The 72,089-nt window shown below is 43.1% G+C and overlaps 1 protein-coding gene across 6 annotated transcripts; it reads left to right on the forward strand.

Annotated features, from left to right (window-relative positions):
- Window positions 1–14,830: 14,830 nt before the first annotated feature.
- ADNP (activity dependent neuroprotector homeobox) lies at window positions 14,831–45,207 on the forward strand. Of its 6 annotated transcripts, none has more exons than XM_088472122.1 (5): window positions 14,831–14,979; window positions 16,864–17,014; window positions 37,747–37,863; window positions 38,171–38,263; window positions 40,746–45,207. In XM_088472122.1, exons 3-5 carry the CDS (start codon window positions 37,756–37,758, stop codon window positions 43,836–43,838), a joined length of 3,294 nt encoding a protein of 1,097 aa, XP_088328248.1. In that variant the 5' UTR covers window positions 14,831–14,979; window positions 16,864–17,014; window positions 37,747–37,755; the 3' UTR covers window positions 43,839–45,207. The 6 variants fall into 6 exon arrangements, with proteins under 6 accessions (XP_088328248.1, XP_088328251.1, XP_088328249.1 ...); XM_088472123.1 differs by lacking the exon at window positions 14,831–14,979 and adding an exon at window positions 15,009–15,312 and having other exon boundaries at window positions 16,864–16,961; XM_088472121.1 differs by lacking the exon at window positions 14,831–14,979 and adding an exon at window positions 15,010–15,312.
- Window positions 45,208–72,089: the final 26,882 nt, after the last annotated feature.

Here is a 72,089-nt window from a genome sequence, read left to right on the forward strand (position 1 = left end):
GGATGACATCTTGCCTCCGTAGAGCCAGTTTGTGCAGGGACACATTAATTGCCAGCTTGTTTTGTGGGGGCCCAAACGAACCAATCATTTCAGCCACAGTTGTGTGGCAGACCCTGGCGCTGAAATGATTGATTTGTTAAAGTGTGCATGTCCTGTTTATACAACATAAGGGTGGTTGGGAGGGCCCAAGGACAATTCCATCTTGCACTTCTTTTTTTTCTTTGCATTATGTACAGTTTGGGGCCTAGTTTTCTAACTGCCATCCTGTCTGCCACTGCAGTGTCACTCCTAGATGGGTCACGTGTTTGTGCCGCCCACTCGTGTCGCTTAGCATAGTCATCCAGCTACCTCGGTGCAACCTTTTGGACATGAAAACACTATTGTGAGGTGTGAGGTGTTCAGAATAGACTGGAAATGAGTGGAAATTAAGGTTATTGAGGTTAATAATAGCATAGGAGCAGAGAAACCAACAAATTCTGTGATTTTAGCTGTTTTTATGCTTTTTAAAAAAAAAATACAGATCCAAAACACAAAACCCAGAACCCAAAACACGGAAGGGTGGTTTTGGCAAAACCAATCCAGATCCAAAACACGAAGAAAGATCCAGATCCAAAACCAAAACACAAAACACGAAAAGTGGCCGGTGCACACCCCTAATTTCAACATGTAATAGTAATCTTATAAAGTAAAAACAACATTTGTTTGCACTACAAACTATTAAGCTTTGTTAAAACAAAACAATTTCTAGTATCTAGTTAATATTTAACAAAGCAATGTGTATGTATGTATGTATGTATGTGTATATATATATATATATATAACTTGAAATTCATAATTAGCAGCCCTAAAGGGATGATATAGAGAAATATGAGCACATAAGTCAGTCCATTTGTGGTGAAACTTGGTCGCTGGAATAATGCTCCTTAAGGATCAGCAATTATCAAGTGCCATAGCTGTTTATATTTGTCTATACAAACAAGATCTCTGTAGATACCAGATATGCCAGGGGTGCCCATTATCTCTTGTTTAACCTTTCCATCGATCCACAGTTCTATGTACTTCATCCATGGTCTGACTTTACCGTGGTCATGATTGGAGAGGCGGAGTGAAACTGTCCGCCATTGTGGATGACCTATTACAATACATTGCCAACTACAAGGATACGTTGGAGCTGATATTGAGTAAGATAGATCTCTATCTAAATCCACATGCCCATACACCACATTGGAGTTCTCATCTTCCTGTGAAATGCGCTGCATCTTCTATTAATTATTTAGATATTCAGCTTCCTAAATGGACCTCAGAGTTGTCTCATCTCAACATAACAAAAGCAATATCACAAATATCCAAGGAGCTGGAGGGTTGGCACCATCTCCTTTTGTCTTACATGGGATGGGCACGCCTGATTAAAATGGTGACCTTTCCTAGATTATTATATTTAATGCAATCGCTCCCACTACTGATGTGTCAGAGATTGTTTTGTTTGGTAAGTTCATTTTTGGGGGCTAAACGTCATCGCATTGGTTCAATAAAACTAGAACAGACTAAATATTTTGGTGGTATTAATTTTCCACACATTATAATCATGCTGCCATTTTAAGATATTAAGAGACTGGCTTAATGGACAAGATATATATGCTAATATGTCTATTGAACAACATTTCTTAGCTGAGTACGGTCTCCTTGGTTTTCTGCATCTACATGATGCTGAGATTTCCGAGCAAATATGTGATAACCCGCTTTTATGGCCCATATGTAAGTTATGGCATATTTTAAGGCGCAAACATAAATCCATATTACTACCCTTTTTGGGCAACCAAGACTTTCAACATCGCATGGTGTCGTTCCCATTTACTAAATTACAGCAGGAGGGGTTGAAAATGGTCAGGGCTTTACTGGATAGACGTGCTAAGAGGTCCCATTTATACACTCAACGATAGAGGATAGAGAGGTTCCCCACTTTTCGCTTGTACCCTTTGGCATTTATGCAAGTCAAACATTACACAAATGCGTCCAACAGATTGTTCTCCGATATTGATTGCAACAATTCTATGGATGGGATGCCCCTGTCTCTGCCGGCTCCTCAAAGAGCAATTTCTATACAGTATTCTTTTTTTGAGGACACAAATAGATCATGCACAAGTGTACACTGGCATGAATTGATGGACACAGGTTATCCCTTCTTTGTGATACCTTACTTTATATGCCCACCACCTCTAGAAAAATGCGTCCCGCAGCTCTATATCAGGAGATATTTTTAAATATATTCCATAAGGTGTATTTTTCTACCTACAGACTATTTGAGGCGGGAATGTCAACATCACACTCATGTCAATCTCCGTTATCTGACCTGTATCACAATTTTTGGAAATGCTCCTGTAGAGTATTCTGGCTACAGGTTAGACAGTTGGCCCTAGTTTATCTGGTGATTTACCGATGAATGGGCATTATTTGATATATTACCTGGAGAACCGAGGGTGACGAAAGGTTGTAAAAAAACTTATTGATAATAAGCGCAGTGGCCCATAAAGAAGTATTGCAGACATGGATAAGTATTACACCTACTTTGAAATTGTTTTAATATGGATTGGATAGAAACCACTTTGGAGAAGGAAACCCGAGGATCCAAATTTTTTGAGACCTGGAAGAGTTATATTTCGGCTTTATGTCCTGATTTTCAAAAACAGATTCATGCATCCCTTAGACACACTTAATGGTATAGTCTCTGCGTACTATCCAATGACTCCCCGATTTTCATAGACTACTAGAGAGGTCTGTCGCAACCTCAACCTTTGAAATTGTATTATACAACAGTGTTTCAATAAAAAAAACTATTAAGAAAAAGGACTGTCAATGCGTTTCATTCAGCCTACCTGAACTTTTTCAAGACAATATCAGAGAAGCGTCTTTAGAAGTTAGCGACGGATAACACTGAAGGTTGTAATAGGGTTGTTCTTTAGCAGATTAAAGGCTTGCATGCAATCCGGGGATCAGGTCATTTGTCCAGATGAAGGCATATTATTGCTTTTGCTTGTAGTTACAATAGACTTTGACTGGCTTGGGTCATATCTTGCTGCCCCCAACCAAGTGCCCTAGACATAGAACATGCGCAATTGCCATCTGAAGTTTTCTGGGACAAATGGTCTTTCCTACCTCACTGACGTGCTTCAGTACCTGTGCAACATGAGATGCTCTTCTGATGTTTCCTTAAAGATTGCTACTCTCATGCAGATATGCCTGCCCAAAATCTTGCCACTCTTCCAGGAAGTGATCTAGTGTCCTTTCAGGGGACATGACAGTGAATTAAAACAGTCCAAATGGGTGATGAATGCAGATCGCTCTTGTACCTCCTTGCTAAGGGATATCTGCTAATACCCATTGCAAAGATCCATGATGTACACATATAGTACTACATAGTTTCCTATCAAATAGCTCATCCAAGCAGAAATTTATAATCACCCCCAAGGTCAGAATTTCATTGATCTCCTGATATGCAGGTAGCCTAATGATCAGAGTCCTGCTGGTGTCAATATGGTGGAATATTACCAAGTACACCAAGGTTTGCTGGTGAATTTGGGCATATTCCTTGTCTGGGTGTCCATCAGCTAAATCCTATTTCCACCCAGCTTTGTCTAGTAAATCAGCGATGGGGTGTGTATGGGGTCATCCATGGGTGGGCAGCAGACTACCATTTTGCGCACATTCAATCTAAATAAATATTTGAAACAGAAAAGTGTCATAAATGATTCATCAGTTTGTTAAACCTCAAACATCTTCAGCAGTTTACATGTACTGCCCTAGAGGGGGGTACAGGAGCCAGGAACGCCATCTGATTTTCGGGAGCCTCCTGGCATACTAGGCAAGTATGATAATAAGGGGCCATTCATCAATAATTACATGATCAATGCGATCTGGGTGCGATATTTGAAGTACGCAATTATACTGCTGGAATGTATCAAATAGCACATACAGGGAGAGGAGCCCGCCCCTGCGATGTGATCTGAGCAAAGTGACCGCATCAGTTACTGTTCTATAGGTGCTCCTGTGCATGCCTGGTCTACACACCACACACGTGCGGAGGCCATTGCCAGGGAGGGTAAATGTTGCTTTACATTCTGGAACTTGGTAAATCTGACAGCATCACAACCCCCATAGAAACCTATGGAGGCTGCAGCAGCTGTCGGAAATGGAGGGGCAGCAGCAGATATCGGATATATGATGACTCCGTGATAGCGAGATTACACATTTTATTGAATCTAACATTTTTGAATAGTTTCTCCGCTACAAAATGCGGATGGCTCACTAGATATGGTCAAGAAATGCAATATCTAATCATTTTAAATATAAATCCACCCCTGTCCATGTTTAAAGTACAAGGGGGCCAGAAGAGTTAGATAGCTCGTTGCATAGTCCATCAAAATTCCCCTATGTTAATTAGCTTGTGGTATATTTGCATAGTCCATCAAAATTCCCCTCTGTTAATTAGCTTGTAGTATATTTGCATAGTCCCTCCACCACCTACATCATTTGTTTTATCAACCTCTATAAAGCACTATTCCCTTTCCCCAGTCTTTCCACTCTTACTTGCCCTGTATCCTTTCCCACTTCAACCTACCCTCCAGCAATAATGGCTGCTTAGTTTTCTCTGCTACCTGCCACTTGCTCCTATTGTCCCTCTAGAATGTAAGCTCTCACCGTCCTCTACCCTATGTCTCGCCTGTGAACTCGGTCATCCTTGTTTGTCCCTGTCATGTGATTTTGTTTCTGTGTGTAATACGATTTATCTGTTAAATACATCAATGGATTTATTAATCTGCACAATTGTACTCACATTCAGTTCTGCACGATTCATTTATAATTTGAGTTACTCAGTATGTGGTATAGTAATGATATATACAGTATTTATGCTGTTTACCTGTTGTGTATTTACTTATACTTATTTTGCAAAGTTTTTATATTTACTCCCCTGTACGGCACTGCAGACACTTTGTGGCAAAAAGGATGGAAATCTCTTCCGTGTGCTTTTAACCTGCTGCCTCCCCACTACTCAAAACACAATAGGGGTTCCACTATCCCCTATGATAAAATAACTAAGCAATGGAAAACTGTTCTGAATAGGAGATGGCGCTGGTAAGAGAAGGTAAAATAAATTTTAAAAATACTTAAATTCTCATGGTGTTTAGTCTGACTTGGGGTTTCAACCACTGTGTGTGACCCTCATGAAGATATATTATATAAAATAAAAAATACATAGGAAAAACACATTACAAGAATGTTACAATAATAAATCAAGTTTCAATGGTGCCTTAAGGCGCTGGTTCTTTTTTAACTGACTGTGTTAACTGACTGTTCTTTGACTCCACCCAATGTGTTTGTGAGTTAACAAACACATAAAGGTATCTTTTCAAATTAGATTTTCTTCATTTATTCCTTTTCTAAAAACAAATAAATAAGAACAAGGGTGTACCCTACCCACAGTGAGATGGAAATTTGCCCCACACTTAAATGGTATCTTTAGGGTGGGGGATGAGAACACGTCAATCCCTATTTTCCTGGTTCTCCTAAAACCAGACTGGTGGTTTGCCGTAATATCCTCGTTTAGTTTGTTAAATATGATGCAGAGGAAAAAACGGTAATATTTGTATAAACATTATTTATTACCATAAACAAAAAGAAAAAAAAATATAGCTCTAATATATTACGTGGATTTCAGTTCAAGGAAAATGTGGATGATATATATCGCTTTTACACCTAAATTCCGGGTATGACCTGGAGATTACAACAGGGTTCCAAACCGGATCAGACATGGAATTTAGCCGGTGCCGACCCAGGATATTCCCGAGTCAGCGCCGTTCACACCAGAGCCGGGCCTGCAGAGACTCAGCTTTTCCAGCATTGAAGTGGACGCTTGGAGATGACGTCATCTCCAAGCTCCACTGAAGCCGACCAATCAGCAGGCATGCATCACGATCCAGGTCATCGGGACCTGGATCACGCCGTTTACACTGCAGGGTTTCACAGGTTATTCCCATGTAAAACCCTGCAAGTTACCTGAGATGGATTGCTGGGTCATTCAACCCAGGAATCCAACCCTGTCCTCTTTTACAACAAGGAGCTACCCGGGTTAACCCTGTAATAACCTGGGTTTTAGCTCTGGTGTAAAAGGGGTAATAGATGGTAAACAGATGTTTTAACCTGAACAGATGGATTGCAGAGTCCGGTTCCCCGCAGCCAAAAATAGGTAAATAGTCCACAATGTCCAATACAAAATCCAGTAATCTACCCCCTCACCAACGCGTTTCGATTTAATGCCACAAATCTTTGTCAAGGTATGGTGTGTGATCTTCTAAAAGCATCCTTTATACCCCTCATAATGAGACTAATTAATCTAACAGGAGATTAAAGGTTCCACCTGTGCAAATAAAACCCTTCCTGATGTATAATCTAAGTGTATCCAGAAAGGAAGTCACCTTTAATAATTATTCATGTCCCTTCCACTCCGTCAGTTCAATGCCGCTGCGTGTTTCCGGTCCCCTGGACCGGAAGCATCAGCTCCCACGTGTTCTGGTATGCGTGTGCAGCGTCCCACGGTCTTCAGGTTCCGGCCCCCTAGGTAATTGTCATCATTGCAAGCAGTGATAATGTTATTGGTTTGGATCCGTCCCGGTTTCCATAGCAACTTGAACTTGTGGCGCATTTTAAATAATAATAATAATAATAATAATAATAACAACAACAACATGTGCAGCACAATATGCTGGCAGATATGTGTGTATGCAATGGTGCCGGGTAATATATATGCCAGTGTACTAATAATTTTGTATCTTAAGTGTGAGATTGCAAGATGTCACATTTGCTCTGCATATGAAGTGATACAATGCTGTATTGGCTTTAGGTACAGATCAAGAAGCCAATTTGTCTTATATTTTTTATTATTATTATTCTCCTTTATATGGTGCCACAAGGGTTCCGCAGCACCTTACAAAGTACATAAGCAAATGAGCACACAAGAAAACCGTCATTAACAGTACAAAACAATGCAGGACAAGGACATTTATTATAAACATTGCAGCATTAGCGATCATAACACTTAAATAAGCAGCAGGGAGTCAGCAACCAAGTGTTAGGTGCCATTGTGGGGAGTTAGGTGTAAATGATTGTATGAGTAAGGGAAGGAGAAGTACGTGAGGGTTAGAGGGCCCTGCTCATAAGAGCTTATATTCTAAAGGGAAGGAGCAGACAGACAGGGGTGACACAGGGGGTAATAGTGTATGTTCATCCATGTAAAATAGCTAAAGTTGCAGTAATATACTTAAAAGAAAGGGCCTGATTTAGAGACGTACGCTAATGCCACCGCTGCTGCAAATTTGTACGTAGCGGCTGTGCGAAAATATGCAAATGTCACAGCCACCGGGATTTGTATGGAGACACCCACCGGCGGCTTCACAAATCCAAGTGATTGCGTACAATGAAGCAGCATCGATTATAGAAGTTGTGCATTGGGGATCTCAGTCACAGTCTGCGTCACGCCCCCAAAACACTCACGACATACCTGCTTTTTCATCACCACTTCCCTGTTACCTGCCACAAAGGCTCCCTGACTATCAATCACATTGTGGCCAAAGCCTTGCTGCAATCACTGTCGAGAAAGAAACTTGACACACGCGCAGTGCGACTCAGACGCCTGCGCTGTTCACGATAATCAGTCAACTGCGGAAACATCGGCTATGCGTCCATCACTGAATCAGGCCCAGTGTCTCTAGGGCAAGACCTATGCATTCTGAATATGTGTTGTTCTTTCCATCAGAATATAACTCTCATACCTGGTTGTAGTAAGAATGTGAGGGGAATAATGAGAGACAACCTTGTGTTTGTAAAGGCATTAGTGTAGTCTGTATGCATATCTTGGGGGTACTTTATTTAGAAGCGATCTTCTGCATTTGCAGGTGGTTACGGGGCAAATGCGGGAAACTCTATTGATTCCAATGTGAACGCAAGCAAACAGAACAAGCAGCATTCACAAATCGCTTTCGTTCCATTACATTTCCTTAATCACAGCTGTTGACGATTACCATATAAAAGTACAGTACTAATTCCACATAGCATGTGTAATAAATATGCTTGCTCTCATTACACATGTAGATGACGGTAAACTGAAATCTAGCATGTAGTACCATCCAGTTTAATAAAAACAAAGTGTTTAACAAATATGGGAGTATAATACATTTGGCACAGGTAGCTGGATAAACCTTTTGGCACGTTTAATAATTGTGGCTGTTTGCCAGCAGTTTTATTTTGACTTCAGAGCCACAATAACTCTGAGGATTTGCTATATAGAATATTTATTTTAAGGGAGTGTGATTAATTCCTTGTTAGTCTAGAAAGAGACAAGACTGAGAGACACAACCACTGCTTCTTCCAAGATAGAAACATACAATTTGACGGCAGATAAGAACCACTTGGCCCATCTCATCTGCCCATTTTTTACCCATAAGGTGACCTCAACCCTATCTGCTCCTGAGTTCTTTTTTCCTCAGATTTCCCCTGAACCTACCTCCCTCCAGTTTCAGTGCATGCCCTTGTGTTCTAATACTTCTATTCCTTTGAAGAGAAGAATTTCTCCTTCTGTTTCTTTTTAAATTCCTTGATATATTTGAAACATTCTATCATGTCTCCCCTTCCCTTCTCCAAACTATACATATTAAGATCTTTTAGTCTCTCCGGGTAAGTTTTGTGATGTAAGCCATGCGCCATTTTAGTTGCCCTTCTTTGTACAGTCTCTAATGTATGTCTTTTTCTTTCATTCCTCTCCCTATGCAACCAAGCATCTGACTTGACTTTAGCATTGCTTTTTTACATTACTAACCTGCCTTTAAGTAATCTGAAATAATGACTCATAGATCCCTTTCTTCCTCAGTAGTTTCCATTGTAGTGCTGTTAATACTATATATATTTAACCCTTGGGTTTTTGAGACCCAAGTGCATAATTCTGCATTAAACTGAAGTTGTCACATTCTTGGCCATTCCTCCAGTCTACCAATATCCTCGATCATTGGTTTTACCCCTCCTGAATTGTCTACCCTGATAAATCCCTTTGTGTCCTCTGCAAAAAGGCATACCATACCTTCAATACCATTTACAATGTCTAAGATATTACAATGCACTGGTCCAAGTACAGATCCCTGGGGTACACCACATTTACCTCCTAAGACTGCACTCCATTTACTACAACTCTCTGTTTCCTAACCTCCATCCAAGTTCCTATCCATTCAACCATTTTAGAATCCAATCCCAAGCTTTCAAGTTTATTTTTTAGCGTTCTGCGATGTGGGACAGTGTCAAAAGCCTTAATATGGTATAGATAAGCTACACCTACACCCCCCTGATCTATTACTTTAGACACCCTGTCAAACAAGTCAATAAGATTTGTTTGGCATTATCTCCAGCCAGTAAATCCATGCTGATTGGGATCCTGTAAATTGCTGGACTTGAGATATTCCGTATCTCTTTTTTTTAATAGTGTTTCCATCAATTTTCCTACTACTGATGTAAGGCTCACTGGTTGGTAGTTACATTGCCTCTTCCTTGCTTCCTCTTCTGTGTAGTGGGACTACAGTACATCCACTCTTTTCCAGTCCTCTGGAATTACTCCTGTAGCTGGCGACTGGTTGAATAATTCTGTTAATGGTGTTACCAGCACCCCTTTAAGCTCTTTTAGTATCTTTGGATTTACCCAATCTGGTCTTATTGATTTCTCAAAATCCAGCTTTGACAGTTCGGTCAGGACCTTCTCCTATGCAAATGTACTTCTTTCTACCAATTTTTTTAAAAATATTCTTGCAACTTAACTGTGGCCCCTCCCCCTCACTTTATGTAGTGAATACTGAGCAAATATAGTCATTTAGATGATCTGCTATTTCCTCGTCTCCCTCGACAGACTCATTCTGTCTTAAGTCTTATTATTCGTCCGTTTGCTTTTCTCCTTTCTCTTATATACTGTACCTACAACAAAGCTTTGTCCCCTTTACCCCTTTTGATATAGAGCTTGTTTTAAATCTGGTTGTTTTATTATTATTATTATTATGATTATTAGTACAGATATATATATATTTAAACTAAGTTCCACACACAAGGTGTTACTTAAATTCAGGCTGCCCATCCATAAGGATTATGGGCCCTGACTAATTTGAACCTGAACCCATCTCTCCCTAATGGATGAGTTTGAAAAATTTTTATATCTCTGCAATCAATGTCAAATTATTAAAATTACATTTAGAACTATAGTTTTATTATCCTATGGACGGATAATGCAAACAAATGCCATAAAACAATACACATGATATGCAGAGTAGATTATTATTCAGTTTTTAGTCATTCCAATCACAAACTCACATTAGACTTAAGTGCAAAATGTGCACTAAAACCATAGTAAGTAGTTGATCATTTTTTTTGCACTATACAGATGAAAGATATTGGCAGATTGTTTGCTGTGGTTTAGTGCAAATTTTGCTAGTAAATAATCACATGAGTCCTCGGATTAATAACAAATCTAATGTCCATTGTAATAATAATAATAAAATATTGCCCTGAGATCGGATTTCTATTAAATACCTTAGCGCAAGTAAATGCCAGAAACTTTAACAGATATATTTGTTAATGTTACTAATAACTCTTTATCAGAGCATTCTGTGCTTTGAGCCTGGGTTAAATTAGTAACTTTTGTTGCAAAGTATTTTTGTTACAGACCCATAGAAATATACAGCTTGTTTACAGAAAAGGAGCACGCAGACCTTCTAGGCTTCAATTTTATTCCTACAACCATCTTACCCTATTTGATAATTAGCTTCATATTGTATCCCCACTCTCTTTTCTCTTCTCCATGATAAACACAGAGTTCCTTTAGCCTTTCCTGGTATGTTTTATGATGCTGACAGTGCACAATTTTAGTAACCCTACTTAGTACACTCTCTAAGTGATGACCTTTGGAATATATGGCCTCCAGAACAGAACACCGTATTACCAATGGTTCAATTGACTCTATTACCCTAGAATCTAATCCCTAGCACTCCAATTTATTTATCTGTCCTTAATGTGGGATATACCATGAAAGGCCTAACTAAAAGCTACCACTACTGATGTCAAGCTAACTGGTCTGGAGTACAAAGAATCTTCTTTACTGACACTTTTATGAAGCAATTGCTATTTTCTGTCCTCAGTTAATAGTGACGGGTTGAATAATTCATTCAGTTAATGGTGATAACAGCACCCCTTTAATACTATTAAGTGTTCTAGGACATATTTAATCTGGCCCCATATACATTAAGTTTTCAGAGTTCAGTTAGGTTCCAATTTTACCTAGGTGCCTTGTCTTCTACTGTAATTGCTGAACTGAAAGTTATTTTGATGATCTGCTATAACTGACAACAAGATTTTCTCCCTCTGATTTAAATCCTACTAGTCCTGCTTTTGTTTTTTTCCTTTCACTTATAAATCTAAAAAGGTTTTGCCACCTTTACATACTGACTGTGCCATTTTCTATTTAGCCTATGCATTTGCATGTCTAATTTATTTCTTAGCCTGCTTCTGTTTTCCCAGTTATGACTTTATCGTCAGAGTCTACTAGTATTTCCTTAACCAATGTTTCCAACTGTCTGAATCAGATTAGCTTTCTTTGTCGTGTGTGATGCACATTATTGTGTCATCGCATACACCTTACGACAAGTGCATTTTATTATATGTATATATCATTTCCAAACACTGCAACACTTGTCACAACGACATGCTGTCCCACTGAAAAGTACTATAGGCACAAACTTGCCAAAGTGAATGTTACTCCGCTCCTCTGACTGAAAAGGCTGTAGACCATGATTGTCACAATTTTGGTTAATTTAAGTAAAGATGTGCCCAGTTGTATGCTCCACAGCTCCCCAGGCACAAAATCGGGGGGAACTTATGACTGCTCCCCCTAAGAAGACTCCAACTCAGCCCAGAGCCCCCCACACCACACTTATTTCAAACAAGACTATGGCGCCTGTGCCAACAGTTCATGCTTTATTTTGACCATCAGTATTGTAAACTTTGGGGTCTATGTACTAAGCCTTGGAGAGAAATAAAATGGACAGAGATAAAATGTTAACCAATCAGCTCCTAACTGACATTTTTCAACACTGCCTGTAAAGTGACAGATAGGAGCTGATTGGTTAACATTTTATCTCTCTCCCACTGCATTTTGGTAATTCAGTCAAAGTTGCCCACGCAAACTGGCTATAAAAGCTCTTGGGAACAAATGGTGACTGGAATACCAAATACAATGTTGACTAACTTTGAATAAAGATAGGCATAACTTTATAAGCAATGATTTTATAGTCAATTAATGAAAGAAAACTCAAACAGAATAAAACAATTTAAAAACAATTCCCCATATATTCTATTTTGGGTCACCTTTAGAACAATTTCCATCAAGCTATTTGGCACTATGTTGCAACTGTTAAGATACAAACCCTAGTAAGCTAATGCTGCTACAAAGCTCTTCCCTGGTGAACATCCATGCATCTGAATGTGCAAGGACTGAGACACCCACTGTCAGCGTCCTTAGATTCTGAAATACTGAGTGGTGCGTCTCTAGACAGGTGCAGCTTCTCTGTCTGAGTATGGCCACCTGTGTGAGCTGTTCAGCATCTTAGTACTCAAACTCTTTCAGCAACAGGCCCGCGGCATATTCATGCAAGAACATCAGCCTTTTGGTAGTATATCGGCATAACGTGCGACTCTTGTATGCTGAAACGATAGTCGGCATATTACTTAAATGTCTCATGCGTCACTGATTTCATCAGCTCCTTGTGTATTGGTTGGCTGCATGGCCATAAATATTGCTTCAGCCCACAAAATGGCTGCTTCCACTGTGTACAGGCCTACAGCCTTCTCATCTCCTTGTATGGTTCTTCAATAAACAAATTAGTTATTTTATGTTATAACTTTGCGTTTACTAATACAGTAACCATTTATTGGGCTGATTAGCTGATTTTCAGCTGCTCGGTCAGATAACCTCAGAGTGTGTACACAACACCCAGGGCCGAATAGTGTTTAAAAGATTGTGCACATTTTGTAGTGTGTACATAACCTGACCAATATTTCTGCCCGATAGTTAATTAAAAATGTCACCTTTAACAATCTTTAGGGCAGATAATCATTCAGATCGGAATGATAATTCAGTAGTCTGTACACTTGAAATCGGATGTTATCAAGACTGTTTCAACTCCCAGAAAATCATAAAGACTGTCGGATTGTGAGCAAACTCTTTTAGGTATGTACCTAGCTTTAACCAGTATGAGTTATGCATTGAAACATAAAACATACATATAAAAGGCGATGTCAATGGCTAATTTTATACATTCCAAACCTTAAATAAATAATGATAAATACTACATCCTCTACTCTACCCTCTATTTCTGCTTTCAATTCAGTATAGTGATTTGTCCTTTCCACAATGCTTCTCTGATAAAGTGGTAATAGGGAAGGAATTGGCTTGGTAATACTGTATGCAGTAAGATGAAATGCAGTGACACCAAATAATGCAGCCTATGTTTGGCTCACTACTACCACTACTCATATTCAGAATATTGTGAAATAGCCAAAGTAACAAAGGGCTGGAAGGAGCTCTAGTTCTAGGCCCAAGTCACAATATAGGCTCTCAGAGCCCAATGAAGGTTGCTTTATTTCTTTGTAAAGAAAGCAGTAAAACAGACTGATTTGCCTTAGTAATTATTAATTTTACATAGAAGAGACTGGGGAATTGAAAGGAATTAAACCACTTCAATTGTCACAGTCGGTCGATTAGAATTTTTTGCTCCAGATTGATACTAGATACTTCTAGTAGTTCTAGAATGTTTTTGATTTTCAATTCCTAATACTATATTTATATAAACATTGCAAATATTCTCATACGTCCCCCAACCAATATACTGAATTTGTCATGTTTTTTTTCTAAAAATTGGGGTCACAACATGTACAAGTAAACTAGTGTGAATGGACAACTACTCATTTCAGGAGGTTGGTAACAAAACCAAATGGTCTTGGTTTGAAAATTTTAAATGAAAGAAGTAATCCAGATTTCCTTTGTAGAGAACCCTGCATAGTCACATATTCTTTTATATCTTCTCAATGATATTTGATTTAAGTCAGCTGAAGTGCAACAAATAATTTAAGTAAATACACTTGCAGACCCAAATATAATGGGTAAAAGTTAACCTATGAAATTCTTTAAGTGATTTGATGGGTGAGCTTGTTCTGTACCAGCAAATTCCCAGTTGCCCACCATCCTCTCCTCTAGAAAGTGCTTCAGCATTGTAACCAGGCGCCCCTACAGGCAAAATATCGATTTTGTGACTTAAGAAGTCAAGAAGTGCTGCAGCAGCTGTAGGAGCAGCCAAGACTAACATGTGTCATAGGCCTGCCAACGCACACCATATTGGCAATGAGTTGTAGACCAATAACCATAGATTTTCCACTTGACCAATGTCTTCCTGCTTAACCCTAAGCACCAACTGGCCCTCTCCTCACTGCATGGATCCCAGGGGCTGGTTGGTGGAGGACAGCCATGTCTTAAGCAGAGCCTCACCCTGGCCACTGTGTGTATGATGTACACATGTAGCAAGGAGGAAGAGGTGACTCTGGGCCACCCACCACAACCTGACCACATGGCCGCAGCACTGAGACCCACTGTATCATGTGACCAGACTCCATAATGTAGGCCCGGCTGCGTATGGATATGTTGGAGAGGGTAAAAAAAAAAAAACACCACACATCCCCACCGTGATTCTATTCCATGTCTGTGTGTATCCCTCCGTCAGAGAAAGGCGCCCCCTGGCGGTGACAGTCTGCTGCTGCCGGTAAGAGACGCTCTTCTACCGCCGGGCCTGGGACAAAGAGACTACCTGAGAGCCGCTTTCCGAGTCCTCCCGGGACCCTCGCTCCTGCCAGGTTTGTGTTTTCCCGGGTTCCCGCCGACCCCCGCCCGGACAATGAGTCCCCCCCACATGCTAATGAGCCGCTGACGCCACATCCGATCTTTCTCGGACGCCATTTTGGCCAGGGCAGGATCGGAGCCGCTGTGTATTGTCTGGAGGAGGAACTCAGCCACCGGCTCCTTCACCATCATCATCACCCCCATCATCCTCAGCCGGGCCGGGGTCTCCGCGCCCCACCTCCAGTACCACCGCCCCCCATCCTCCTCCCCTCCTCCCTGCCGGCCGGTGAGGGAAATTCCGGCCTCTGTCACCCCCATCTCTGGGGCCCCCGAGTGGAGCGCTGCAGGTACGTCCGGGCCCCCGGGTGCTGCTGACCCCCAGCGCTGTGCACACGGGACCGGGGGGGACACGGGAGGCTGATGTGTGTGAGGAAGGGATGGGGAGCCACAGGAGAGGGGTAAGGCTGCAGGGCACAGTACAGGCAGGGGCATATAATAGGGAACACACTGCTACCCATATAGAGTACAGCGTGTCTGGGGCAGTACCCAGTACGGGGATACCTATACATCTACCGGATCTCTGGGTACAGAACATATATATAGTGTGTGTATGTTCTCTGGGGAACAGGGCAAGGATGCCGCGTTATATACACTACTACAGGTTACTGAGCACTAGATATAGGATCAGCACCCAGATACAGGCTCCTATATATTCCTATAGGTCTCATTGGGCGCAGTATATGGCCATTCATCCTGTATATGGGTCATCTGACAGTATGAGGATACAGGCTCAGGTCGCAGTATATTGCTGTAGGGCAGATGAACATAGTACAGGAAACATATGCAGATAGTGTGTTAGTAAATATATGATGTATTGGGGGGGTACTCAGGTTGGGGATATGGCTAGTTGATGGCTATAAGGCCCTCAGCAGCCTTCTGTATACGATGTCATATACATGGCTGATGGCTGTCATGTGTATGGGGGCACACATCTGGGTGTTATTGAACCCTGGCACAGAACGGATTACCACATCTGAGGTGTGAGGGGTGCTGCTGTGCGGCTGCGGGCAGAGAAGGGGTTAATGATTGGGGATGGGTACAGGGCTGCTGCCTCCCCCTCCCCTCCAGTCTGTCTGCTGAAAAAGGCGCGACTTGTAGCATGCTGCCTCCAGCCTGCTGCACAGCACACACGACACGGGGAATACAGACTGAGAGAAATATACATCTATATATATATATATATATATATATATATATATGATGTGCATACAGGGCAGAGTGCTGCAGAACAAAGACTGGTGCTCTTGGCTGGCTATGATGATCACTTATGCACATGGCTGCTGCTGTCACATCTAGTGCTGCTTCTGTGATTGTCTTTACTGATCACATCGTAGTAGTCATAGGTCTGCGTTATAGGAAGAAAGGGGGATAAAAAAATAAAGCCTGCCTACACCCAAAATGCACCGCAGCCGTGTCACCGGGAGAGATCACTATTCACTCCCACATTCCTGTAGGGGGCGCATTCTGTGCGCTGGGTAAGGCTCTGGAATGGGGGATGGGGTGAAGAAACTGCTGCACAGCGCCCCCTACAGGCCTGGGATAGGAATGGTCAGAGCTGCAACATCTCACTGCATACCCATAGTGCAGAGCGGTGAGTCACAGCTCTGCTTCCCCTGGTCTTGTCTTGTGCCTTCCTACATTGCTCATGTTCTGTAGCTTCGGCACCATTAGTTCTTTTGTAGACTTTGCAACAAAGTGCACCATTGTTTACACTTTAGCAAATAGTAATTATAGTCCCCAGGTAAATATACAGTAATGCTAGTTTTTGTAAAAATGGACTAACAAATAAGCATGTGTGGTAGGCAGAGCTTGAAACACATTTTATTTTGCTTTCCCAGCTGGACTCATTTCGTTAGAAACTACAACTTGGATGTATGGACCCCAGTTCCAGCCGCGATCACCTTGCTTTGTGTGAGGTTTACCATCATCATTTGTGGTACTGGCATCCTTGCTTTTCCTTCCTGATCTTCACATTTTATTGACAAAAAGGTTTGTCATATTGCAATTTTCCTGCATTCAGTCAACATTAACCTAATATATAACTTGTATGCAGGATCTCTGGTACTTCAAGAGTTTAGATATTTTCACATCTAATATATAATCAAATGTTTTTATTGAAATTGATTTCGAAGAGAGAAAACTGACATTAGAAAACTTTTACACAATTCTATCTATAGTTTCTTTGCAGCGAGTTAATGTAGCTCCATAAACTTACCCAGACTATGAATTAACTAGTTGTCCTGAGCATGGGAATACCTAATGTCATGACTGATCTAGGAGTACTTGCCCATACGTACACTAAGTAAGCCTGGATGCTACAAAAACAAAACGTAGGCTTCCACATTCAGCAGTACACAGTGCACACTTTGGAAGTTATTCCAGTAATCAGCCAGGAACTGGAACTAATGCTTTCTGGCGATGAACCTGAGGCTCCTATTGGGACATATCTACCTGCACCCCAATGTAAATGTATGGACACTAGTTGGAAAGGGGTAAAAGAAAAAGTACATAGAGAGAACTTTGTTTATGCAATATTGATAAATTGTAGAGTTGGTGAGGCCCACCTTAATATTAAGAATGACCTCTATGTATCAAGCATAGAAACTGGACAGTGTTCCCTTTTTGACGTTATGTAAATTGTTATTAATGAACATTCAGGGCGGAATTCAATTGATTCTAGCCCCTATCGCGCCCGACGGAGCTATTCAATTCTTGCTGCTGTCGGGCGTGATCAGCTGCCAGCGCTACATTTCAGCTCGCAGCCCCAGGGGATGAGAGCTGAAATGTGCGAAAAGTGACCTGTTTGGGCACCCAAACATCACTTTTCACGGTCGGGTTTAGCTGCTTTACGTGGTTAAACCTGACCTCTATGGGCGCGATCAGCGCGAAAAACGGCGTCAATTGAATAGCGGCCCGCGATCTCCTGTCACTTTAGATGATGGGAGATCTGGACCGCGTGGGAGATCCGGACCGCGTAATCAGTTGAATTCCGCCCTCAGAATGATGGTTCAGATATTGCAGGGTACTGATGTCTATGCTGGTAGTAATCGGTCCTGTTTGTGTGACCAAGATGGGGAAGGCTTTTCTTTGTTGAAATCTGACAGTATACTTAGGGATCAAATGTAGTTCCTCATTGGGCATTGCAGCTGCATGATCTTTTTGAGGGTTTATAATATTTAGATTTTCATGGAGCTTTTTAGTGTATGGTAAGCAATTCATCAGTTAGCTAGCATAGTTAATAGGTAATACAGCCTCAAAACTTCACTAGCTTTTGATTTAAGAGCCTTTTGTGTGGACACTTATGGGGGAATTCAATTAGCTGCAGGATATGCCCTGCAGCTAATTGATCGCACCATGCGGGGAATAGATATTCAATTAATTAGCTTTCTGCATGTGCAGTAAACAATGGGTTAACACAGGCTAACCCATTGATTCTGCGTAAAATGAGGAATTAGAGGGTTTACTCGTGTGTTAAACCCCATAAAGGTTCCTTTTATCGCAGTCTTTTCCTCAGCTCCTGAATCTGCAAGGAAAAGGCCACCTCTGGGTCTTAACGTGTGGGGTATACTCCGTTGATTGAATCTGGTGGTGCTAATTGAATCTCCCCCTAGAGGTATATTTACTAAAGAGGCAAGAAACCGCATGGTTGGTAAAAACGAGTGTTTTCGCTAGCACTTAAGGTGCATACACACGTAAAGATTTTCTGTCCAACCATCCAACTAGTTGATTGGTTGGAATGAAAATCTGGTAAGTTATGGGAGTAAATGATTAGCAATGTGCTCCTAAATGCCAGAAAACAGATGAAAATGGAATTTCAGATAAGTTTATTAAATGTTTGATCTAAATAATTTGTTACCAGATTTTCATTCCAACCAATCAACTAGTTGGATGGTTGGACAGAAAATCTTTACGTGTTTATGCACCTTTAAGCTGGCCACACATCTAAAGATTATCTGACCAACCAGCCAACTTGTTGATTGGTTGGAATGAAAATGTGGTAAGGATGAAAGCAAATGACAATCAGCAATTTGCCAATTTCCCAAACACCAGAAAATGGACAAAAACTGGTGTTTGAACAAATTGTTTAGATCAAACATTTAACAAACTTTTCTGACGAACATTTTCATCTGTTTTATGGCATTTAGGAGCAAATTGCTGATCAACAGTTACTCCCATCCGTTACCAGATTTTCATTCCAACCAATTAACAAGTTGGCTGGTTGGATGTAAGTTGGTCTAGTGTGTGGCCAGCTTTAGGCTTCACTCTATACATCAATGGGTCACTGCCACTGATGTCAATGTAAGAATCGCTGGTCTCTCCACAATAGTTTCCCTATGAAAATACTAAGGAAGCTAATTTAATAAGGATCCCAATGGTTTAAATACCATACCGTTGCAATCCTTGCTGAGATTTTAAAGACCGTTTATGGCAATAGTTGATCTCTTGGTGATATCACCAGATGTAGCTGTTATGGATTCGTGAGTACTTTTTGGTTATTACGCAGCCTTTAAAACTTTTATTATGCGTTTCAGCTGGTGTGGGACAAATTTTTTTATTTATTGTTTTGCTTTTCTGACTTGTTTTATGTAAGAAGCACATCACACTTTTGAAAATGGTACTATTCCCCTTGGTCACCACCACCCAGATCTTATAACAGGCCAACTTCACTGCTGAGTAATTGAATAATCATTATGACTTTAATATTTCAGAGGAAATTAACATCCTCAATTGTAAAATGTGAAATTGGATTTGTGAACTGTTTACTTCAAATAATAATTATTGTAAATATCCATATATGCAACTGTGTTCATGTTTTTAGCTTTTTTTTTTTTTTTTTAAATAATTCTTGGTGCATCTGGATTATAATGGACTTATTACAATAGTAATATTGAATCCATGTGAAACTAATATCACTTCTTCTTTTTTTTTTGTTTCTACCACGTCTGCCTGTGTAAATGGCATAATGTTTTCACATGGAAATCGGAGACTACTGCACTTGCACTACCTGCATTGTCTTGTTCATATTCACGTGCCACAACTGGCCTGTGGACATTACACCCATGTTAATGAGTGTGACTAAAGAACGTACGTGGCACACTTACAGGGTTATTCAATATGGAGCGAAAACGCAGTTTCTGCAAGGTTTTCGCTCGGATGACGTCATTTTCGCCGCTTTTACTTTTACACCGTATTCAATTTGAACACTTTTCGCCGGTGCGAAAAGTATATTGCATTCGACCCTGTGAAAAAGTATCACCAAGGAATGGGTGGAGAAAAAAAAGTGCAGAATTGGGGTTTTGGGGTGCTGCATTTTGGAAACCACCCTGCAACCTTCAGACAGTCCCCCAAAGGTAAACTGTGTCAAAAATAAAAATAAAAAAACCCCCGGAGACCCCAAAAAAAGCACTTTAATTTTGGGGGTGAAAACAAAATTGGGGGGTACAAAGTTAAAAACAATCTAGGGGGGTCCCCAAGTATGCCCCAGGTGTTTATTTATTTTTTTTTCATTGCAGGTGTTTGCGGCAGGTGGATTTTTCATGTTTTTTTTTTTTTAAACTTCACTTTAGCAACTTTTAAATATGCTCACCCCCATTTTCAAGTGCCCAAAATTTGCTGGGCCTACTTATTTTCTGCAAAAAAAACTTCAAAATACTATTCTTCACCACCTTCCCAAATCCCCAAAATAGCAGCTGTTGAGCCCGTTTAAAGACCCCAAAAACCTTCAGCAGGGCTAATCGGGGGTATCCAGAGTGATCCCCCATGTTAGAGCATCTTTTTGGGGGTGTTGGGGTGATTTCACATTCGCTGGGTGCCTTTTTCGACGATTTCATATTGAATACGGGTATAATTGGGGGCGCGTGCGATACTTTTTCGCCGGCAAATGCTTCGATGTGAGGCGAAAACTTCGACACGCATAGACTGCAAAGTTTTCGTTTCATATTGAATACCCCTATTAGTAGTGAATATCCTTTTGGAATGGCTACTGGATCAGTGCTGCGTAAAGTGTTAATGTGAATATTGCTGTGACTGGGAAGTACATATTGGACTGAATAGTTATTTTATATTAATCTTGCATGGCTTTGTGAGCCTTTGGACGACAATGCTGTAGGCCAGTACTCTGGGACGTAAAACTAGGCTACACCTGGAATTATTTCTTTAACCTCTACAGTTCCTTTAGAATTTGAGACATGTTTATGTTTCTATGGAGAAAAAAATTATCTTCTCTTCTCGGAACAATACAATTGCCCGCCCGGTAAACTCATGACTAGCGGATTTATGCTCACACCTCAGGAGTTTACTGCAACTAAGCCCCGGACATTAGTAGCGGTAAGGTGCATCTCCCAGCTCAAGTGCTGGGCGTGATGCAATCAATTGAATAGCTCTGGGTGCTTGATCCAGGAGCTACGTCACTGTGAAGAGAATTTAAGCCCCCCCCCCCCCCCCATATGGAGTGTGTATACACTCTGTAGACACTTTATAAGATACCTATCAGGTGCTGGGTAGGACCCACAATTGCCCCCAGAAGATTCTGAATTGTTAGTGGTCATGGATTCAACAAAATGCTGGAAACATTATTTAGAGCAGGGTTTCTCAAACCAGGCCCTCAGGGAACCCTAACTGGAGCACAAGTGTGTTAGTTGATTAACACAATAGATTTACAGGTGGTACTAATTATTCCTGAGGATACCTTCAATATACACGCTGTTAAGGTTTTATGTGGCCAGAATTTTAGAAAAACTGGCTTAAGCTAGGTACACTGTCCAATTTTTTTATTTGTTTTTTGATCTGGACTATAGACTGCAATTTTTTTTTTTTTGGCATATTGAAAGCCCCAATATCTGTGCTATACATTATGCAATTTTTTATTAGAAGCTACTGATATTGCATATGTCCATCCACAAGGGGGATGGCAAAGTAACAGGAAATATGAGCAGATTATTGAGAATGCACACACACTGATTGATATCATGAAATTGAGACTGAGATTTTCGGTCTTGACCGACAAATCGGATGATTTGGAGGAATGTGTTATTGGGTGTTTTCTAACCATTTTATCAGTGAAATGCTGAAACGATCATTAATACACACTATACAGTAAATGAGGCCTGTCACTCGATTATTGGCAAATCAGATCAATAATTGTATAGTGTGTACCTAGCTTTAGACTAGGGGTGGGGAACCTATTTTCTGCCGAGGGCCATTTTGATATATATATAACATTATTCGCGGGCCCGGTGCAGGCCAAGCCCCTCTGTGTAAAGTCACACGGGGGCTAGGCTACAATCGCCAGTGATTACAGCAATGCCCAGATCATCCTGGGGATGCTCCGGGAGCTGTAAGGGCAGCGGTGTGCCCGTCTGAAGCATCCTAATAGTGCTCCAGGCGGCACTTCTGCATAGATTCTGGCTGCAGGGTGCCATTCTAGGCACCCTGCTAGCCAGATGAGGCTATCAGAAAAAAGCTCAGAGGGCCAGACCAAATGGTTTCGTGGGCCTTATACGGCCTCCAGACCTGAGGCTTCCCATTCCTGCTTTAGACCTTCTGGTGCATTATAATTGATGGTATCATTGTGCAGTTGCTGCAGATTTGTCAGCTGCACATTCATGTTGCAACTCTCCCGATCCACAAAACCCCAAAGGTGATCTCTTGGCTTGAGGTGCCGTGACTGTGGAGGCCATTGGAGTACACTGAACTCATTGTCACGTTAATGAAACCACCTTGAAAAGATGTGTTTTGTGACACACTGCTTTATCTTGCTCTTAGTAGTCATTAAAAATGTGTAGACTGTGATCATAAAAGGATGGACATTGGCAGCTATTCAATTCACCGCTCTGTTTGGTTCGACCTAAGGATTTCTTCTCGCACCCCCTGGGGATGCGAGGAGAAATCAGACTAAAGTGCCAGCCACGCGGCAGTTTTACTGCTATAGTCTGAGAATGCCGGTTCTCGCGACTAAACACCCAGGTTAAGTCGCAAGAACCAGCATTCTCCGACTTAACCACTTGCAGACTAAGCAAACAGCGCTGAGAATTTAGTAACTCCGGGAGTTCCCTCCCGTAGCTATTCAGCATCGCGCTGAATTGAATCATTGTCGGCAACGATACTCATGAGTGTTCTCCCCAAGGCCAGGCGGCAGCATCCTGCAAGTGAAGAACGAGCCCATGTTCGGACTCTTGGGGGCAGCCGACATGGGAAGAACACTGCTAATGTTATCTGTTTTTATTTAAATTATGTACAATTTGTATTAAGGAGTTTAATGTTTTTCCAGAAAATAATTCCCATGCCACCAATCTGAACCATTGACGCAAGACAGGATGGATTCATGGGGCGGAATTCAATTGATTCCAGCCCCTATCGCGCCCCACGGAGCTATTCAATTCTTGCTCCTGTCGGGCGCGATCAGCTGCCAGCGCTCCATTTCAGCTCGCAGCCCCAGGAGGATGAGAGCTGAAATGTGCGAAGAGACCTGTTTGGGCGCCCAAACATCACTTTTCGCGGTCGCGCCCAGTACTTTGGTAGGGTTTAGCTGCTTTATGTGGCTAAACCTGACTTCTATGGGCGCGATCAGCGTGAAAAACAGCATCAATTGAATAGCGGCCCGCAATCTCCTGTCACTTTAGATGGCAGATCCGGACCGCGTAATCAGTTGAATTCCGCCCATGTTGTCTGCCAAATTCTGACCCTAGCATTTGCATGTTGCAGCAGAAATTGAGGTTTGTTAGACCATATCAAGTTTTTCCAATCTTTAACAATCCAGTTTTGGTGAGCGTGTGCCTACTACAGCCCCAGCTTCCTGTTCTAGACTGACAGGAGTGGTACTCTGTGGTCTTCCATACGCTTCACGGTTTGACATGCCGTGTATGTCATTTTTTTATTTTGTGCGGTACAAATGTGTCTTCATAGTGTTTGGCAAACACTATTACCGAAGTCTGCACCAAACAGCCCTTCTTGACACACCAGGTCCTTTGTGACTGTGCAATCGTCTCTTTCGCATGAATGTGCGTCTTAGTCACAATGTGATGCGACATAAGCTTAACAAAGCTGCACTGATGTATTTGTTATGCGACACTTGTACATCTGAGTGTAAATTAGTCTGAATCTGTATACGAATTGCTACAATGCAGCAGCCATTTGCGATTTTGTACATGTTCTAAACTAATTCTTGTGTGGTTTAAGTTGCAGCTCTGTCTGTGGTACAGATTGAGTGGTAGTTTGCTGTATCTGTGGTGTAAATAAGACGGAAATGTAAAGAAAAGTCGCTATGCTATACTGCTTACTCTGACTTCTCTCATTAACAAATAATTTTTTTTCCCACAGACCTGCTACCGGTATTACTGGATGTTTTTGTTTTAGGCACCATACTCTTTAAATTCTATATACACTGTTGTGCGTTCAAATCCCAGCAACAGTTTCTGAGATGCTCAGAACCCCTCTTTCCCCACCTTCTACCTGTTTGGCACCATTGATTATTTGATAATCAACCCAACCTAGGGGCAGCACAGACGGTGTAATGGTTAGCATTACTGCCTCATAGCACTGAGGTCGTGGGTTTGATTCCCACCACGGCCCTAAGTTTGTATATTCTCCCTGTGTTTGCGTGGTTTTCATCCGGTTACTCCAGTTTGCTCCCACACTCCAAAAATATACTGGTAGGCTAATTGGCTGCCAACAAGACTTAACCCTAGTGTGTATGTGAGAGCATGTGGAAGGGAGTTATAGATTGTAAGCTCTACTGGGGCAAGGACTGATGTGAATGGCCAAATATTCTCTGTAAAGTGCTGCAGAATGTGTGCGCTATATAAATAACTGGTGGTAATAATAATAAAAACCTCTTCTAGTGATCCTTGATTGTGGGCACGTGCGCTTTAATGCCCTTCTATGAATCCGTCCCTGTCCACTCTAGAATGAACACCACCAACCTTTTGTATAGTGCTCACTTTTTGCGATGTGAGACTTTTGTTCAACCAGTGATCACTGTGTACTAGATGTGTGTTAAGTGACCTGCCTATCAGGCATGTGTTATCATTGTAAGGATGGGCAAGACAACATTTTTGTGTGGTGTCGTCCAATTTGGTATTATAGTGATTGCAGTAGGTTTGAGTGATGACAAAACTTCCACTACGAAAACTTCATGAAGAAATGAACCGTGTTGGTCCTGCCATGTCGTTTATATAATTGACCTGTTCAAAAAAAAAAAAATAAACTTCTTCAGCCGTTTAAGCTGTTTGGAATGACAGAATTTTTTTTGTGCACGATTTGTCTGTGATATGAGCCATTGATCACAACAAGATTATTAGGGGGGAATTCAGTTCAGACATTGGTGTGCTGTGCCTTCGCAGAACGGCACATTGCACCAGCATGCATCACAAGCGTTTACGAGGGAAATCTTTCAATGTTGGCACTATAGCAAGTGTCCGATATGTGCCCCGATGGGCATCGCCAAAAATTGAATTCCTCCCCTTAGTCTCTGAAAAGCATCCCCATACCATTCGGCTACTACTGCCATAGGGGGGAATTCAATTGAACGCACTATTGAATAGCGACAGGAGGGACTCCCAAAGCTATTCAATACACTGTGTTGTGTGGTCGGAGAAATGCCGGTTAACGCGCCTATTGCGCCTTGACAAGTGTGTTAAGGCGCGTTAACTGGCATTCTCTGACCAAAGTGCCGGGTGCGCGGCTGTTAGCGCAGCGCTATGCAGAAAACCTGCTGCGCGCCCGGCACTTTGGTTGGATTTTTCTTTGCATCCCCAGGGGGGTATGAGAAGAAATTCTTAGCGCAATCAAACAGCGCAGTGTATTGAATAGCTTTGGGAGTCCCTCTCATCGCTATTGAGTAGCGCGTTCAATTGAATTCCCCCCCATACTTCAGAGGAGGTGGTGTTACCACTGTGGTATGCTGCGTTTATTTTTGTGTATTACATACTGCTTAATACTCAGGCTAAACGGTTCAGGTTAGTCTTGTCAGGCTCCTGGCTCCTTTGTTTACATATTTGCAGTATTTTGTAGTTGAATATATAAGATATGGCCAAACACAGGAGCTGTCACAGTAATTCCTGTTGGCACACTGAATGACTGGAGGTAGCATTTGAGGGGAACACTACTAGGCAGAGGGGCATGTACAGCAAGTGACAGGTTAGTGGGCAGGGATGGTATGTGAGTGACTGGTTGGTGGGCAGGGATGACGTGAGTAATAGGCTGGTATGCAGTGGTGCTGTGACTGAATAGTAGGTGTGGAGTATCTGGGGGTGTTAAGTACATTATCCAGCTACATAACACCCTTTTAATTATGTTAAAATGTATATGTTTTGTAAGTTTACATTTCATTGACTCAGGGCCCTAAAAAGCATATCTCACAGTCTTCCCAATTTTTCTGGGACAATCCCCACACCCCTTACTTTGAGACCACACCCCTTTTTGGATTTGCCATGTCCCCTTTTTTAATCTTTGTAGAACCAAAAAGGTTTTCAGCCTCTAGAGTTGATGAGGGAGTCTAAAAGTCTGGCCACCCCTGGGGTAATGTATTCTACCTGTGCTAATTAGAGCCAGTAATTGTAGGGGGTATAAATACTTTTATTTATTTTTTATTTTTGTAATTTGTGGAACAGGTTTTGTATAGTGATTGAATTGACATGTTCCTCAGTGCTTTGGTTGAGCACCCAAAAATGTAAAATTTACAATCATGTTGAGGGTTGAATACTTTTTCAAAGCAATGAGTACAAATACACATACTGACTGTAACTGTGAGGCTATTGTCCTAATATGACACTGTGCAGATGATGCAATGAAACATGTTTGTTTTTGTTTTTTTACTTAGAAAGCGATATTTGTTTTATACAGTATGGCTGTATTGTGTTTTTTTTATTTGATCAAAAAGCGTTCAATGATCAGATGCAATGATGGCTCATATTTAAAATGCTGATGTCTGGTTAGCAAAATGCAATTTCTAGCTATGCTACAGATGTGTCCACATACATCTATCCTCTGCACTACATTTCGTGTGAGTGCAGTTGACTCTGTAGTGGCGAGCGTCTATTCGTGCAACTTTATAACCTTAAAATGCATCTTATTGGCAACACGATGTGAATAGCTAGCACAAGCAGCTTCTGATTAAAATGATATGCAGCATGCCTATATCCTGTGTGTGTCTGCGGCTGTATCTGCATGTAAAATGCTACGTTGCAGTGTCAGCGGCTGTAACGCTGTAATGTAGCATTTTGCATGCAGATACTCACTGACGCACACAGAACATAGGCATGCTGCATATCATTTTAATCAGCAGAAGCTACTTGTGCATACCATTCACATTGTTTTCCGAATAAGACACATTTTAAGGGAAAAAGTTGCATGAAAAGATGCTTGGCGCTACCGAATCATGCCGCTGCATGGCGCAAATAGAAAGGACTGTTTAACATGCAAGGAGGGTAGATGAATGTGGACACATCTCTATGTTCTAATCTAAGATGCACAATCCTTTCTTTGGTGTTTTCATGGAATACATTTCATGCCCTGTATGTAAAGGTGGCCATACACAGTGTGCTAGCCACCGCGTGACGCAACGGGGGATACAACGTCTGACATATAAGGCAGTCCCCACACATGGTGCAATCGGGTGGCCAAACGCCCGATATGCCTCCCCCCCCCCCCCCCCCCTCCTCCTCCTGCATACCGTTGCATGGGATCGCACATCGCATCCCCTGATCAACTGAACCTGCAGTAAGACCAGGGGGTGCGATATACGACCCCACGGGTTCCCGCTCAGTCCGACATCCAGCCCATACACGGTGCGATCTAGCAGCCAAATCATACCAGTCAATCGGAAAGGCTGCTTTATCTCACTGTGCGTGGGGGCCTTAAGTCTCACTGTATGCAAACGGTAGTGTTTTGCTGCTTAGTATGTGGTAACTTACTGTATTACAGGTTGAGTCTCCCATATCCAAAATGCTTGGGACCAGGGGTATTTTGGAATAATTGCATACCATAATTAAATATCTAGGGACTAGGACCCAAATATACACATAGAATGCATTTGTGTTGTATACAATTTTATACAATATTTTTTATTATTTTGTGGCTCAAACAAAGTTTGTGTACAGAAAAGAAATTCATTTGTTTCATATTCATATACACCTTATACATACAGCCTGTAGGTAATTTTATACAATATTTTTAATAATTTGTGCCTTAGACAAAGTTTGTGTACATTGAACCATCAATAATCAAAGGTTTCATTATCTCAGTCATGCCCAAAAAAATCCGTATTTTGGAATATTTGGATATGGGAGACTCAACCTGTACTTTGTTATACAGTTATCTATTTTCCAGTGTACAGACTGAAAGAGCAGTGTGCTGCAGTTGGGGTTTTCTGTGCATTGCAGTACTGTTAGCTACTTTTTAAAATGTCAGTTTATTGTCCTATGTCCAGGTATGTTATACAGGGAAAATACGTTTATATTACTGTAGTTTCATAATCCTAAAAAACTCCTGAAGCAGCAAAGATTTTGTGAGCCAGTCTTATCCAGGCTGCTTGGGACTGGAAATTGTATGGATAATTATTTGTTAAGCTTTCTCATATCTTTTATCTGATGAAGTTGATTAGTTAATATATAAAAAAAAAAATTACAAATAAAGCCTCCTATATATTATATGAAGTAGCCTGCAATAAACCAGGTTGTTCTTTCAGGTAATACCATCACCTATATGTATGCTACACTCCCTTTGAATTCTTGTGTGCAATTCAATTGTTGTAGCTGCGGCTATTTCTTCCGGGCACGCAATTCAATGGTTGCTCTGTTTGGACGCACATAGCCGTGGCTGCACACATTTCTGCTTGCACCCTCCCAGGTTGGTGAGCATAAATGTTCGAATAGTCGGCTGTTTAAGCATCCAAATCCTGTGCTCTTGGGTTTGGAAGTGCTAAACCCCGTGTGTTTGCGTGTGCACATGTGGCACTGGCTCACGAATGGAGCAACAATTGAATGGCTCCATCGGGCACCCAAAACACTTTTCAATCGCCCCCCAATTGACAGTTACTCCAGTCATAACTTTTCCATCTTCTGCTGATTGATATAAAGACATGGCAGAAAAAGCACAAAAAAGCAACCAATCACATTCTAGCTATAATTTATCTAATGCATCCTAGAAAATAATAAAATTGAATTGGTTGCTAGGGGCAACACCACAATATTTTTTTATTTTTTTTAATTCTAGAAGCTTTTTTTAAATCTACCCCCTCAGACTGATCTGGAGAATGATGAATCAAAGACGCCTGCACATGGATTAATTCGATCACTGAATATTTATATAATAAGTTTGTATTTTGAGGTTGCAGTTGGTACATTTCTTCTGACTCTATGCAAAGTTCTCTGACTCTACCTCTTCGATATCAGGAGCAGAGTTATGGATTCAGTGTCCAAAAAATGGTCTTTGTGGGGGAAGCAGAAAAGCTCTTTCAAGATGCACAAACTGGGTTCGGGGAACATAGCCATTCTTTTCTCTCTTAGGCTGTCAAGTTTGGCAACACATTTCATTTAATTTTTTTTTTAACCAAATTACAGAGATTCAGGTGTTTACATGAGGTACAATTAGTGTCCGTGGATACTGACACAATGGGTTGATGGTCTTCATCTACCTACAGTGTTCTCCCCAGAAATGTTTTCCAGCCGGGTGGCATCAAGAAGTAGCCGGGTGGGGGCCTTCACAATAATAAAATATTTTAAGCCCTGACCTTATGATGTTTTAAACTTGAAACAACATTTTATATATTAATTCTTCTCTTATTATTAGAGGCCCAGTCGTCTGATTATGTAAAAGCTGCAAAGTCTGTAGGATGTGGTCCTTTTTTATACAGCTCCCAGATACTGTCCCCACTTTCAGGCTCCCAAAGTGCCAGGTGGTAGGCTGTTTTCTTACCGGGTGGTGCACCCGCAAAAACACAGCTTGGAGAGAACACTGACCTATTCCAAATCTGTGTGTTCCAAATCTGATGTTTTTATGCTCACATGCTATGAATGGCTGTTAACTGTGGTTGGGGCAGTATAGTAAACCCTAGAGTGTGTGTGATGTAGAGTAGGGAGCTTAGACTAAGTTTCAATAGAGCAGGGAATGATGTGAATAATTACTTAGAATAGCAGTTCATGGCGGCCTCAAGCTCCACAATGTAAAATGCTTTGCATCCTAGTGGGTGATAGACGTATGAAATTTTTATGTCTAATGCTGCTTACATGGCCATTATATTTGCAGAGTATTGTATTTGGGTACCATTTGCCTAGATGCACACAGAGGAGGAATTCAGTTGTGTTTTTTGTGCGCCCATAAGTAATGGGTACAAGATGGAGCAATTCAATTGTTGCTCCGATCAGGTGTGAGTGCCGAGTTCGCCCATTACTTGTCGCCCTTGTTGCATCCAAATATACCCTTCTAAAATCCTGGTTAGAGCACCCAAACAGCCTTTTTGGTGCCCAAAAGACAGACTTTTTGTAGATTTCTGCTCGACACCTCAGGAGGGTGCAAGCAGAAATCTGGGTGCCTGATCAGAGCAACAATTGAACACCCCCCCCCCCCCCCTCATCATGCTGCTATTTCTTTCTAGCCATCTCTTCCCCTATTGTGAATATTCTTTAAAATGATTGTGATATAATAATACTGCCTTATACAAGGTTATTGCAGCATTTTTTTTCCTCCACTTCAATATTATGTTACTTCGTAAAGTGGGCTTGGATTTATAAACATCACAATGGTTTGTCACTGTTATAGAATACACATAACTGTAGTGTTCTGGCCCTGGCATGCACACTACAATTGTGTATTCTATAAAAGTGAGGGCAGGGCGCCTTGCATGAAAACGGGCAATATTGTGTGCACTGGAAACAGATGTGGTTACTCGAAAGGGGCATGTCCTTAAGACATGCCCCCTTTTCGTCACTGTAGGTAGTGTACCCGGCAATTATGGAGATGCCGGACAGCCGAAAATCTCTCGTTGCAGAGTGAAAAGATGCCGTGCATGTGCGCAAGGCATCTATTCACCAGACTGACGTTTTCATCTTAACTTTTCCCACCAAAGAACACTGCAGCCCGCGAGTGAAGACTGCACCCGGCAAACTGTTTCAGTAGGCGCCCTGCTAAAACAGCCTAGTAGGAACACTATAATTGTATATAGCTTTAATTTTATTGTGGCCAAATTTACATCATAGTAGTAAAAAAGAGAAGCACACAATAAAATATATAATTTAAGCAATAGAAAGGACATTTTTGCATTCTAAATTAAGTGATTGAAAAAGTTTTTAATCATGTTCCCTCAAATACAGGTTTGTTTGTTTTTTTTAAATCATGTTCCCTCAAAAAAAAAATTAGTTTGTTTGGGGCTCTTTCTTATGTGAAAATTTATTAGAGGTCTTAGGGGGGAATGCAATTGTTGGCGCCTGACGGAGCAATTCAAATGTTGCTCCGTTTGGCAGGAATGCAGTGGGGCACCCTCCTGAGGTGGCGAGTAGAAATCTGTGAAAAGCGCTGGTTTTGGGTACCTAAACTGCTGCTTGGGTGCACTAACCAGGCCTTTGGGCTTTGCTATGTAAAGTAGCTAAACGCTCCTAGTCTGTTTGGGCAGGACATGCACAAAAAGGTATGGGCGTCCAAAACAATTGAATATCGCACCCCAATCTCCCGTCACTTTAGATAGATTTAAAAAAAAAAATTTCCCGTCTATAATCTATTGAATAGCCCCCTTTGACAGAGTAAATCACACAGCGGCCAGTCTTTACACTAATGTTTCAAGTTGGTTTATTTATGGTACTAGTGTTTGAAGCTACTGGGAAATGTAAAGCAAGAAAAAGGATAACAGAACTTTCTTTTTTTTTTTTAAAGGTGTGGTTATATAGAAGCTACTACTTGTGGTGTTATAAACATGCACTTAAGATAGATTTTTCTTATAGTAAGAACAACTTACAGAATTATGCTTCTGTCCTTGCAAACATAACTATAAAAATGACCACCCAATTACACTACGGCTCATAGAACACTACTTACCTGCACAGCTGCTCATAATCTTGGTAAAGCTCCTTCTATAACATTCCCTTGTTCCAGTTCCTCCAGGGAGCATGGCAGCATCTTGTATCCGACTACATCCTCAAAATAGTTTCCTTGTTCCATTAATATTCTCTTATTTACAAAATTTCTTGATTCTCCTTTTAGCTGATTAGCACCTACCACTAAAGAGTGATTGCGTTTTATCTGCAATGCGGTTACTTACTGGGGAACACACATTAATTAGGAGTGAAAAATGCATAGGGCTCATTGATTGCTTTGTGCCTTTATCCCAAAGTAATTGCAGGAGCGTTCGCAGTGCATTGGTTAGTTTTGCCCCCAAATGTGGGAAATGTGGCTCCATCTGTCAGTGACAAACATTTTTCATTAACCTGTGCTGGAACTTATGTATGTATGAAAGTTAGTCAGTGGTGTGTACAAGCTTGAACGGATTTGTGACATCATTTTAAGAAGTTTTCAGTGGTGATTGTGTTGACTCAACTATAATGTCTTAAAAACCAAAACAGTATTTCTTTATTTCAGCACCACCTGGCATAAAACTTGCTTCATGCCATGCATTCATACTTTCTAGGCAATTGGTCTCAGGAATACTTAAATAAAATGCCTGTCAGACGGCCTGCAGATATCGCAGGTGTAAATACATTATATTACGGTGTATTGGCCCTGATATCTGCACTCCGCCCCCCGGGGAAGGAGACATTTCCCTGTTTCTTCCCTGTGAAGGAACAGGAAATGTTTGTCAGTCGGCCAAGGCTAGGCATGTACTGCCCGATACAATATTTCGTAGTTAAATGTCGGCTGCATCGGACGAGCATGTTGGGCGATCCTGCATTCCCTACCTATCGATATTTTACTCTGTTGCCCGCGCACACAGTACAATTATCAGGGCGATACGCTGATATCGGTCGGATCACCCCGATAATTGTATAGAGTATGCCCAGCATTAGCTGACGTTTTTAGGATTGTTGCAGGCATTTGCAATTTTGTGTAACATCATTTATAGATACATTTGCCGAATATAGTTTAAGTACGTATAGTGTTCCCGCTAGGCTTTTATTGGGGCGCCACACTCCGCCCGATTTTAAAGGGGCAACATTTTCCCTGGATGGCCACTCTCCCTTTTTCAGGAGCACGAACAGACACTCCCTGCCCGCACCCTTAGCGCCCTGCCCACGGTCTAGCAGGAACCCTATACAGATGATCATAATGTGGCATAGTATGGCCACCTTAGCTTTTCCCATTGTTAGTTTAGCCATGGTTTTGTCATCTATAGTGGGTTGGTGTCTCCTGACAGCACTTGATATGTATAATTTTTCACTTGGGCATTCTGGTTTTGCACCTCACTGTTTTACTATGGACTCTTATCTGACGTTTCAATACCTGAACTGCTGTGGTTAACCAAGTATCATAATAGATCTAAATGCATTTTGGGTCTGATTCTGTATTGGGTCTTTAGCAAAAAAAGAGCAAGTAACTGTGAACCTGGGTAAAACCATGTTGCATTGCAGGTGGGGCAGATTTTAGATGTGTAAGATGTGCGTCTAAACTGAAATCTAAATTTCAGTGTAAAAATAAAGCTGTACAGTATTTGTGGGCTACATGCAAAAGCAGCCAAGATTTACTCTGCATGCAAAAATAATAAATGTATTTGCACCCCTTGCATTGCAACATGGTTTATACCAGATACAAAGTTACTTGCTTTTTTTGCTTTGCTCCCACCTCACTATCAGTCCCTTTGTGTATGCCTAATGCAAGTACTTAAAATAAAAATATTGTGGTATTCTTATTAAAATGAAAGTACCACAACATAAATAAATTGTATTTGGCATAATTTTTAAAAGGTACTTGTTGAATTTTTCTATTCCATTATCTGACTAGAGCACCTCGTCATGGTTCCAATTTTTCCATTTTTTCCCCCTCATTTTCAAGGGGCCATCCAAATGTGTGGCTACAGATGTTTAGCAGTCACAGAGAACTGCAGTTATTCCCTTTATTACTACTAGAAGAATGGAGAGAACTACCCGCCATCAAACTTCAGTTACTTACATTACTCCAAAAACTTTCATTTGTATAGTGCTTAGTGCACTTGTTACAGAAACTAATTTTAATACTGCTAACATTTATTCCAAATCTTATTATTTCATCTCTTTATAAATGGTAGTACGCAGTTAAAAAGCTTTTTCGAAGAAAAGGCAAAATGTTACATAAACAATAAAAGAAAACGGTAAGAGTCAAAAGTGCATTGCTTTTGACAAACACATGATCAAAGGTGACGTAGGATCACATAAATAATGACAAAACAAAAAGTACTGTTAGAATAATCTAGGCCTGGCACGGGGTGGGGCGGCTGGACCGTAGAAAGGGCATCCATCTGCTGGTGGGGTCGGCATCCAGCAGGTTTTAGCTGGGTGCCGACAGGGCAGGGCGCATTCTGCCCTTTTGAAATCAGGCAGGGTGTGGTGCCCCACTAAAACAGCTTAGCTGGAACGCTAGATATTAATGGACAATCCCGCCATACGAGAGTGCCTTTGTGCCCACTCTGACTCCAACAAAGGTCCGATGTCAACTGATATATATAGAGTGCAGTATCTCGGGAACCATATACTAACGGTGTAAATTTTATAAATGTTTTCTTTAAGGTTTGTATTATTAGATGTCTTAGCTACCCACTGACTGATAACTGACCATTCCCCATCATATAAACTCCTCTCTAAGTATTTTTCCCATGTAATTTAAAAATGTTCCTTGTCCTCAGTAGATTGCTCTGCTAGCATGGCATACATGATAGAGATGGCTCCTCTGCGGTGCGGTTCATAAGTATATAGTCGCTCAAAGTGCATGGGATTTACTGAGGGAGTCAATAAAACTGTTAGGGCCTCGTTTTATCACCAAAACGAGTGATAAATGTCACTGTGTATGATAAATTGTGCTCCAGCCAATCAGCTCCCAACTGTCAACTGTTAGAAAATGACAGTTGGGAGGTGATTGGCTGGAGCCCCATTTATCATACACAGTGACATTTATCACTCGTTTTGGTGATAAAACTCGTTAGTAAATGGTGGCCTTAATCTGTAGATATTCAAAGTGGTGTTTAGACTGCAACCCTTTTTGTCACACAATTCTCAGAAGGTCCGCAGGGCAAAATCCCCAGAAATATGCCAAAGTCTGGTGATCCATGCTGTAGCCCAGGGGCACATGTATGAACCCACACAACCTAAAGAAAAATGTGGATGCCGCCGGAAAGATGTCAAGGGGGAAGGGTAGGGATCCAGATCTAAACGTTTGTTCAGTCTGTCTCACACCTCCAAGTAGCCCTAACGCAGGAAACTGTATGCCCAGTCTGGTCTCGTGTGCGGGAGGAGCTCCAAATCTTAATTTTTATTGACCAGTTAGTGATGTTAGTACAGTACCAAATATTATTCTGTATAGGTAAATGATGATCTGTATTTCAGCTGTCTAGTCACATGCATACCTTTTAATACCCCGTTCAGATCGCTAATTCGCTAGTCACACCCAGGATTTGTACACGCGTCGATTCTGGCTGTGACCCGCCTGAGACCCCCCCTTACATCACCGCCATCGCTGCTGAGCTGGTGCTTGGACATCTTGTCTCAAAGCGCCGGCTCTCCCTATGCAGTTGACAGGACCCGGGTCGCATCGACCCGGGTTACCCGTTCACACCGCACTGCGAGCTGAGTTAAACTAGTGTTCAACCAGGTTGAAATGCCGACCCGGGTTATTTGAAGTGGTTCCTTTCACACTGCGCAGTAACCTGAGTTGCTGTGCGTTCATGTGCAGTAACCCGGGTTATTTTATGGCGGTGTGAATGGGTCATAAGTTAAAGGCCTTGAAATTTGCAGAGAGCGTGCTTCTTATTTGATAGTTATTGCAAATCAAATGAAGTATGTGTATTCTGTCCAAGCAGTGGTAGTTTTATCAATATAAATGTGACTTTAAATATGCAAACCGCATAAATCATGTATACAGTAAACATTTTAAATTTCAACAGCGGTATAACTGTTCATGCGCCTTAATAACTAGAGTAACTTTGGATTTAATGATTCCATGCTTTTTTTTTATTTCTCTGATCTGAAAACTAGCATTTTTTTTTTTTTTCAGATGCATAAGGGATCCATGGTATTTCTGCTCAACTGTAATTGTAGCCTAAAATATTGCGTATTATTTGACTAATGAACTGTCATTAGTGACAGTTTGAGAGTTTATACATATTGCTTTTTGGTAAGCTTACACCGTTTATACAAAATGTCTTTTTATTATTGCGTGTTGGTCCTATGCTTGTCTGAATCATTACATTTATGTTATCTTCTTCATGAGAGTCTATTGTATTTGACTTGAGGTAGAGGCACAAGTTATTGCATTTTTAATATGTCCAGTCTTGGATAGTTATTGAAGTTGTAGCTATTCACAAGTGGTTGGGAATGAAATACCGACTGCTTACAAGCCGCCGATTCAAATCCCAACGAGAAAAGCCCGACAGATCAAAATGCAGACGTCGGCTCGTAAAGTATCTCTGACCCTCTCCATCCCCACCCCTAACCCTCCCTTGGGAGCGTCTCACTCTAAGACCCCTACCCTAAACCCAACCCTCCCGGGGGGGTGCCCAACCCTGAGTCCCCCCAGGAGAGCCTGAACCTTCCACCATCCACACCCCCCCCCCCCTCCCCCCGGCCACAAACACAGACGGCTAACATGTCGCGACGTCCAGCTACCCTATGTTTGGTATACTGGGCGCCGGGATTTCATCGATGGGCTAATGATAGGCGTCGGGATTTAGACGCCCATCTTTAGTCCCGTGACGGGCTTTCAGTGGCGGGATTCTGGTGGTCGGTCGGCATTTCGACCACCGGCATCCTGACTACATCCCATTCACAAGTTGTTACAGCGTTTTTACATTTTATAAAACTTTTGTAATGGTGTCTAACTTAATTTTTTCAAATGGAGTGTCCTAACTTTCATGTTATATGCAAAATCTGAACAAATTGTCTCCTCTGCTCAAGTGTAGTACCTTGCATTGTCCTGGGATATGAGACCATTCTGTCGTACTCTATGCAGTAACTAAAAGCATTTTCACAGAACAGCACTTTGTCATATATCCCAGAGCAGAGAAAATCTCCTCTGCCTAATAGTTTGTTTTTTTTCTACATACAAATTCTCTATTAAACTGTGTACCTGCTGGAAACTGCTTTTTATAGTTTCAGTATGACACTATATCTATAATGCTCAGAATAATATCGCATGGATGTCCCCTACAGATGTGTCCATCCATATGCACCTTTCCTCAGTTCTTGTACACTATATGCAAAATTCATGAAGAAGTACACAGCATGGGAATGGCGCTTGGCGTCTCATGCCATAAGGAGCAAAAGGGGTAGGTGTATGAGGACACATCTGTACATAATGTCAGTGTATATTGGAACCTTAATATTCTAGTTACAAGCATGTATCATAGTAGAGCTGATGAGGGTGATGATGAAAGCACAACCTATTGCCCTCCAGCATGTCAGTCATTTAATGGCATCCTCCAGGCAGACTTAATGGTGGTTTGTTTTGAGAACGTAAAATTGCCTGGTGAGGAGGATCATGATATTTGTATTTCAACATTGTGGCAGATGTTACTTTTTCCTGTTAAATGTAACTGTAACCTCCTCTCTTCCCAGGTAGCAATAATGTTCCAGCTTCCTGTAAATAACCTGGGCAGTTTGCGAAAAGCCAGGAAGACTGTGAAGAAGATCTTGGGGGATATTGGCCTGGAATACTGCAAAGACCATGTTGATGTGAGTCCTATTCTGTGGAGATGGGTTCTGTTAGGTGATGGACATCCATACAATGTACCATGCTGCTCAGGGCTTCATTTTGCTGACTTTTTAAATGAGGGTATTCACCTATGTTGAGTAGATCATAACATATCTGGTTTTAGTTGAATTTGAACCCTCCATCCCAAACCCCCTCCCCCCCCCCCCCATCAAAAAAAAAAGTCCTGTACAATAATTTGTCATTATGGGCAGCAGTGTTCACAGTAACATCACTGCAAATGTTGTAAGTACGCTATAATTAGACTTCATGTTTCTTTTTAAAATGCAGGAATTTAAACAGTTTGAACCCAATGATTTCTATGTGAAGAACACCTCATGGGATGACGTTGGCCTGTGGGATCCTTCATTCACAAAGAACCAGGTATTAACCCTTGCTGACCCCAAGATTTGTACATTTGTGTTAAAACTAAAGGGAAGGAATTCAATTGTTTTTTTTGTTTGTTTTTTTTTCTCCGGCACCTCCCGTCTAACCTGAAGGGAAATATTCATTGTGTGTGCCATGGGCGCCTATCGCTTTTTAGGGATATTGAGCCGCAATTGCAGGGAATTAGCTGCGTAAAGCAGCGATTCCCATCTAAAAAGACCCAAAACCCAGGCGTGATAAGGTTAAGGCACCCAAAAGCTCTACTTTAGACAGATTTCCGCTCGCACTTCAGGAGGCTGGGAGCAGATATCCTTGATAAATAATGGGTGTACAGCTGCTCAAGTAATTGAACAGCTCATGTCCGTTAAAACGGGACCAACAGCCGCGTAAAAACAATTGAATTCTCCCCAAGGAGTTTGTAGATAAAATAACATTGGCAAATGTGTATTTAGTAATCACATAGACTGCTTCGTAAGTTACAGGACTGTGTAGTGCTAGTTGATGATACGGCTGGTCAAAGAGTTTTTTTCACGCAAGTTGATACTATATAATAAAATATGAATGCATCTGGAATAGATTTATTAATCTCTCCTGCTTAGTACTTGTGTGCTCTCTGTACCTAGTTCAGGGGTGGGGAACCTTTTTTCTGCCGAGGGCCATTTTAATATATATAGAACATTTGCGGGCCTGGTGTAGGCCACGCCCCACGCCATGTGACATCACACAGGGGCGAGGCTACAATCGCCGGTGATTACAGCAATGCCTGGAGCGTCCTCTGGATTCTCCGGAGAGCTGTAAGAGCAGCAGTGTGACCGTCTGAAGCATCCTAAGGACGCTCCAGGCAGCACTGCTACATAGATTCTGGCTGCAGGGTGCCATTCTAGGCTCCCCGCTAGCCAGATGAGGCTAGCAGAAAAAAGCTCAGAAGGCCAGACCAAATGATTCCGAGGTCATTTTATACGGTCCCCCGGCCTGAGGTTCCCCATCCCTGACCTAGTTGAAAAGTAGATTGCCAATTGCAATAAGCCTTCTGTAAGTATAATAGGATGCCATAATCATGTTATATTCCACTATTAGTCATCTTAGTGTACACGGTATGAAGAATAAACTGGTATTGATACGTTTATCCTTCTGAAAATACATTGTATTGAGTAATAATTAAACTGGTTAACATTTTCTCCAATAATGTCCCCAGAATTGTCATTTTTATTTATTTTAAATATTCAAATTATGAAAATAGCATTTTAAACCTGATTTAGTATAATTTTTATTAACATATGCAGATTTGTTAATAAAATTATACTTAATAAGGCTTAACTATTTGTTTTCATAATTTCGGCCATTTCAAGCAAAAATCCACAATTTTGGGGACATTATTTTTGGACAAATTGCTTTCTACAGTTCAGGAAAGGGAAACAAAAAGAGCAGACAGCAGCAGCAAGGGGGTAGACGATCCTGTTGACGGGGAGAGACCAGGGGCAGGTCGGGCTGTAATCAGCCAGAGACAGGTTGGTGATCCTATCAGAATTGTTGATGGCATCTGCTGCCTACCAGTGACTGTGATCAGGGTAAGAAAGGGAAACTGCAGCTTTCCTGAGCGTGGGCTAGTGTCTTCCAGTACAGTTGGGCGATCCTGGTGGGGTGGGAGGTTAACGGGGTAACAGGCAGTATGGGTGTGCATAGATGTGACCATGCCAGGCAAGAGGTTAACAAATAAAAATGATCATTCGTATGGAAAATGCAAGACTTTATATTAAAAGAAAATGTGATGGAAGCATTGTATTTACAGTATATGCAACCTCTAAATAATTGATTTTACTCAAGTTATGAGGCTTACAGTTTAATCTCTATTAATGCTAATTACAGTTGTGGATATTATTGTTCTGTTTATAATAAAAAAAAGTTTTAAATGTCAGTTTTTCAATATTGGGTATTATTTTTGCCTTGTATTGTAAGCTTATGAAATTGACAAAGCGATTTAAAAATAAATAAATAAAAAAAAACCACACATTGAGAATTGGCCTACATGTTATTTCCCGTCATCCTCATCAGAAAGTTACACGTGAGCCTTTTGCCAATGTATAATAGTAATAGTACACGTAAACTACAGTAGAGATGTGGGCCCAGCAGTACATTGCCGCTTGCTATTTACTTCAACTTTGTCAACGACTGGAGAGACCGGCGTCTGCAGCTTTATTCCTCAATGCAAATTTATTAGAGCTGGCCACAAATCTCTTAGCATTTCTTTTAATATAAAATTATAGTTAAAGTGCAGCTGTTTCTAAGATGCGTATCAGAATGTCCGAATGTTGCTGTTGGAGTAAGTGATATCTCTTGTTCATTGCAAGTATTACTTTTTTTTTTTTTTCTCTTTTTGGGTCAAAAACTAAGCATCGTTTAAAATGACTTCTACAATAGAAACGTTCATGGTTCCAACGTTGCTGACTTTTTTTGCACCTTTCTTTTTTTGTTCTAATAGGATTATCGAACAAAACAGTTCTGCTGCAGTCAGTGTCCATTTTCATCAAAGTTCTTCTCTGCTTACAAAAGTCACTTTCGAAACGTCCACAATGAAGACTTTGAGAACCGGATCCTCTTGAATTGCCCGTACTGTACTTATAATGGAGACAGAAAGACTTTGGAAATGCACATCAAGGTGTTCCATGCTCCCAGCGCCCCTCAGCCCAACCCAATCCTCAGCGCTTATAAAGATAAAAACAAGTTCGACAGCCTTAAACCGAAGCAGGGCGACAGCGTTGAGCAAGCAGTTTATTATTGCAAAAAGTGCACTTACAGAGATCCTCTCTATGAAGTGGTGAGAAAACACATATACAGGGAACATTTCCAGCATGTTGCGGCACCGTACGTTGCAAAGGCCAGTGACAAATCACTTAATGGTGCCATGCCTTTAGGCGGAAACCCAAGCAATGAAGGCAGCATTCATTGTAAGCGATGCCTGTTTATGCCGAAGACTTATGAAACTTTGGTCCAGCATGTTATTGAAGACCATGAGCGCATTGGTTATCAAGTAACCGCAATGATTGGACACACAAATGTGGTTGTCCCTAGATCCAAGCCATTGATGCTGATTGCTCCAAAGCCTCAAGATAAAAAACCCCTGGGTATTCCACAAAGATTGGGTCCAATGTCCCCAGGGAATGTCCGACCTCTTCCTTCCCAACAAATGGTGAATAGACTTACAATACCAAAGCCTTCAATGAATTCTAATATGATGTCCAATGTCCACATGCAGCAGAATAACTATGGAGTCAAAGGAATGGGAACTGGATACTCTATGGGGCAGCAGATGAGATTAGGAATGGGTGGCAATGCATCAGTTTCAATCCCCCAGCAATCCCAGTCAATGAAACAGTTGCTTCCTGGTGGGAATGTAAGATCTTATTCTCTTGGTAATGAGCAGAGGTCGCCAGCTCCTTTAAGGTACTCGCTTCAACCCGGAAACTCTGGTCTTTCAGCCAGCCATCTTAAACCAACTTCCATGAATTCACCTCATATAGCTTCTCGATCTCTGGTTCAGCAGAGCGCAAAACCCCCTGCTGCAGCAGCCGCGGCGGCTGCTGCTGCCGTCGCTGCTGCAAACTCCACTTCATCTACTCAAAAATGGAAAATTTGTACAATCTGTAACGAGTTATTTCCTGAAAATGTGTACAGCATCCACTTTGAAAAGGAGCACAAAGCAGAAAAGGTGCCAGCAGTGGCGAATTACATAATGAAAATACACAATTTCACAAGCAAATGTCTTTACTGTAATCGATACTTGCCAACTGACACTTTGCTAAATCACATGCTAATACACGGCCTATCCTGTCCTTACTGTCGATCGACTTTTAATGATGTAGAGAAAATGGCTGCTCACATGAGAATGGTTCATGCTGATGAAGAAATGGCCCCTAAAACAGATTCAACTTTGACTTTTGACTTGACATTACAGCAAGGAAGTCACACGAATATCCATTTACTTGTCACCACATACAACCTACGGGATGCTCCAGCTGAATCTGTAGCTTACCACGCGCAGAATCAACCTGCTGCTGCTGCTCCTCCACCAAAATCCCAACCAAAGGTAGTTGAGAAGGTGGATCCAGCTGTCAAAAACTTACCACAAACTGCTGTGCCGTATAAGAAAGATGTAGGTAAAACTCTTTGCCCTCTCTGCTTCTCCATCTTGAAAGGCCCCATATCTGATGCTCTCGCCCATCACTTAAGGGAAAGGCACCAAGTCATCCAGACCGTCCATCCTGTTGAGAAAAAGCTCACCTACAAATGCATCCATTGTCTGGGTGTGTACACAAGTAATATGACTGCCTCAACTATTACATTGCACCTTGTGCATTGCAGAGGTGTTGGCAAAACTCAGAATGGGCAGGATAAGTCAGGCACCATAAAAATAAGTCCAGCCCAAGCAATGCCTGCAATGAAACGTTCAAATGACTATGTGGAACTAGCACTTGCGAAGAAGAGAAAGCCAGACGAAGACCCAGATGCACCAATCATTTTAGATGATAAGCCCGAAGAGCCGGTGGCTTTGGCACTGGATCCCAGAGGACATGAAGATGACTCCTATGAAGCCAGAAAGACATTCCTTACAAATTACTTCAATATGCAGCCCTATCCTAGCAGGAGAGAAATTGAAAAGTTGGCGGCCAGTTTATGGTTATGGAAGAACGATATTGCATCCCATTTCAGCAACAAGAGGAAGAAGTGCACTAGAGATTGCGAGAGATATAAGCCCGGTGTCTTGCTTGGTTTCAACATGAGGGAGCTGAATAAAGTCCAGCATGATATGGAATTTGGGGCTGAATGGATGTTTAAAAATATTGATGAAACACAATCCACACCTAATGCAAGTAAAACTATAGACAAGAAAAAAATGAACGATTCTAACTCTTCAGATAGTATTGCAAATGATGAAGAGGACTCCAATGAAAGTGCTGTTGAGCAGATTCCGGAAAAAGATGTTAAAGTGCCGGTAAAGTCCCCTATTTCAGAACTGGATACAACAAGTCTTTCACTGAAGCCCAAGGAATCTCTAGAACTCCAAAATTCAAATGTTTTGTCAAAAATGAACAATCATTCTGAAACTTCGAATGAAATCATCCTAGATAATTCTGAAAATGAGGCAGAGACAGAGGATACACCTGGGTGGAAAAATGAGGCCTCCCGTTCTGACAGCGAACCTGGTTCACGGAAGCCATCCGTCTCGGATAGCGGAACTTCGGCAGCAAAGCCAGAAACTTTGGTCAATGATTCCAACCACAGTGAGGATGCAGAAGATAGCAAAGAGATTGTGAAAGATCACTTAAACGACAGCGATGAGGAGCAAGCCAAATGGAAAACAAATGCATTTGAAAAAGCCGAAGAGTTTTGGTCTAAGGACAAATCTCCGTCATTAACTAATTCAAAGGTAAAGGAGGAAAGTTTGTCACATCAGCCAATGGAATGGCAGACTAGCACAAATGACAGTGAAGATGGGGATCAGTTTGACATGACTGTTACAGACACAATGCACAGCAGTCTACCAGGTGTAGGACTCAGTAGCCAAGAAGTATAGATGACATTTTTAGACACCACTGCTATGTACAGCCAAGTAGCTGCTGAAATATTTTCATTACAACAGGACTGCTAAGCTTCCCTGAAACTGTTACTGCCCCTAAGTGGTAGGTCTCCTGCAAGGTGGGAATCTGCAGCTGCTGGAATTCCATCATTTCTTTAAATTGCTTATGATATCCTCTGCATTGGGCACTCGCCAATGTGAAGAGCAACATTGGATGATACAAAATGCACACTTGTGTTTTATCTGAAATTTTTGTTTAAATCAATGTTTATCAGTATGTCATTTTTCTATTTTATTTTTCTTCTCTCCACCCCAGCCCTTCCAAAAACACCCCCCTCCCAAAAAAAGCAAACGTAAAACAAATCACTTGCTGCAGGGAAACCAGCAAACCTCACTGAGTGGTTTCCAGCAGCTCAAATGTGTGATACCCGTCACAGATTCTTCTAATAGAAGATTCTGGCTCACTGTGTATAGACTTTTGGGATACTAATTTTTGTTTTTCCGTCATGTATTCATTCTGAATAGTTAAAATGTATATTTGTACAGTATTTTAGACTTATTCAAAGTGAGACTTATGACTATGTTCTCGTGTACCCACTATAGATTTTTTTTTTTTTTTTTTTAATTTAGTGATGGCCTGCTGTGTAATTAACGCTGTATCTAGTTTACCTAGCAAAAGGCTTGAAACTGCTATAGTTAAAAAAAAGAAACACAAAAAAAAATACAAAAAAACTAAAATGAGTTATGACAAACTTAGTTTTTGCACATAATCTGTACAATCTCAAGATTAAGTCCAGTCATATAAGGTATATCTGGGCTGTTGTACTAGATCTTTCTTCTCCCCCTTCCCCCCCCCCCCCTTCCCCCCCCCACACAAATCACCTGAACACCCTCAACATTAAGAGCTAATAAAAATTGGTATTTCAGAAGTGATGTAATATATTAAAGTATACATGGTGCCAACATGCAGTAGAGGCTGTCATTTGGTAACTGAACAAGGATTCAGGGTGCTGCACATATGCATTGATAACTTAACTGTTTGTTCAGCCCAATAAAATGGATGCCTCCACTATCTGTAGGTAGCAGGTGCACTTTAAACTGGGATGTCTATTGCAAGAAAATGTTTGCAAGCCTACATATTTTGACACCTTTTAAGGAACAATTCTGTATAATATGTATTGTGTTAAAGTATCAAACAAGACACAATGCTGTATTTTGGTTATTAGTATATTTAGTTTCCCACATAGTGATGTTCATTTATACCATCTAATATTGACACACTGTTGTAGTAGTATTCGTGATCTTTCTTTCCCTTTGTATTCATTTAAGCATCTAAATAAAAAGCTGTATTGTGCTTTAATGTGAATTTTTGGCTCTGTTCTGCGGTTAAATATTCAGGTGAATAGGGTTTGTGCATATCTAATACATAAAATCAGATCTATCCAGTACTGTTTTTAAGACCTGAATATTGCCAAGTTTCAATATTGTTTTATATATATATATATATATATATATATATTTTATAGTGCTTCCTACCTTCTGTCAATGCCGTTTCCTACTTGTTACTGATTGTTGTCAGAGGCTGGTAGGTGATATTCATTGCAGCATATCATTGATTTGGAGCATCTTATAGACAAGTTATGTTTCCCTGTTATCACATTGTATGTAACTCCACCACATTTTGCCCCTGATCCTGGTCAGAATTTGTGAATTGTGGTGTTATAGAAGGAAAAATGCACAATGCAGTTATGTTCTGGCAATATGCTGTAACAATGGGTCAAATGTCAATAAGAGTGGACATCCCTGTTGGCAACAATGTTTTCTGCAGCAAACCTTTCCTTTTGCCTGATTACATTATCAAGGTTAAATCCACTCAAATATGTTGGCACTATAAAATCATTCTGCTGTTTGCTAAAAGTTACTGCAATTCCTTATGATAGTTAAAATAAAGCTTCTGCCTGAAAGTGCTTGTTAAAGGTTCAAACTTGTTGCTATTTCTTGACAATGTGTGAATATCCAAGACTTGGAACATCTGTAACAATAGAAACAATAAGTTTTGTACCTTTATAGATTTTGCTAAGGAAAGTCTGTTATTCACAACTCATGTCAAGTAGCAGCAGCAGCATCTCTTTGTCTGACCGTTACAGTTTATGACTTGCTGCCATTTGACAGGTTGTAAATTTAAAAATTACTTCATATTTAAATATATTAAACAAGTTATTTGAATATGTTGTGGTACATGGCATAATTTTCAAACATCATGTTTGAGTGGAACATTTTAATGGTTTACAAAACTAGACAAATACAATTTTCTTTATACAGTAGCCTGTATGCAAGGAACGGACTGTGCTGAACAGCACATCTACATATCAGGTGAGGCTGAGATTGCAAAATGGAGATAAATCCATTTTTAATACCAGTGCATCACTTCCACATGTACAGATAACTATACAGTAAGTTTTTTTTTTTTTTTTTATTGTGTGCTACCCCTTATCGAACTGAATCTAGAAGCCAAGTTGCTTAAATCGATATACAGATGCTCCTCACTTAACATGCCTGTTCAACAATCGCTTGGACTTATGACCTGCGCTCCGACCAACTGGGACCCATAGTACAATGACTAAAATGTTACTCTGAACATAATTTTTTTTTATATTTTTTTTAGAACGTTAATTGTACTGTACATACAGTATGTAAGTTATGCAAATTAAACCGTTACAGTATCAAGTTTGAGTTCTCCTTTAGACGTTTTCTTCAGAATAAAAAACTATATTAAGTATATGCGCCTCCTCGTTTAGTGACCAATTCGTTTAACAATCTCGTCGTAGGGGAACTCTGTCAAGTGAGGATCCTCTGTATATTATATCATTGTGCTGCTGGTATAATTGTGTGCTCTACAGGGAGAGTACAGAAAAGGTATAACCGTTAGTTATTTATTTTTTTGCCTAAACCAAACCACCTTTCAATCTTCAATGTATAGTTTGCACAGTGAAAGCATCCAGGATCTGCTGTGGACTACAGATTAAGTTTCCTGGACACCAGTTCACTGGAGTGCCCCTTTAATGGCTTACTAATAATTGTGGCATTCTACAATTGGCAACAACATGCACAATAATAAAACACTGGGTAGTAACATGGAAAAAAAGGCCTTGCTTACAATCTTTAGTAAAATAGGAGTTTGAAACAGAAGATTAAGTGTCACATAACACACACTTGTCCATCTATACTATGCAATGGGGAAGAAATGTTTAGCAGTGATATGTTCCTGTTGCACAGCAGTATTGGTTTGAGGGGGCTTTAAGTTGTACTGAGACGAAGTAATAGACTGTAATGGGGCCTATCCATTAGCAGATGTATTTCTGAGCGATGAAAGACAAAAGATTATCCCTTGAAAATTCCGGTGGCTGTGCTGAACGATATCTGTCATGTACATGACAGATTTTGGCAAACTATGAACGATATCGCATTACATCATTCAGGGAGTGGATTTTTATCTCTGAAGCTGCTGCTAATATCTTTCGTCGTTTACCGCATATAAACTGCACAATATTGCTAATATCGTACAGCTGTATGTGATAATTGACCAACATGTTGGAGAGATGATAGATGCGATTTATCGGCCGCGGGAGTGTGCATCTGTCATCGTTCAGGGCCTATCCATTAGCAGATATAATGAACGATGTATCATTCATTTTATCTGCTAATGGATAGGCCACTTAAGTTTGTGTGTACTGTAGAGGATAATAGTGTAAAATAACCTGCAGAGTAAGATCGTGGTTTGGCAATTTGATAAGCTTTCCTAAAGCAGCGTTTTCAGACTTTAGAGGCTTGAGGGAAGTCCTGTAGTACAAGGGAGGGTTTTCTGCTGGAAGAAAAGTTTGAAATTGCTATTAAAATAAAATATTGTGGATAAGCGGACTATGTTTGAGAGATCAAGATGGAAGATCTTTGGAGAAAAGCCTAGTGTGATGTTTTATTAGCTTGCATAATAGACCTGTTTTTTGTTTAGATTCTGTAAAGTACAAGTATCCATTGAGGGTACTGGCACAGCAGAGCAGTAAAACATTTGTCAAGGAAACTGGTCAAATTGATTTGTGAGGGGTGTAGGCAATCTGATTGTTGGATGGCTGGTAAGAAAGGAATTGCAATAGGTGATGTGGGACTTTGGCTATTACACAAAGTAAGATTTTTGTGAGATGTGTGTACTTTGGAGATATTTCATATATAAAAGAATTTGAAGACCAATTTAATATGTGCTAAAATGAACACGTTTTGAATTAACACCTAGACCAGTGGTTCCCAAACTGTGTGTGGTGGCACAATGGGGAGCTGCGGTGCACATGCATGGGAGCCATGGGTTGGTGGTCCAGGGCCATATCAAATTATTTATGGTCAGTGTGATGTTTTTGTTTGGGAGTGCTCACTGCTTTTGAAGACAAAAACTGGGAGCTGCAGCACTCGCTGCAAACTGGCATATAGGTACTAGGGCTGTAGGAGGTCATTGGGGAAAGCTACAGTGAACTCAATCTATCCAGTGTTACAGATCCCATTATGCTCTAGGGGACAGGTTAGGGGTGGGTTAGTGCAGACAGGCCCATATAGGCCGTCTTAAGTTTAAACACTTCACCAAAGGTTTATCATTTCTCCTACACCTCCTAATGAAGCCCACCAGGAGCAGCAGCCATTTTAGAAGCTCCCATCCTACATTTCAGTTTGTTTGGTTTCTCTGCGTTGTTTCCTTCATATTATTATTTTTCTTTAGCAGAAGAGAGGAAAGACCGAGAGAAGGGGGTACCCCTGTAAAATGAGCAACTTAAATGCGTTACCATTTTAAATTGCCATGTAACTCTTAGGTTCAACTGCAATTGCGCAGCTTGCCAGCCTAGAGCCAGACGTCGTCCATGCTAGAGGATACTCAATTGCATAGTAGTGGAACAAAAACAATCTAAGTCTGGTCCATGGTTGATTCCAGAGATCAGCTTGTTAAGCTGGTGACTTGCACTAAAAAAGTTACATATGCCCCTTTCTCCAGGGGGTCCTTGGGTGAGTTTTTAGTCCCCCAAGTTCGATTGGCCTTTGACCTGGATTTGATTAGAGAGATTGCCTCATTAGTGGAAGGATTCACTAGAGTCTCCTCTTCCTTACAGATATTTCTGAATGGCCCAGCTGCAATGTGCAAGCGTCCACTGAAGTTCCAGACTTAGAATGAGTCATAGTTTGTCTCTTAATCCCATGAGGAAAGCAGAGTCTTCAAATTTGCAAGCTTCTTCCTAGTATGAAGATGATGCCACACATCTCCGAAATGGAAAAGGTTGGGGTTCCAGATGCTTTTAGGTTTAAACGCAAGGTGAAGCGTTTAGTTTAAACCACTTCTACGGATTTCAAGAAGTCGGTTAACCCAAGTGTGGGCAAGGTTTAACTGAGAAAACTAAGGCCCTGATTCAGAGCCGGACACTGACAGAGCGCTCGATCTGAATCAGGGTGTTTTTTTTTTTTTTTGGAGCAGTCTCCTGGCCGCTCGCATAGCTGTGGGTGACCACCCACAGCTATTGCGAGCGGCCAGGATGATGGTCGCGATGGTCAAGACCATCGCGACCATCAGGCTTGCGACGAGACCCTTGTGGTAGGGTCTCGTGGCTGCAAGCCCCAGAGAGCTTCTGGCTCTAATAGAGCTGGAAACTCTCCCACTGACATCACTGGTGATGTCAGTGGGGCCGCCCACAAACGGCAGGCGTTCGCATGGGAATGCCGCCATTTGTGAAGCCACCCCCACGCCTCCAAAACGGTGCGAGCTGTCAATCAAAATCGACAGCCGCCCCCTTTTGGTGTGAGCGACGGAGCTCCCCTTGCTAGCCGGGTCATGCGCACGTCAGAGCTGGCTTTGGCATGCGCAGTGGCCTAACATCGACCCGCTTGCGAGCGGGTCTGAATCAGGCCCTAAGTCCCATGCAGGTTTTTATCCCGTTATCCCTTTCCTAGAGAGAAAACTGAGGTAGGAACTACAGTATATCTGATTGTAGATATCTCCATTTCAAGGTTATCCAGGCTCAAAAATATTCCCATCCTTAGTGCTGTCCTCAAGTATAGCTCAAATTCGGGTGGATGGCCTCCGTAAGTACATTGTTTGTGTATTTTTGTTTTCCCACAACTGGGGCCCCTTTTGAAGCATATCACGGTGGGTGAAGATGGAGAAGAACAAGTTACTGGTACAGCTTTCAGAGGGCTTTTAGTCCTATAAAGTGAGGGCAGAATTGTTTACTTTGGTGGAACCTTATTGAGATGCCTTAGAGCACAGGTTCTCAAACTCTGTCCTCAGGACCCCAAACAGTGCATGTTTTCCAGATCTCCTCACAGAATCACAAGTGAAATAATTAGCTCCACCTGTGGATCTTTCTCCTTCATCCACTAGGAGACACTGGAGGACTTCAAGACAGTGGGGTTTGGACGGTGCTGAGGGGCGCTGGCACTTTAAATTTAAATGAAGTGTGACTAGCTCCTCCCCTCTATACCCCCCTATAGGCCAGTTTTAGTTTGTGCCCGAGTGGGAGCAGGTCACAAAAAAGATCTCTCCTGCTCTTAGGGCTAGGATAGTTTTTGATAAATAGAATTCCTAACAATCACTGCGAACAGACGGGCAGTAGCTGCAACTGCCTGTCTGCTATGCGGGATGCTGCTGACACCGGAGACCGCACTCTTCAGGGGTGGGGGCAAATGCTGCTGCTTGCAGCACACATCGCGGACCCCCCCCAGTCAGGGCCCGCACCAGCAGCAGGAAGCCTCCACAGCTCTCGCTGTAAGTACAGCTGGCTCCCTGATTAGCAGGGCAGCAGCTTATTGATACATTAGGTGGCCCCACAGTCAGATCCGTGCTGGCGGCAAAGCCACCAGTGCATCAACTAAGTACAGCTGGCTCCCTGTTAGCAGGGAAGCCAGCTTAGCGCTGACAGAGGCGCCCTCACAGACCCCCCACAGCGCGCCGACGGCAGCTCAGCCGCCAGCGCGTCTCTCTGTATGTACAGCTGGTTCCCTGATTAGCAGACCACCAGAGAGCGCGCTGACGGCAGTACAGCCAGTGCGTCTCTATGTACTGCTGGCTCCCTGATTAGCAGGGAAGCCAGCTTATGGCTAACAGGTGGCTTCCTGTGCGCTCCGGCTCCCTGACTAGCAGGGCAGCCTGTGTTTTCCCGGCATTAGGCGGCTCAGCATAATACTGCAGAGGCTGTGTGTGTGTGTATGTGTATATATATTATATATATATATATATATATATATATATATATATATATATATAAAAAAAAAATTTGTGTGTGTATGTACTGGGTTAAGCGCCCGTTTACAGAACGGCGCTAGAATGCAGGGGGCGGAGCTTAGCTCCGACTTCCTGCCTCCCATTAGCCCCAGCGTTTCTCTGCAGACTGCTGGCGACCATTACAGGAGGAGGCAGCGCTGGGCAGCCTACGGACCTGTATGTATCACAGCAGGGGTTTAAGCTGATGTAAAGAGTGTTTTGGAGCATAATAATCCTTTGCCTGGCGTTCTGGCACTGCTAGAAGCGCCGTTGTGGGCAAGTGTGACTGTCTCAAATTCTCTGTACCCCAGTGTATTCTGTTTTTTCTTACCCTGTCACTTAACCTCTTGTGGTTTGTGTGGGGTCTGTATGTAGCATGACTGGCAGGTCTAAGGCTTCGCAAAAGTTATTTACCTGCAGAAAGTGTGGAAAGAAATTTACACAGGGACAGTCATCTACCTCCAGATTGTGTGACGGCTGTTATACGGATCAGCAATCTGCAGAGATGTCAGAACCACCGTCTTGGACGCAGGTTACATCTGTTATGTCCTCTCTCGGCTGAACTGGAGGCTTCTCGCAGAGAGAGGCATACAGGTCAGCTGCTACAGAGGAACCAGCATGGGCGAGATCCCTAGCTGTTTCTATGGAGGGGATTTCCAAAGCCATGACAATGGCGTCCGCTCCGCAGGTCTCTAAAAAGAGATTGTTACCCTCAGTCCTCCGTTGGGATGACCCAGAGGAGGAGGAGGATATGCCGGAATTAGAAGAGGGTGAGTATGCCCCAGATTCACCTAAAGAGCCTCTGGAGTCTGAACCTGAACCACTATCAGAGGGAATAGAAGCATTGATTGCTGCAATACGACAGGTATTGCAAATACAGGAGGAAGACTCTGGTCTTGCAAAACACTTTCTTTCTTTCTTAAGAAGCAAAGACAAGCTACGGCTTTCCCTATATCGGAAGAGCTGGATTCCCTTCTAACGACAGCCTGGGAACATACAGATAAAAAGTTTCAGATATCCCGGCATTTATTATAATTTTATCCCTTTGCAGCAGATAATAGAAAAGCTTGTGAAACTCCCCCTACAGTTGATACATCTGTATCAGTTGGACATCAGTATCACGATTGTCAAAAAAGACTACGCTCCCTTGTCCTGGAGTCACGTCGTTAAAGGACATGTCCGATCGGAGACTGGAGAGCACTCTGAAGTCCATTTACACCGCTGCAGGGGTGACTCTTCATCCAGCGATAGTTAGCTGCTGGACTAAGAAGGCTATCGAAATTTGGGCTAAGCAATTGGATGGAATGAAAGATCAGCTGCCAGGGAGGAACTCATTCCGCTAGCAGAACATATAGGTGAAACGGCAGCTTACCTGGGAGAAGCGTCTAAGGATGTTTCTTCTATTGCCTACAGAACTTCAGCTCTGGCAATTTCAGCACGGCGGGCGCTGTGGCTCTAAACTTGGCAGGCTGACGCAGAATCCGAAAAGGCTGTGGGAAGCGCTTCCTTTCACTGGAGGTGTTCTTTTTGGAGCAGAATTAGATAAGTGGATATCTCAGGCTACTGGAGGTAAATCCACTTTTCTACCAACTACTGCTCCACCTAGACGATCTTACTCTGGACCTTCGTTTTGGGCCCCGAGGGGGTCACGTGGTCATTTCAGAGGAGGATCATCAACGTCCCGTGGTTCCAGAGGTCGGGGTAGAACCGCAGCCACCACAGGCTTGAGTCTAGAGGCGGTTAAGTCCACTTCTAAATCCAGTGCATGACGGGTTCCCCTCTCACCTGGGGGACCCCAGAGTGGGATCGCGTCTTCGGGACTTCAGTGAGGTCTGGACTGAAACCTGTGCGGACGCTTGGGTCCGAGATCTAATAATTTGGGGCTACAAGCTCGATTTCCAACTGCAACCCCTGAATTGTTTTTTTTTACCAGTTTCCAACGACCAAAATATAGTCTTACAGAAAACAATAGACAGGCTTCTGTCCATGAAAGTGGTAATCCAAGTCCACAGTCATCAGAAGGGAAAAGGATTTTACTCCAGTCTTTTTGTCATTCCGAAGCCGGACAGCACGGTCAGACCCATTCTAAACTTAAAGGATCTCAATCCATACGGATTTTCAGGTTCAAGATGGAGTCTCTTTAGTCGGTAATTGCAGGCTTGGAGGAGGGCGAGTTCATGGTATCTCTAGATATCAAGAACGCCTACCTGCACATTCCCATTTGGCCACCTCAACAGGCTTTCCTGAGATTCGCAGTTCGGGATTCACATCTCTAGTTTAAGGCCTTGCCCTTCGGCTTATCTTCGGCCCCATGGGTATTCACAAAGGTTATGACTGTGATGATGAGTCTCCTTCGGAAACAAGGAATCACTATTCCGTACCTCGACGACCTACTCCTGAAGGCAATTTCCAAGGATCATCTATTACAGGACATCACCGTGACGCACAACCTCATTCGTCATGGATGGATCCTGAATTTTCCCAAATCGCATCTGACACAGAGATTGCAGTTTCCAGGAATGATCATGGACACAGTGTCTCAACGGGTGTGGTCCTTCGACATCGTCAGGTTCATGCATGTATCCGACTTCTGGGGAAGATGGTGGCAGCCTTCGAGGCTGTCCAGTACGGTCGTTTTCACTCCAGACCTTTCCAGCTAGATCTCCCGTTTCTTCACAAAAGTCAGGTTACAACCCAAGACTGATTTCCCTACTCTGGTGGCTAAACTCAGTTCACCTTGCGGAGGGAAAGAGATTCGGAGAGTGGGATTTGACGCTTCTTACCACGGATGCGAGTCTAAGAGGCTGGGGGGCAGTAATTCTGGAGCATCACTTCCAGGGACGCTGGACAGCACAGGAATCGAGTCTTTCAATCAACATATTGGAGTTAAGAGCAGTATTCTACGCATTAGACAGCAGCTCACTTTCTGAGGGTCCGAGCAAGCAGGGTCCAGTCCGACAATGCCACAGCAGTGGCATACATAAACAAGGAGGCACCAGAAGTTGTGCGGCCATGAAGGAAGTCAGCCAGATTCTCATCTGGGCGGAAAGCTACGCAAGGTCGATTTTTGTAAAGTTCATACCGGGCGTCAAATTGGGAGGCAGATTACCTCAGTCGTCAGGATGTACATCCAGGAGAATGGGCTCTACATCCACAGGTGTTTCAGCAGCTGGTCCAACGTTTGGGTCTTCCGCAGGTCGACCTCATGGCATCCGGGCAGAACCATCAACTGCCCCTTTACTGCTCTCGAACAAGGGATCCACAAGCGGCTGTGGATGCACTGTCAACAGCATGGCGATTCCAGTTCATTTATCTGTTTCCTCCATTTCCCCTTCTCCCTCGAATACTTCAACGCATCAAGAGGGAACAGGCCAAGGTCCTGCTGATAGCTCCGGACTGGCCTCGCAGAGCTTGGTACTTCAACATTCAGCTCCTGTTGGTAGACAATCCGTGGCCTTTACCACTCAGAGAGGATTTGCTCCTTCAGGGTCCGTTAGTCTATCCAAACTTAAAGCAGCTACGTTTGATGGCGTGGTTGTTGAAAGGGCCATCTTAAGACGTAAAGGGATACCTTCCAAGGTGATTCCTACGATGCTTAGAGCCAGGAAGGAAGTTACTTCCAAGCATTACCATCGCATTTGGAAGGCAGATGTAGCCTGGTGCGAACGTAGAGTTTTGCCTTCTACGGAGTTCAGTCTTCCTAATTTTCTGCTTTTTCTGCAAGCAGGTTTCTCAGCGGGCCTTAGGTTGGGATCTCTGAAGGTACAAATTTCAGCATTCTTTTTTCTTCCAAAAGAAATTGGCCATATTACTGGACATGCAGACTTTTCTGCGGGGTGTGGTTAGATTGCAACCACCCTTTATTCCTCCTGCAGCTCCATGGGACTTGGACTTCGTCCTGTCTTTCTTGCAGTCTTCGCTGTTCGAGCCTTTGGAGTCTGTGGAATTGAAGTATCTTTCATGGAAGGTGATACTTCTGCTGGCTCTAGCTTCCGCCAGGAGGGTGTCGGAGCTGGGAGCTTTATCATGTCATTCACCATATTTGGTATTTCATGAGGATAGAGCTGAGCTACACACCAGAATGTATTTTCTGCCTAAGGTGGTTTCTGCCTTCCACATCAATCAACCTATTGTGGTTCCGGTTCTTCCACAGGATTCTCCTCCTTCTACATCCTTGGATGTGGTCAGAGCTCTTCGCATATATGTAGACAGGACGGCAGCCGTTCGCAAAACAGATACTTTGTTTTGTATGATGCTGCTCCTCCAGGTTGGCCAGCTTCCAAACAGACACTGGCTCGATGGATTTGTCTGACCATACGACAGGCGTATATGGCCTCGTCTAGAGAACCTCCATCTTCCATTACCGCACATTCCACTCGCTCAGTGGGTGGCTGCTCGAGGCGTCTCTATGGAATCTCTATACCGGGCAGCTACTTGGTCGGGCCGGCATACTTTTGTACGGTTTTACAGATTTGACACCTTTGCGACTTCTGCGGCGCAATATGGTCGGTCTGTTTTGCAGAGTTCTCAGCGCTTTCCTACCCATGATGGGAGCTCTGGGACGTCCCCACTGTCTTGAAATCCTCCAGCGTCCCCTAGTGGATGAAGGAGAAAACAGGATTTTGATACTTACCGATAAATCCCTTTCTCCGATTCCACAGGGGACACTGGACGCCCACGCGGCGCTGTTCTTCTTGTCATACTAGACTACTCTTTCTTCAGGGTCCATAGGGGGTTGACCTTGGGGTATAGGTTGGGAATCAAATCCGGGCATCACGCAGTTAAAGCTTTCAGCTCCCAGGATGCACTGGTTCCAGTCTCCCTATAACCCCGCCCCCAAGCCAGAGGCACCTCAGTTTAAGATGGTGCCCGGCCGGAGTCGGTTCACCGTTTGCACAGGGGGACTGATTAGCAGACCCATAGCTTTATTTTTTGTGAGTTTAAAGTTTATTTTTAATTTTAACTCTTCAGAGCGGCAGACTGTCCATAGGACGTCCAAGCTGCGGCGCCGAGACGTCAGTACAGATATGGGGATCTCTGTGGGTCCCCAGAGTCTGTGCTAGCCGGACTCTGCGGGCGCCCAGGACTGCTGCCGGATCGACGGGGAACAGGTAAGCGCATTTATGAAGTCCGATACCTCCAGTCTCTGGGGACAGACTGGAGGCGCTGGAGGTGGCAGCGTGCCCCCCATACCCCGCGTGTCCTCTAGACCACCAGGGACTTCAAAATCGTCAGTGGGAGCCGGCGTCCCGGGGGTTAATAGCCGGCCAAGGGAGGGGCAGCCTTCCCTGTTGTAGCGGCTCCTCCCCTCAGCTCAGCGCGCCTTTCAAGCCTGTAGTCTGGCGTCCCTGAGCTGCTTCCTCCGTGGACCACGTTTCCTCTGAGGTCTCCGGTGGCCATTTTACTATGTGGTGCAGCACAGAACTCCAAGGATGTCAGTTGGACCAGTCCCCCTGCGTACCTCACCATTTAGGTCAGTGTACACAGCGCTATAACCTTCCCAGACACTGAATCTGGACAGTTGAATGTAGTGCCATTTTCAGTATATGTATTGTTTATGTATATATATATTTCTGTATTGTATGTGACTTGCTCTGACAGCTTTATTCTCTCACCTGTCAGTATACATCTATCCCTTTTCTTTACAATCTGCCCTGAACAGGTATACCTAGGGTGGTTCTGAGACCTCACATAGATATACCTGTCAATATTCGTGAAGTTTGTCACATACTGTTGCGTGCTGCACGTTGCCATATTTTAGATGGAACTGTGTGTTCCATATGCTGATAATGGGTCCCTGTAGCTACTCTTAGCGCCAGTCTGGACCAATATAGCGCTGCTTGATATTTCCACAATGATTGTTAGTCAGATATGTCTGACCAGGAAATAGAGCATGATACTGCACCCATTTTTTGCTATCCTGCAAGTCATGTGCTGCAGGTGTGAGTATGGAGGATTTGTCTCAGGAAGGGTTATGTATTAGGTGCCATCAGCTGTCTGGTCCCTTAAAGGACCCCCTTGGGTGTTCCTCAAGACCCTGTCTTCCATTGCGGATCGCCTGGCGGCCCACTTAGTTGTAAACTGCTTGGGGTTACCTTAACCCCTCTCAGGGTATCTTGCAGTTCTTGCACTTTACCCCTGTGACACAGACTGTTGCTCCATACCAGGGTTTTTCACAGTACATGCAATTCCCTCAGGTATTACAACAGTCTGTCATATCCCTTGCAGGGATTACCACAACAGCCACCCTGGGTGGATGTTGTTTTCTAAGAAACACAAGAATGCTTACTATAAGCCCTGTGGTGTCTCCTCAGTCTGTTCGGCTGGCTAACACAGTTCATCAGCCTAGGGTAATCCGGATAATGTATCGGACTCATTCCTCTCACACGAGAGAGAGCCTATGTCAAGTATTATCCCTGCTTGGGTGCTGGTGGTCAGGTCTATCCTAGTTATAGAGGATGTCAAACCTGCACCTAAATCATATCACCCACAGTTTAAGCATTAAAGTGTCTTCGGCTGTGTTCCCCTTCTCTGCCCAGCGGGTGGATCACATGGCGGGAGTCTGGCTATCGCCAGATAAGAGGTATCACAAATGTGTTTGGCCTCATGTTTCCCATTCCCTGAGGGTCATTACAAGTAATAGGAATCACCTCCTGGTGTGGATTTTCATGTTACTCGTCTGATTAAGAGCGCTACTGTGCCTCCCATTCCTACCCGGACGAATTCTACGGATCCGTGGGAGGTAATTTTGCCTGAATTCAGTATACTCTTTCGTGGCTGTTGCCCGTCCAACCATGACTATCGCATAGTTGGCTAATGCTATTGAGTGTTGGGCTGAGGCATTTGTGGAGCTTTTTCCCTCAAAAGCTTCTGGGGATCAGATGCCTTTTGTTGCTCAATCAAAATGCAGTTTCATATGTTGGAGTAACAACATTGGATACCTGTCTCCTAACCTTCAGGGTTTTGGATGCGACTGTATCCACCACCATACCCTATGGCTGCGCTCATGGAAGGCAGAGGTGGACTTCAAGATAGGCCTTAACATGGATACCCTATATTGGGGAGATCTTGTTTGGTCCTGAACTTGACAAGATTGTAGCAACATTGGCAGTATCACTAACGGCAAATTTCCGCCTTCAGCTATTCCCACTATAAGGCCTCGGACTAAATCTGTTAAGTCTTTTGGTCCTCAGGGACAGCCTAAAGGCCAGTCTTTTCCTAGGCTGTCGGCCTCCACGAGGGCCGCCATACCCGGTGCCAAGCAGATCTGGACATGCAAGACGCCCTGCTTCTAAACCTAAGGATAAACCTTTAGCCTGACGGGACAGGTCTTCATCTGGGGGATCCAAGGGTGAGATACCGACTTTTTCAGTTCACCCAGTGCTGGTGTCACGTCACCACGGATGCTTGGGTAAGAGTTGAAGTCTCTCACGGGTACGCCCTCTCATTGCTCAGATGAGACTCCCCACATGTTTTGCTACACAGGCCCGAACAAGGCCTTACAAATCCAGAAAGCTATACAGTCCTTGCGGTAAGCAGGGGTAATTATGCCAGCCCCACTATCGCAGCGAGGGACTGGTTATTCTTTTTCTGGTGAGAGGCCGAATGGTCCTCATTGACCTATCCTCTATCTCAAATCCGTGAACCAATTCCTAAAGGTGCCTATGCTCCATCATCCAAGCTATGGAACCTGGGGGCTTTATGGTATCGCTGGATATTCAGGACGCGTACCTATAGAACCCTCTCATCAGTGTTAGCTCAGGTTTGCTGTGCCACAGCAACACTTCCAAATTTCGGACTCTGCCCTTTGGACTGTACACAGCCCCTCTGGGGTTTACCAGATTTATGGCTTATGACAGCCCACCTATTGAGGGTATCCGACTGCTCCTGTATCTGGACAGTCTCCTGCTCTTAGCAGGATCACCAAAGTACTTTAAAGCCATTTTCAGTTAAACATTGCTTTCCTTCACAAGAACGAATGGTTATTCAACTGGGAAAAAGTCCTCCCTGAATCCCTCACAGGGTATGATTCATCTGGGAGCCCTGCTGGATTCTCAATATCGGAGAATCCTTCTGACGTCAGACAAGATCTCCACTCTTCAACTACGAGTGTGCGGATGTCTCCATAGTCGACAGGTGTCATTACACTCTGGAATCCAGGGTGTCTACCTTCGGAAGGGTGGAATATGCGCGGTTCCATTCCAGGTCTTTGCTGATCCTCTCCAGATGGAATGGGTTTCTCCATCGGAACACTGTTCAGATGATGATGCTCTCCTAGGAGGTGCGTCTGTCTCTATCTGGGTGGCTGTGGCCATCTTATCTAGGGTAATCCTTACAACGGAAGCCAGTCTCTGGGGCGCAGTGACCAGTCCACACTCCTTTCGAGGCAGTTGGATGTCTGTCGATTCCGCCCTGCTAATCAACTTATTGGAACTTTAAGCTGTCTTGGGCCCTCGCTCTGTCCTAACACATACTTCACGGTAAACCTGTAAAGGTTCAGTCCGACAATGTCACAACAGTGGCTTACATCTAGGAGACACTCGTAGTTGGGCAGCATTGACAGGAATGTCACACATTCTGACATAGTCCAAGGGTCTCCTCCCGGCCATCTCTGCAGTGTTCATTCCAGGAGTTCTCCATTGGGAAGCTGACTTCCTCAGTTGTCACGACGTGCATCCCGGGGACTGGTCTCTTCCTAGTGAGCAGAGGGGGCCTCCCAGCGGTGGTCCTCATGGCCTGCTGACTCTTATCACCCACTGCCGGTGTTAAAGTCCAGAACTAGAGGTACTGAAGCAACCAAGTGGACCTTCAAATTTGTGTACCTGTTTCTTCCGGTCTCCCTTCTTCCTCGAGGTCTTCGGGAAGTTCAATTGAGATGGAGGTACTCTCCTGCTGGTGGCTCCACATTGCCCCAGACGCCACTGGTACTTAGATTTTCGGGGTCTCTTCATCGACACTCCGTTCCTGCTGCCTCAATATCTGGACCTGTTGTCTCAGGGTCCTTGCCTTTCCCTGAACCTGGATCGTTTGTCTTTGACTGCGTCCCTAATGTGGTACTAAGGATTCTCTGGCTCTGTTACCATCGGGATGTTTAGAGCGCATAGGCCAGCTTTTGCTGGGATCTACCACAGAATGTTGCATACATAATTCTTATGGTATCGTACCTGTAGCTACGATCCTCAGGTGTTTGATCTCCAGAAGTTCTGGCATTCCTTCCAGCTGGTTTGGGTCTCACCCTCCGCCTGGCCTTCCTGTAAGTGCGGGTCTCTGCACTGTCAGTATGGTTCGAATGTGGAATTGCTCCACTCTCGGGTATCCAGACCCTACTTCAGGGTGTTTTCTCAATTCTGCCTCCCTTTATACCCCCCTATGGGCTCCTTGGGATTTGGCAATGGTTCTTCGTGTCCTCCTGTGGCCTCCATTTGAACCACTAGTTTTGATAGCCCTTACGTGGTTTATGGCTTTGACTCTTTTTTCTTATGGCGCTTTGCATCTGCCAGGAGAGTGTCGGAATTGGAAGCGTTCTCATGTGGCTCCCTCTTCTGGATATTTCACCAAGACAGGGTTGTGAGTCGCCCTGTGTTTCTTCCTAAAGTGGTTTTTAAGTTTCATATTATTCAGGCACTTATTGTACTGACATTTCAGTCTCCAGTCCTCTCGGCTGGGGTGGCCTCATTGACTGACTGTGGTCCGGCCTCCGGATTTACTTGGTCCGTTCAAGTTCCTTCAGGAAATCAGACTCCTTATTTGTAGGCTATGGATTTCACAGGAAAGGATGGCCGGCCGATAAACAGACATAGACCTACGAAGCCATCTAGCCAATCTCAGGGACCTACACATAGGAAGGCCTTTCTGTTGATGCTTACTCTGCTCAGGCTGTGGGCCCCTCGTGGGTGGCTCGCTGTGGTGCCTCGGCTGTTCTGCCTTGCTAGGTGGCCACGTGGTCTTCTGTCCATTCCTTTCTAAGGTTCTATGCATTGGATTCCTTTGCCTCTTAGGATGTTTCCTTCGGGCGATGGATTCTCCTCTCATCACAGGAGCGTCCCCACCCTTATAAGAACTGCTTTGGGACATCCCCATGGTCAACCCTGTGGACCCTGAAGAAGAAAATGAGAGATATGGTGAGAACTTACCCTTGTTATCTCTCTTCGAAGTCCGTAGGGTCCACAGGGCAACTGCCCTGACACACCTGGCTTCATATGGGCTGTTACTGGTCACCGGTTTCCTGTCTCCTTCTCTGTGAGTGTGGTTCTTGAGTGTTCCAGTCCTCTTTGTTTCCTCCTCCGGCCTTTGGGAGAGCGGACCCAGCGCATCCTGGGAGCTGAAAGCTTTAACTGTGTGGTGCCCGGATTTGGTTCCCAAGGTCAACCCTGTGGACCATATGGACTTCGAAGAAAGAGATAACAAGGGTAAGTTCTTACCATATCTAATTTTTTGACCCATTCTTTACTTGAAGTCTTCAACACCCATTTCTGGGTTCACATATTCAATATTGAAAATTTGAGGTCAGTGACAGTATGGAGCAAGCAGAGTTCATACAGTCTATGGACATCAAGGACACACATTATTACATTTCTATTTAAAGGGCATCTGTGTTTTTTTTCCTGGTTTGTGGTCCAGAACCAACCTAATCAGATCAGAGTGCTTCTCTTAAAATCTCAGAAGAGCCATCACTGCCATGATCTTTATAGTCTGTTGGTGCTAAGTGTTGTAACTAATGCACTTCCTGTGTGATCATCTAATCAAAGCTACAACTTTGCTTCTGACCCATTTACAGACACTGGTATTCCTCATGTGAACTTTCAGTTAGAAGATGCCCAATTTAACTCCTCAGTGTATGTCTTCCAAGGGCTCCTGTTTAACACCCAGCAGAAGCAGGATGTTTTTTTACCTGTGGACCTGATCCGCTTGTTATAGGGACTGGTAAAGTCCTTTCTAGATGTTGGCTTAGTTTTGCTTGAGGTTGTTCCAAGTAGAACCAGTCTCCCTGTCTAATCAAGAAATACATCTGTCTCTAAAAGTATGTAAATTGAAAGCGGCCCTGCATAATTTGATAGAACACTGATTGCAAGATGCCAAACCTTCAGGCTTGAGATCTCTGAACTTTACTCCCGCACATTCATTGTGAGTTAAAACATTTTATACCTTAGAAAGAGGACACCATCCAGCTCTTGAGAGGAAAGCCAATGCAAATTCCATGGCCGTAGCACACTTAAATTTCCAGGAGGGCACCAAGGGTTGTCTTGCCATGAGAGAGACCATTATAAGATGAGCAGAGCTAAACATTCTGGAGATCATGTTGGTTTTCATTCCAGGTGTAGACAGCTGGGAGGCAGAATTTCTCAGCAGGCAAAAATTCTAAAAATTCTATCCTAGGGAATCTTCTGATGGGGTCAACAATATATTGACCTTATAGCAAGGTGCAAGGGTTCTGTTCCCGGGTAAGGAATCTGATGGCAAGGGTCTGTCATGGTAGTTGCCACCAATTTAGGGCCTGTTAAGCTAAGCTTCTCTTCAGCTGAGTTTGCAGCAGTTGGCATTAATGGTGTGGCTGTTATAACCATCCTTAGAGGTCAATCTAATTTGGTGCGAGTTTGTTTCATAAAACTCACACACCCAAGAAATGCCAGTTTGCACTAGTTGCAGTGAGGTTATGTGACTTCTACAAAATATGAACTGGGAGAAGCTCATAAAGAAGCAACTGAGGTAGTCGGACCTTTTATAGAATAGAAGGCTGTTAGTAGCCATAAGGAAAGTATTGGAGGTTTTTAACAGGTGTCAAATGGCTCATTTTGTACTTCTTTTTTTTAAATGAATGGTTGAACAATTTACCATATGAACCATATGGATGGCACTCCCATCAATCAGGGTAAATAGGGCCAGGGTGCTCAGCTACTGTATTGTCCACAGCACAAATATCCTCCAATGAGCGGCACTCCTCTGGACTGAAGACAAACTACAGGAGACAATGGTAATGTTCCAACGTTTCGTATATAACTCCTTGTTCACGGAACAGACAAATACAAAGAACATACACATACAAATACACTTACCTATATAGTGTCTACATGCTGACTCACGCCGTGAGCTGTCCCTCCGGCCCGCCATCGGCATCCACCGCACTTCCGGGTTCGCGTCACTTCCGGTTTCGCCAGCCGGAAGTACGTACGTGGTCATGCTTGGTCCCGTAGCCATGGAGACAGTGTACACGGGGAGTCTTCACCACACCCCCTACCGAGTGACATAAACAAAGCACCGATGAGCACACAGTCAAATGGCAGATACTAAGGATATGTGTTAGTACTATTAGTACTCAGCAATGTAGCTGATGTACACAAATCCCTCTAAACAAAAGGCAAGAAAACGACAATACTTCAAAGATCATAATCTACTCATACAGACCCCCTGTTGAATATATACTAAAGACTATGCAATATCACTTTCAAATATCTATTATTAAGACAGTAAATAGGTGGCATGCGATAGAGATGCAATCCCTAGTGACGTGCACCAGCACCCACGTAGTATATATGATCAAGTGCCCTTGTGGGCTTTGCTACGTGGGTAAGACCATTAGACCCTTTAGAGACAGGATGGCGCTACATCGTTCTGCCATTAGGGGGGCGCTTAGTGGCAAGAACATTGATCAGCCTGCTGCCAAGCATTTCATAGCAGCCAAACATAACCTTGCAGCTTTACGCTACATTATAGATCAGGTCCTGGAGGATGTGCGTGGAGATCGTGATAGAAAGCTTTTGCAGAGGGAGATGCACTGGATCCACCGTCTTGACACCGTCAGACCTAGGGGACTTAATGAACATGTCTCCTATGCTGTATTTTTGACATACACATTGCAGCATCGATGTTGTTGCTTATGTGGTATGACAGGCACGTTCTTATGACTGCTTGGATGCGGTTAGGGTTCCACTAGGGATTGCATCTCTATCGCATGCCACCTATTTACTGTCTTAATAATAGATATTTGCAAGTGATATTGCATAGTCTTTAGTATATATTCAACAGGGGGTCTGGTATGAGTAGATTATGATCTTTGATATATTGTCCTTTTCTTGCCTACTCTTGCCTTTTGTTTAGAGGGATTTGTGTACATCAGCTATATTGCTGAGTACTAATAGTACTAACACATCCTTAGTATCTGCCATTTGACTGTGTGCTCATCAGTGCTTTGTATCGGTAGGGGGTGTGGTGAAGACTCCCCGTGTACACTGTCTCCATGGCTACGGAACCAAGCATGACCACGTACGTACTTCCGGCTGGCGAAACCGGAAGTGACGCGAACCCAGAAGTGCGGTGGATGCCGATGGCGGGCCGGAGGGACAGCTCACGGCGTGAGTCAGCATGTAGACACTATATAGGTAAGTGTATTTGTATGTTCTTTGTATTTGTCTGTTCCGTGAACAAGGAGTTATATCCGAAACGTTGGAACATTACCATTGTCTCCTGTAGTTTGTCTTCAGTCCAGAGGAGTGCCGCTCATTGGAGGATATTTGTGCTGTGGACAATACAGTAGCTGAGCACCCTGGCCCTATTTACCATGATTGATGGGAGTGCCATCCATATGGTGGACTATGTATGTGTGTGTATGTATGTATATGTATATATATATATGTGTATGTGTGTGTATGTGTATATATATATATATATATATATATATATATATATATATATATATATACATACATACATAGTCCACCATATGGATGGCACTCCCATCATGTATGTATGTGTGTATATATATATATATATATATATATATAATATGTGTGACACTAACTTATAGGTGAAGTATTGAACAGCATTATAGGCTATCCATGAACTGGCTGACATCTATTGTATTATCACAGAGCCAGCACGTGACGCTGGGACTTATGGTCCCCTGGCACATCATGCTGGGACGTTTGGACCCCTGAGTCAGTCTCCCGAAGAGCTGCTGCGCTGAAAAGCATCATCCGGGACATAGCAGTTTCCCCGATTTTATCAGGCCACAGATAATCTGCCACTTTTCCCCAGAAGCTGGGTAGAGCTTCGGCACCACAAGTCGTCTTCCTCCCCAGCGGCTGCTGCTGCAATGCCCCAGCGGCGTTAACAGAGAGAGGCATTGACACACGGACCGGAGTGTCTGATGCTTACACTCAGCTCCTGAGCACCCCCCATTGATGGCTCCATCATCCAATGCTGCTCGCAGCACGTCTGTGCCTGTGGTCACTGTATTGTTTTGCATGTCCCGTGCAGCGCGGCCAAGCTCAGCTGTGTAACCCGCAGTGAAGCTCCTCGGCGGCTGCTGTAGAAGGGAACAACTGAGTAGCCGCCGAGAAGAACCGAAGTGTAGCTTCTGTGCTCCATTTTTTTTTCTTACTAATTGTGGGGGCCCCGGGACGACCGCCCCTTACACCCCACCTATAATCCGGCCCTGACAGCTGGCCATCCCTTCTTAACAAACACTCTGGCCAGATAGACTCGAATTACTATCTCACAGACTTACATGCAGACTGGCCTTCCTTTGTTGACTAGTCTCTGCTCATTTTACTCGCTCTGTGGGTCGCTTGTGGGCAGCCCGGCGTGGCGTCTCGGCTGAACAGCTATGCAAGACGGCCACCTGGTCGTCTGTCCACACCTTTCTTAGGTTTTATGCCTTTGATACTTTTGCCTCTCAGGATGCTTCCTTTGGGCATAGGGTTCTCCTATCGGCTCACGAGCATTCCTGCCCTTGAACAACTGCTGTGTGACATCCCCAATATCTCCCTGTGGAGCCCTATGGACCCTGAGGAAAAGGAGAGTAATGGTAAAGCTTACCTTAGTTAACTTTCTTCGAAGTCCATAGGGTCCTCAGGGCACCCGCCCTGATGCTCCTAGCTTCTATGGGTTGTCTTCTCTTGGTCACTTGTTTCCTTCTCTGTGTGAGAGTGTGATTCCTCAGTGTACCAGTTTTCCTTCTCTCCTATCCTGCTACTGCCTTAGGCTTGTTAACAAAACTGAAGTGCCCTCAGGCTGTGGGCAGGATATAGGGGGAAGGACCGAAGCATCCTGCGATTGAAAAAACTTTGCTGTTAGTGTCCAGTGCTCCAGGTCCCACCTACACCCCATAGTCTAACTGTGGACCCTATGGACTTCGAAGAAAGAGAGTTAACCAAGGTAAGTTTTACCATAGCTCTCCTTTTTCTACTTCGTTGTTTCATTTTCCTTTTGTTGCTGCTGTTACAGCAGCACTGAGACTTTGTTCGCTAAAAGGTCAGGTTTTCTTTCAGGAAAAGTTGGCTTTGTTACTAGAAGTCCAGATGAATTTATAGGGCATATTGCATGTACAGCCTCCATATGTGCCTCCTAGAGCTCCTTGGGCTCAATCTGAATGCCTCATTGTATCTTCCTTTTGAGTGGTTTTTGTTGAAATTTAAGTATCTGAAGATTTTTTTTTTTTTTTTTTGCTGTGTGCTATCCCATATGTATCATTTTCCATTAAGACAGGGCTGTCTATTAGATTAAGCTTTTTTTTCTTAACACAATTTCACATTAATCAGAATTACGTTGCCAGCTTTATACCGTAAAAGGTTTCCAGAAGCAGAGTTTTTTTTTTTTCTTTTGTTCATTTGATGTAGTCAGATTGACCCTCCCCCATTTTTTTTTTTTTTTTAATTAACATATATAACATACAACAGCAGTCAGCTACCCTGTTATTCAGTTTTCTATACCTCCTAGGTTTGGGATTATCTGAAACATTGAGCTATCAAATTCCCCAAAGAGACTTGTCAAGAATGTGAAGATCGAAACTGACATGGAAGGGAAGGATAACAAGGAAGGGACGGCAAGAGATGGAGTGGGAATTTGGAGGTACAGGGAATTGATACATTTGTTTTATATGGTGAACAGGAGGCCTTATTGCGCAAAACCAGGGGGACCACATGCTGGTAAATTTATTGAGGCATTCAGGGAAGAATATTGGTAAAATATCCTAAATGAGATGTATGGCAGATGGGGGGTGTTTTCTTTTCACCAGCTACAATAGCACAACTGCATTTTGTTTGTGTATAATCAAAAGCTGTAGATGGTTTTCTACATTAGGATTGGACTAGCAAGTAGGAGTATGACAGGCAGCCAGAAGGGAAAAGCTTATAATTGAGAGGATTAAGTTATGTACTATAAACCAAATTTCTCAATTATTGGGCAGATGCAAGAGTGTATATGCTGTAACTTAACATCTAGATATTGGTAAAAACTTCTGGAGGAAATGTCAGTGTTCTTGGAATTCTGAGAATTTATGTAATATGTGAAGAAGGGCGAGATCATTTAAACCTTTATATTGTTCCTAATCCTGGAGTCAAAGAATTTGGGGTCAATACTCTAAAGGAATACTTTGTTATTCCAGCGGGGTCTTCAAATTTTGGATTAGACTACACACTCTAACACAACCGCCTATAAAAAAAGTGAATTTGAGAGAAGGGGGAAGGAGTGCAGATGCTTGGTTAATTTTAATTGATACCCCGAGTTTGCAGGAGCATCTCGAGAGATTGTTGAAATTCTGGATGGTGTATATACTTGTACGTTCATGCACAATTTTCTTTCACAAGTGAGAACTTTGTATGTGTACCATGTTTGCTTGAAGTGGGAACTGAGTGAAAGGGCTGCTGGTGAGGCAGTGCCTAATTCTGACAGTCATGGATCTTCTTATTGCCTGAAGGTTGGGGGTTGTTTGAAATGTGGAGGTCATGAGGGAAGTTTAGTTTATGGAAAGAGCATGAATTCCTTAAGGCATATTTAAAGGGTCTTGAAAGTGGCAGGAGACAGGTTATTGAGGTTTCTTTTACTGAGGATTGGATTGGTGAATGAATTTTATTTTTTTTGCCTGGCTGGCCTGCATGGAGTTGGGATTGCTGGGAAGTAATATTGTCTGGTGCCCCGTGTGTGTGTGTGTGTGTGTGTTGGGTGCGGCACATGCGGTCACCCATTGTAAACCAATAAAGAACAGGACAACCTTCTTTCAAACAAAGTGCCCCCATAAAAGCTTCTGTCTGGTGATCAGTGCGTTCACCACACATTAACTCCGTCCAGGTATGGTGGATAATCTCTCCTTTTCTGGCTTCTAATAAATAAGGGGTACCCACATTTGATAGAGGAGAGTCCTGTTTTTCAAATGTTTTGGCTGCAAGTACATATTTTATGGTGATCATCTGTAATCTTCAGACAATGTTACCCTGTACTACAGAAGACGACATGTCTTTAATGGGATGCGCTCAATTGACAAATGGCCGGGTTGCCGGCTGCTGAAATCCAGATCAGCGTGGAAAGACCAGCGACGGAATCCCGACATGGCTGGAGATGCCGATGCCGGAATCCCGACAGCCAGCATCCCGATCATAAGTACAGCGGGGCCGGCTAGCTGTTAGCCGCCGGACTTGGGCTTGGGCTCCAGACGAGGGGAGGTTAGGGTTAACCACTAAGGGGGAGAGGGTTAGGTTTAGGCACTTACCGGGAGGGTTGGGGTAGGGAGGGTTAGTGTTACGGTGCAGGAAAGGAGGGTTAGGGAGTAAATAGGACAGTGGAACACTGCTTACCATTCCCCTGTTGGGATTGTAGCCATCAGAATGCCGCTGTCAGTGTATTGACAGCCGGCATTCTACATATATACTCTATATCCCACCATCCCCCTCCGGGGGCCGGTTTAGTTGATTGAGTCCATGTCGCTGTAGCAATTGCACGTCTTTTTGCATTTGAATGTGACTATGCCAGCTGCTGCATGTACACTGCCTATGTTTTAAAAACTGTCAGGTACTGCTATCACTGTGTTTCTCCTTATCCCTCTGAGGGTGGGGTGTTTCACTGATGGTGTAAGTCACTTTGCATTTAGACTTGCATATCTTGTACATTGATTATGTCAGATAAGGATGAGAGTCTTCCGGTGCTTATATCCTGTAAGTCCTGTGCCGCAGGCCTGTACGAGCAGGATGTTAATTTGAATTGGTTATGTACAAACTGTAGCAAGAGACAGTTACCTAGTACATCTGGTACTCCTGCAACAGCACCAGAGCCGTAGTGGATGGCCATCACACCTGAGGTCCTGTCCTATCTAATAGGCAAGGCCACGGAGGTACGGTGTCCAGCTGCGGGGGTACCTCAGGCTATGGGGTTTCCACAGCATGTACATCATGTGTGTTTGCCCCCCATGAATCCCTGTTAGGCTGACATGGCTGCTCACTCTAGCCAGAGTATACTACCGTCTACAGCCTCTCCACAGGTGGAAAGACTGGTGATAGTAAGGAAGCAGGGGCATAGAAGCGGCTCTTGCCAGGTGTTGCCACAAGAGTCTGTATCAACCTTCTCGTCAGACGAGGATTCTCAGACTTCTGGGTCAGTCTCGGTAAAGGAGGATCATCAATCCTTGGTGAATGTTCCACTTCTGGTAAGAGCGGTGAGGTCTGTTCTCAATATTCAGGAGGAGGAGGTCGCACCGACCTCTAAGGAGGTGGTCTTTAGACGTCAGGCGGAGGGCAAAGACTATATCCCACACTCAGGACAGTTGCCAAATTTCATGTCTGAGGCATGGGAAAGTAGCAACCATTTTACGCCCACTAGGAAGGTAACCTCTCGGTACCCATTTGCACCAGGAGCCTGTAATAAATGGGAGGTTTCCCCCACAGTAGACGCTCATATCACTAGATTAATTAGGATCGCTGCATTGCCTATTCCGGCAGCATCCTCCTTAAAGGAGAGTACAAATAAGAAACTTGATACTTAGCTTAAATCAATGTTTTCTTTATCTGGGGCCATCACCAGACCTGCTACGGCTGTAGCTTGGGTGGCAAAGGCTATGGAAGATTGGACGAAGTCTCTAAGGGAGACTATGGTCGACCCAACAAGAGACCAGAAGTTCCTTCTGGACCAGATACATGAGGTAGCTGTGTACCTGGGGGAAGCAGGTATTGACACAGGCATCATGGCGTCTATTGTCTCGGCTAACTCTGTGGCAGCCCGGAGGACCCTTTGGCTAAGGAACTGGAAGGTAGATACAGGGTCTAAAAAGGCTCTAGAATCTTTACCTTTCGCAGGCAACGTGCTGTTTGGGCCAGGATTAGATGACATTATGACTTTGTTGGCTACACCGAGGTCTGCGGAGTTACCATCTACATCTACTTCTAGAAGGGAGTTGTCATCCTGGTCCTTTCGTCCACAAAATAAGACAAAGAAACAGTCCTCAGCCAGACAGGGTCAGTCTCATAGAGGACCACCCAGGAAGTCTTGATCAACCAAGTGCCTGGCATCCAAGTCAGACGGTAAGCCTACTGTTTGATGGGGCGGGCCTCCCTCTAGAGCAGTGGTGGTGAACCCTGGCACTCCAGTTGCTGTGGGACTACATATCCCAGCATGCACTGCCAGAACTTTTGCTATTAGGGAGTGCTAAAACTGTGGTAGGGCATGCTGGAATATGTAGTCAGGGTTGGAGGCTGACTCGTTACAGTTCTCCCAGGCTTGGCATCAGACAACTACAGATGCCTTGGTGTGGGAGCTGGTTGATCACTGTTATGCCATAACATTCCGAAGGCATCCCCCTCAGAGGTTTGTGGATACAAATCTTCCTGCGGACCCAGTCAGAGACTCTGCCTATCGGGAATCTGTGGGGGCCCTCCTGAACGCAGGAGTCAGTCCCAGTTTCTGTGACGCAACAGGGAAGGGGTTACTACTCAAATTTATTTTTGATCCTAAAACCCAATGGGTCGCACCGCCCTATCCTAAATTTAAAATCTTTCAACAGATTTGTCAGGGTACCGAAGTTCCTTATGGAGACACTACGGTCAATTATGCTGGAAATGGAGCCGGGAGACTTCATGGTTTCGCTGGACATTCAGGATGCATATCTGCATGTCCCGATTGCAGAATCCCACCATACCTTTATCAGGTTTGCAGTGGATCAGCAATCAGCAACATTTTCAATTTCGGCTCTACCCTTCAGTCTGGCCTCAGCCCCTCGGGTATTTACAAAGATAATGGCAGTCATGATGGCTCATCTTAGGCGACAAGGAGTCGGGATACTGCCATATCTAGACGACCTCCTGATATTGGCCCAGTCTTAGGAGATGTTGCAATGTCATCTACGAATGACTATTGTTTGCTTACAGGAGCACGGCTGGGTGAGCAACTGGAAGAAGTCTGTTTCCACTGCCTCTGCGACAGGACCTGTTAATGCATGGCCCGTGTCTTTACCAGGATTTACCTCAGCTGGCTTTGATGGCTTTGCTCTTCAGTCTTCCATTTTAAAGGCCAGGGGGTTTTCTCTTTCAGTGATACAGACGATGCTAAGAGCAAGGAAGCCTGCTTTTGTTCGCATCTATCACAGGGTTTGGCGGTCATTTTTTCTGTGGTGTTACAACAGGAAATAGGACCTGTAGAGGCATAGTTTTTATATTTATACCTGGGGTGCCAATTATTGAAGATGGAGTCTCCAATAATAAATATATGCATACTATATTTGTATATATTTATAAATATAAAGTTCAATTAACATACATATATATATATATATATATATATATATATATATATATATATATTTGCAAATACATGCATACATATGAATTATGATTCCGAAAAATGAGTTCAAACATGAAATTCAAGCTCTGATAATCTGATATTTATTAACAGCAAAATCAAATATTACAGACTAAGATATACACAGTAGTGAGATATATACTAGGTATAGTTATATATTTATGCTTCTCTAAGACATAAAACTTAACAAACAATTTACAAACTTAGACAATTAAGAACATGGATTATATACTTGCAATCATTCATTTCTCCTTCCTCCTTGATGTTATCGAATCCATATTCTCTCCCTGTGGACTGCACTGTCCTTTCTGTACTGACTGAGCTGAGCTCAGCTCCTATACTCACCATACCTATCTCTTCTTTACTGCAACTCATATTTATATCCCTAACTTATCCATTAACTG

This window comes from Taudactylus pleione, unplaced genomic scaffold (assembly GCF_031769625.1).
Source record: "Taudactylus pleione unplaced genomic scaffold, aTauple2 ptg000121l, whole genome shotgun sequence".
NCBI classification, from domain to species: Eukaryota; Metazoa; Chordata; class Amphibia; order Anura; family Myobatrachidae; genus Taudactylus; species Taudactylus pleione.

What these genes read in the sequence shown, in the direction of transcription:
- ADNP (XM_088472122.1), top strand. Translation starts at nt 37,756, where the DNA reads ATGTTCCAGCTTCCTGTAAATAACCTGGGCAGTTTGCGAAAAGCCAGG. An exon ending in ACTGCAAAGACCATGTTGAT is followed by an intron (nt 37,864 to 38,170) that starts GTGAGTCCTATT and finishes TTTAAAATGCAG; the next exon opens with GAATTTAAACAGTTTGAACC. An exon ending in CTTCATTCACAAAGAACCAG is followed by an intron (nt 38,264 to 40,745) that starts GTATTAACCCTT and finishes TTGTTCTAATAG; the next exon opens with GATTATCGAACAAAACAGTT.